Source organism: Leptonychotes weddellii, chromosome 15 (assembly GCF_054177405.1).
Source record: "Leptonychotes weddellii isolate Sample4059 chromosome 15, ASM5417740v2, whole genome shotgun sequence".
Taxonomy (NCBI): Eukaryota; Metazoa; Chordata; class Mammalia; order Carnivora; family Phocidae; genus Leptonychotes; species Leptonychotes weddellii.
This window is the reverse complement of record NC_138383.1, coordinates 40,741,362-40,802,886: the sequence shown is the minus strand read 5'-3', so window position 1 is coordinate 40,802,886 and position 61,525 is coordinate 40,741,362. Positions and strand designations below refer to the sequence as shown.

Sequence of the window (61,525 nt, the reverse complement as noted above, 5' to 3'; positions counted from 1 at the left end):
AAAAAAAAAAAAGAAATGGAGTCATGCAGCATGCAGCTATCTGTGTCTGCCTCCTTCCATCAGCACGGGGTCTTTGTGATGTGCCCAGGGTGGTTGCAGTCGGCTCCTGTCCGTGGTTCCATAGCATTGCACGGAACTGTGTAATGACCTCGGCCGTGAGGATCCCTCTGCCTCCTTAGTGGAAAGGAAAGCCGAGAAGCAGGGGACTCCTGCAACCACTCCAAACAAGCAGGGACAACAATGGACAATGCCTGTTGTCCTGGGCTCTGCGGTTGTCGCAGAAATGCATGAGATAGGACAGGGAAACTGAAGCTTCGTGAGGAGGAGGCTCCCTGGGGAGGAAAGTGACGGATTTAGAATCTAAGCCAGTCTGTCTCCAGACCTGTGCTCTTAGCCCCTCTAGCTCTATACCCCTGGACCTCAGTTTCTTTACCTGTGAAATGGAGTTAAGGGGTTTGCAGAACCTCACCAAGCATCCCGATTTCCTGCTGAGACCCAAGCAGGCCTGGCTCGTCCATCCTGGCCCTGCTGTGAGACCCCAGGCCAGAAGGGGTCTTCTCTGGGCCTCGCTTTCCCTCTTGCAGCCCTAGCTGACCCCCCAGGACCTCAGCTCTGCCAAGCCTGTGTGGAACGAGCATGGGCGTGGTGGGTGGGAAGCCTGCCCTGCTCACCAGCCCGACATTCTTCCCAGTGAGCCCCCACCCTCTTACCTCATCTGGACCCCAGCTGCCCCCACGCCCATGGACAGAGCCTTCACTTTTCCTTTTAATGCCTTTACTGTTCTTCTTTCCTGCCTTTCCCTTCTTCCCACAAAGGGTGCTCATTTAAAAGTTTCAGGATAAACAAAAAAAAAATCAACAGGATAAAAGCCCCTCAGAAACCTATCTCCAAAGTCTACCACTGTTCGCAGGTTGGCTGTGTGTCCTTCTAGACGTCCAGCCTTCACTCACTCATTCATTCACTTGCTCATTCAATGTTTATTGAGCCACTGCTGTGTGTTCTGGATTCTGCGAACCAGTCATGAATAAGGCAGATGAAACTCCTGCTCGCCTGGAGCTCTGTACACAGACTGTTTTCTAACACAAATGTAATCAAATCATATTCACTGTTTCGTAGTGGGTTTTTTTCCTTTTAACAATATACTGTGAGCATTTTCCTTTGTTAATATATGGAAACCACAGCTCATTTTTAAGAACTTTTTTCCCCCAAAGGTTTTATTTATTTATTTGAGAGAGAGAGAGAGCAAGTAGAGAGCACGAGTGGGGGTGAAGGGCAAAGGGAGAGGGAGAAGCAGACTCCCTGCTGAGCAGGGAGCCTGATGTGGGGCTCGATCCCAGGACCCCGGGATCACGACCCGAGCCGAAGGCAGACGCTTAACCGACTGAGCCGCCCAGGCACCCTAAAACGTTTTTACGTTTACTTTTTGACTAGGCAGTATGTTCACATGTGTGAAAAACTAAAGCAAAATACATCCAGGCAACCAGGAACCCTCTACCCGAGGCATGTGTTTTCCAAGCTCCCCATTCCCCGCCTCACACACACAGGCAGTTTTACTTGTTCCTTATGAATCTGTCCAGACTTTACACACATACACCTGAGTACATACAAGTAGATACTCTTTCTTCCCATTTTTAATCCAAATTAGCATAGAACCCTGAAGTGTGGCGTATCACCTGCTGGGATGTCCCCGAGGCCAGCTCTGCTGGCTCAGCCTGGTGTCCCCACTCCACAGCTGTGCAGTCTTCCACTGATGGCATCTCATGATGTCACTAGCAGATGACGAGACCCTAACCATTCTTTTAGACACAGTCCTTTACTGATGGCTATTTGGGTCATTTCTAAATATAGCATCTTTGTATCCACTGCTGATTCTTCCATCTTATGGAGACAGTAATTAACCAGTTCCCTGTTGTTGGGCATTTAGGACAACTTCCAATTTTTCACTGCATCGACGAAAATGTTTGTACAGATGTTTTTGCCTACCGTTGCGACTATCTTCACAAAAACACTTCTGCTCCCCGCAGCATCTCTGGAGCGCTCTTCAATGCCAGGTGCTGTGCTGAGTGCTGCACGTGTGTGATCCCGTTACATCCTCACCCTCACCCGGGGCAGCAGGGATCATACCCATGAGGGCACGGGGCTTTGGAGAGGCTGAGAGCTGTCCGTAGGCTTCTCAGTGGTAGGGAGTGAGCTGCGATTCAAACCCAGGGGAGGCTGAGTCCAGAGTCTGACTCCCCAAGCAGAGGACAAGCCACCAGATGGGTCCGACAGGACCTTCCCAAGGGCAAGGATGGCTCCCTCCCGAGAAGACCGAGTCTCTCAGAAATCATCTGGAGTAGATCGGGGCCGAAAGTGCAGTGGCCTCGGGGCCCAGGCAGGCTACGTGATGGAGGGAGCGGGGCTGCGTGTCAGACAAAAGGGAGCAGTGTGGACTGTGGCACAGTGCGGACGCCCTGCCCCCTGCAGAGGCGCGGCTGCTGTTCGCTCTGGCTCGGCTGACTGTCCCACGTGGGGCACCTGTCCTGGTTTTTCAATAAGAGCTGGAGATCAAATAATACAGTGAGGCCCTCTTATGTATAAATGACGGCAACTGGTTAGAAAACACAACTATGTGTGTCTGCTGCTAACTCTTAAATGGTTGGTGAGGAGAGAGAGGGTCTGGAGAGCTTAACGAGCGATGCATCCGGGTGAAGGTCATGTGCACATTCATCGTGCAGCTCTGGCCGTTTTTTTTTTTTTTTTTTTCTGGAGATGTAGACTTTTTCAGAATAAAACAATTAAGGGAAAAGAAGAGACCAAACCAAATAGAGTAAGTGATTCCGGGCTAGATCCTGGCTCAAACAAAAAATCCAGCCATAAGAGATATTTCGGAGACAATGGGGTAACTGGAATATGGATCGTGTATTAGATGGAGTCACAGTTTTTTTCTTTGATGTGATAATCATATTGTGGTTACAGGTGAGAATGTTCCTGTTCTTCACGCTGAAGGGTTTAGGAGCGAAAGGTTATGATGGCAGTAACTTACCCTCAAATGATTCAGGAAACAGTGTATACCTACATGTGGGAGGGAGAGAGAGGCGGAAAGAGAGGAAAACATGCGGGCTAAGCATTAACAATGGCCATCCCAGCCTTCAACTTCTTGTGTGCTTGAAATTTTTCATAATAAAAATTGGGGGTAAAAAAATGCATGTGGGTGCTTGAAATGGCCCCCTGTTTGCCACCTATCATGTAGCTCAATTAACCCCCATGCCAAATGGGGAAAATGAGGCCCAGGGAGAAGGAAGGAGCTTCCTTTGTTTTTTGTTTGTTTGTTTGTTTCTTTTACTGCTGATTTACCTTCCTAACTCCTTTTCCTCACCTTTGTGTGAGAGTGGGCGCTTGGGTTGGTGGCGACAGGGCACTTCCTGTCCCTTGGTCTTTTCTTTCTCCCCCACTAGAGCTCTATGAGAATGGTTCTGTTAGAGTCCCATTTTACAGAGGTGGAAACTGAGGCCTAGAGAGGGGAAGTGACTTGACTGAGTTGCACCTCAAGTTGGGGAGGGAAGCGGGTCCTCAGGGATTCCTGTCTTCCCTCTATACCTAGAGAAGAACACTGGCTTTGGAGTCACCACGCCAGGCTCTGCCACCAGCTTTGCTGTGTGACCTGGGAGGCTGACCTAACCTCTCTGAGATATAGTTTGGGGTGAAGAATTAATGAGGTGATGTGTGAGAAGGCTCCTGATCTGCTGCCCTGTGAACAGTTGGCGCCGTCACATGTCCCTCTGTCCCTGCAGTCCCTGAAATTCAGAATCTCCAGCTGTTACACCCACCCAGCCTGCCCCAAAGACCCATTGCTCCCCCACTCCAGCCCTTCTCTTCCCCAATCCCAGACCCACTTAGCTGCTATTGCCCCCCAGGCCTCGCCCTGGCTCTCTGTGTGTCTCCTCCTCTCAGGGTTGGCACAAGGCTTGGACCCATGACATCACCCTTCTGAGCATCAGGTCCCCCCAGCCCTCCCTCCACCCCCACCCCGCACCGTGCGGCTCAGGTCTTAATGTCTTTATTGACCTGGCTTCCCTCCTCCTCCCTAAGCTTTATTTTTTTATTTTAAGATTTTATTTATTTGACAGACAGAGAGACTGAGCAGAAGCAGGGGGAGCTGCAGGCAGAGGGAGAGGGAGAGGGAGAAGCAGACTCCCCGCCGAGCAAGGAGCCCAATGCAGAGCTCGATCTCAGAACCCCCAGATCATGACCCGACTGAAGACAGCCACTCAACTGACTGAGCAACCCAGGTGCCCCCCCCAAGCTTTTAAGGTATAGTTTACATACCATAACATTCACATGGTAAGTGTGACTTTGATGACTTTTGACCCAAGTATACAGCTCTGTAACCAGCATCACAAGCATCCTATAGAGTATTTCCTTCACTCCCCAATTTTCCTTATGCCCTTTTGCAGTTAATCCTCCCACCCCAAGTCCCTGGCAAACAGTGATCTGTTTGTGTCACTGTAGTTTTGACTTTTCTGGACGGCATACAAACGGAATCATATCTGATGTCACCTTTTTAGTGTGGCTTCTTTGACTCAACATAATGCTCTTGAGAGTCGCCCATGGTGTTGCTCAGTCCTTTTTCATTGCTGAGTAGTATTCCACGGACAGATGTACCGTAATTTGTATTTCCATTCACAAGTTCATGGACATTTGCGTTCTTTCCCTGTTTTAGTTATCATGAAAAAAGCTACTATTAATATTTGCATACAGGTTTTTTTTTCTTTTTCTTAAAGTAGGATCCATGCCCAGCATGGAGCCCAACATGGGGCTGAAACTCACAACCTCGAGGTCATGACCTGAGCTGAGATCAACAGTCAGACACTTAACTGACCGAGCCACCCAGGTGCCCCTACACAGACGTTGTGTGTGTGTGTGTGTGTGTGTAAACACAGGTTTTTATTTGTCTTGGGAGTGGAATGGCTCATAGATAGGTGTATATTTAATTTATAAGTCTGCCAAGCTCTTTCGTAGAGTGGTCATACCATTTTGCATACCCACCAGCAAGGTTTCTACACCTCCTGGCCAACACTTGGAATTGTCAGTCTTTTAAATTTTAGTCGTTCTAATAGGTGTGTAGTAAACCTCGTTGTGGTTTTATTTTGCATTCCCCTAATGACTCATGATGCTGATCATCTTTTCACGTGCTTGTTTGTCATTTGTATATCTTATTTGGTGAGGTGTCCGTTCAGATCTTCTGCATATTTTTTATTGGGTTGTTTGTTTTCTTATTTTTGCATTGTATATTCTGGGTACAAGCCCTTTATCAGAGATGTGTTTTGCAAATATTTTCTTTTGGGCTTGTTCTGAGGATTCAATAACACCATAAATGTTCAATAAGTGGGTGCTTTTATCATTATTATTCTTATTGCTACTCTTGCTTTATTACTCTATTTGGTCCTTGTGGATAGAACAAAACCTCATGCCTCTTAGGCCAGTCTGCCAAGGGAGGCTCCCCTGGGCCTCTAAGCCCAACACTCAGGTCCCCCTGAGGGACTCTCTGAGGGAGACACAGGCTCCTCTGGAGCCCAGAACATCTCTGTGTTGTTTGTCGTTTATAATATTCACTTATCAAAACCAACCAGCTGGCCTAGGCTGCTTGGCTGGGGCTGCTGCTGGGAGGGGAGGGTGGCCCAGAGGAGACCTCGGAGATGAGCTCGCCCTCCCTGCCCTGCCTGCAGGGCAAAGCCACACCCCTCCCCATCTCCCGGCCCACAGCCCTGACTCCGGGGTGCTGGGCATGCATGGACGTGCTCCCTCCTTTGAGCCTCAGCACAACACCCAGGATCTGATTTCCGTTTGCCAGAACAGACGACCGAGGCTTGGAGAGCCCATATGGCCACCCAGAGTCCCCCAGCCCAGAAAGGGTGGCACCGAGGGAGAACGGCAGGTTCTCCTGCGCACCCTGGGCTCATGCGCACACGCTCACCAACCACCCACCCGGCTCGCGCACTCTGCCAGGCTGAGCGGACAACAACCGGAGGCAAAGAGCGACTGTTTACGGAGCGCCTCGTCGGTGCCAAGCACTGGACCCGCAGGAGTTATGCCACTCACGGGAGTAGCTGTTATTGTCCCATTTTACAGATGAGGAAGCTGAGGCTTGGAGAGACCCAGTGACTCACTCGATACAGGAGTGGCAGCGCAGGCTTTGTCCCTTCCGTGGGACCTGCCCACGCTGTGTGGCCAGCTGTCCGTGCTCCCAGGCCCGGTGTGTGTGCGTCCCCACTGACCGCCACAGTACCGCTGGGCAGTCCGTCCGGCCATCCCCACTGCACCTGTCGCGGGCCCCTTCCCCTCTCCCTTCAAGCTCACTGCCGCTCCATCTCCGTACCCTTCTCCATGCGTGCTGCTTCTCCGACTGCCTCCCCCTCCCAAGCATCGCCCTAGCTCATTAAAACCTTCCTGGCGGGAACAGGCTGGCTCAGACACCCTGCAGGGGCCCCAGCGCGGGGAGGGCCCTGTGGCAGGACCTGGCTATGTTAGGATGCGCGTGCCCTTCGCCCCTGCCATCCCCCTTCTGGGACACTCCCTTCCTCAGATCCCCCTGCACGGTGGGAAAGGAGTTTGCGCCAGGATATTGGTTGTAGATGGGAAATTCCGGAGGGCACCCAAATGCCTCTCAGCAGGGGACCTGCTAAATGCATGATGGGAGAGTCACTCGGATTCTTTGCACCTGCAGAAAGGATGAGGGTGCCCTCCGTGTGCTGAGACAGAAGGGCACGCAGGGTCTAAGGGGGTGTTAAGTCTCGAAGATATGTGCCGGGTGGTGAGAAAAAGCCGATGTTGCCTTGTCCCTGCTAGGACTCTTGAGGGGCTGAGTGCCGGTGGCTGGGGGACAGGAGTGGAGACGCTTGTCACTCTCATACCTCGTCACTTTTGATTATGGAACTGAAATTTTCTCCTCTGGGAAGCCACCTCTGATTCCAGCACCTGAGGTGTTACTCTAAGGAGTGACTTTGAGGTCGGGGATGGGCCCCGCCTGTCTCTACATTGGGCTCCCCGCCAGGTCCTGGGAGGCACCTTCCACCTGCCCATCACTTGTTTGTCTTTGGGTCAGACTGGGTGCCCCCGAGAGAAGGGCCTGGCTGAAGCACATCCTTCAGGGGAACCCACACATCCAGCTCAAGACCCAGGAGGCCACTGAGTCAGCCCGGGTCCTGAGGCCTCCTCCTGCCCACAGGCGTCAGGAGTGGGCTGATTTCATGGCCAAGCCCTGGTTGAGCTCTGACTATGTGCTAAGTGCATTCTAGTACCACCCCCCCCGACTTTTTAAAGTGAGTACCGGTAAACCGTCCTCTTTACACAGGAAGAAACTGAGGCTCTCGGAGCAGTTATGAAATCCCCTAACTCGCCTGGCCTCATGCTCTGGTAAACGGAGGAGCCAGAATTCCATCCCAGAGGCTCTTGGCAGCCCTTTGAGGGATCTGGGCCATGTGTGGTTTTTCCCCCCGCTGAGAGGCCGCTCAGCCTGGAGGTGCCTTTCTCTTGCCCTTGGGTGAGGCTGGGGACCCAAAGACACAGTAGGTCCGGGCTGGTGGGCTCCAATCTATCATGACGAGGGCAGCACAGGGTTGTCAGGAACCCAGAGTGGGGAGCACTAACTCCACCAGGAGCAGCAGGGAAAGCTTCTTGGGGGAGGCGGCGTGGCACTCAGCCTAGAAAGATGAGAGGGCTATTCCACCCTTCCACTCAACATGTTCCCCACCAAGCTCATTATCGTGTCTTCCCACACCTACTGCCTGGCCCAGTTTTATCTTTGTGATTGGCACCCTTCTCCTGAACCCATAGGAGGCTTGAAGCCTCATCACTCCAGCCTCCTCCCTCGGCCTCCACCCCCTTCCCGCCAGCCACGAAGGCCTCCGAATCTTTCTCAGATCCTGCGACCAAGTTCCTCAGTCCCGTCCCATCTGGACTGGTCTCGGCCTCCTCACTGGAGGAGGAAGTCCCTGGCAGGGGCCCTGCCCTAAGAGATGCTGACACCCTGGGAAGTATGGGGGGCGTCTCTTCGAAGGGTCACTGTCCACGGGAAAATTGCCGAAGGGCTGTGGAGCTTTTAAAGAAATGGCTGCAAGTTCTCGAACATTCTTCCTGTTGTGAGGCAGAGTCTGGGTGGGCTGCTTTGACCAATCGAGTAAGGCAGAAGTGATACTGTGTGACTTCTGACACTGCCTCAGAAAGGGCCATGTGACTTCCACCTGGTTCTCCGTCTGCCAGGCTGAGGGAGCCCAGGCAAGCGGCCGAGGCTGTGTGTACGTGCTCCAGTCCACAGAGCCAGCTGCACCCAGCCCTGTGGCCCTCCTGGCCCCGGGGCCCAACACCGAATTGAGGGGGCTTCCCCGTGACTGCAACTGAGGCCCCAGATGTCATGGGTCAGAGCCAGGCCACCCCGGCTGTGAGCACGATAAAATAGTGAATTGTCACCGCTGAGTTTAGGGGGGTCTGAAACTCAGCAGGAAATACGTGGGGGGGGGCGGGTTGTGACTTTCCCTGTCTGTGACCATCATTGCTTTCTCAATACGTATCTGTTGGGGCGTAGGAGGGACAGGGGGCTGGGGAGACAGCGCCGGCTTGGAACTGGGCCCGGGTCAGACCCTAGAGGCGCTGTTTACACGTCCTCTGTGAAACAACCGGGCTGGATTAGAGCCAGGGAACTTTGGGTGTGACCCTCTGCCTCCCCCAAAGCACTGCACACACCCAGCCCCTGACACCCCAGAGTCTGGAGTTTTGAGTCACTAGATGGTGTCAAGTCCTGTGGGGCTCTCAGCTTGGATATTTGAGGAAGACTGCATAGAAGAGGCAGGATTGAGCTGTAAAGAACAGGCAGAGTTAAAAATGATGACAGTTTGTTTGTTTACTTTACAATATCAAATAAGGGCACCCTGAGTGGCTCAGTAGGTTAAGTGTCCGACTCTTGAGTTCGGCTCAGGTCACGCTCTCACGGTTGTGAGATCAAGCCCCACGTCGGGCTCCACACTGGCCGCGGAGCCTGCTTAAGATTCTCTCCCCTTCCCCTTCTGCCCCCCACCCTCCCCCCTGCTCGCACATGCTCTCTCTAAAAAAATGTTTAAAAAATCAAAAAACGTTAATTATATTTATTGGCTTTATTAACAGATCAAACAACTACATATTTAATATATATTAAAAATAAAAATAATATTAAAAATAATCTGGTTCTTACAGAAACGTTTGACGGAAAAGCATAAAGAAGACAAACACATTCCTCGTGATCTCTTCGCCCAGACATCATCCTGGCAGACCTGCTGGGAGTATTTCCTACATTCCCTCTGAGCAGCTTGGTGCAGGTGGCAACTGTTAGCAAACTTTCGCGATGGCTCAAGCAAGGCGGAGACCAGCTGGGAGAAGGGAGGGCTCCTACCACACCAGAAGAGGCCATATTTGGGGCATGTGGCTCGGGGCCCTCCTTCCCTGCCCTGCACAGCCCCTAAGGACAAGGTCATCACCGCAGCATCCTCTGCAGCGGCCCCAGATCTGAGTCATTCACAGGACACCACCATGTGGTGGGGGGTGGGCGGCGGGCACCTCTGAGCGTGCAAGACAGAACCTCCTTCCGGCTACTTCTTGGCTCTCTCATCCCCAAGCACAAGCAATAACCTCCGGAGCCAGGGCAGTGGAAACCTCTCCCTAGGAGGAAGGCAAAGCAAGCCACTTGTCTAAGCATGCTGGGGGCATCGTGTCTGCCTGCCCACCAGATGTCTGAATCAATCTCGGTCCTTCGCTGGGGCCTCCCCCCAGGACAGATTCTTCTTTCCACCCAAGAACGTTTGCAACCCTCCAAATGACAAGTTTTCCCAAGATGGATAACCTGAACACCCTTTCTCCCCTTATACCAGGAAGATCTGTGGTTGCTGAAAAGGGTCCGGACACAGAACATTTCAAAGGATGGGATGGCTGAGCCTTTGACTCTGAGCAGAGCAGGCTCGGGGCTGCAGCCAAGGGCCTTTCACCCAGGGAGCTTCCCCAGCGCAGGGCTGCGGGCAGTGCCCTGGCTCTGGGCCTGGACGGGGCACAGCTGGGCCGGACTTCCCTTGAGGCCTCTCTGCGCGGGGAGGGGGGCACCGCTCAGCACCACGCGGGGTGCTGGCCGGGACAGATCTTGGGCCTGGCTTCGGGCTGGACGGCAGCACTGTCCCAGTTTCCCCACAGCGGGTCCCTCAGAGTGGCCCTTGGTCAAGGCCTGGGCCGGCAGCCAGACACCACACATTGGCCTCTCCTGCCCAGGGCCCCCCCGGCTGGGCACCTGTGTCCCTTTCTGGCCAGCCCTGCAGTGGACCCTGGCCTGGGGTCTCTCCAATGTGACTCTTCCCTCCGGGGCAGAGCCGCCTCCACCAGCCCCTGGTGCCCCAGCCCACCCTGGGCCGCAGACCAGGGCACAGCCCAGCAGAAGGGCTGCCCCGACTCACTGAAGGCAGGCCGTGGGAAGAACGGCGGCGCCGGGCTCTTCAGCGGTGGGCGTGGCTGCAGCATGGCCACGGAGGCCCAGGTGGGGTCTGCAAGCACCCGGCTCTGCGGAGGGGCCTGTGGCTTTTCGGGGGGGGGGGGTAGGGTGTGGCGGGCAGGCCAGAGCGTCTGGAGTGACTGAAGGTCCTCTACACCGATTCCATTGTGGCCTTCCTAACTTCATGTCCTTCCTCTCCTCTCCTCCCCTCCTGCTGGAACTATGCTCTAGATGCCCGGCCTGTCTATTTTCCCCTCAAGTCGACTTTTAGTTCTTCTTAAAGCAATGCATGTGCACAGTGTGGAAAGGCAAACAGCATGACCAGCCCCGCAAGAAGAACAAGGACAACCCAGCAGCTGCCTGGTCCCACCCCCGGATAAACAGGAATTGAGCATCCGGTGTGTGCCGGGCTCTGTTCTGGGCAATGGGGACGCCGTGATGTCCCCAACAGAGCAAGTGTCCCCCTGCTCCCCGCAGTTGATAATCTAGTGTGACTGCCTGCAACCCCTTTAGCTCTTCCTTCCTTATTTCTCCATCACATGCTTAGATGGCCATTTCTGTCTTTCTTTTCAATTGTGGACAGTATCTGATAGCTTCCTAGGAGGGAAGATGAGGATTTGGTTCTCTTACCTGCAATCCCTGTGCCTCTCCTCCCCCAGGTGCCCAATCTCATGTCCTCAAACTGTGTGGCTACATCAGTCTTTGGTGTTTACAGTATTGTGATTATGGAAATACTGTTCCCAGCTGAGCTGAGCAGTATTTCATGACTACATTCTCTATTTTGCGTGAATTGTTTTGCTGGGAGTTAACAATTGACCTTTGTCCTTTTTGTGTCAAGGTGGGCACTCAGGGGATCCTTTCAAGCTGGAAGCTCATGACTTATGTCTCTGGGAAGTTGGGAGGCATAACTCATGCTCCTTTTACAAACTCTTAGCTCGTTTTGTTTCCATGCCCACTGCCCCTCCTCCTCCAGAGGGACCTGGTGCCTCCCAGGCTGAGTGTTTCTAAGGGTCTGTCAGGTCTGTAGTCTGGCCTGGGGTTGGTCCTCCAGACCTGCTTTCACCTTCCTCCACTCTCCAAGTTGGTTACTATTTGTCTGTTTATTTGCTAGCTTCAAAAATGTGGTGGATTCCTCTTCTCCTGTCATTGTCGCCTTGTCCTTGTGAGTTTGTGCCCTAAAGATTTATTTTATTTTATTTATTTTATTTTATTTTATTGTCATTTTAGAGGTGTTTGGGGAGGGAAGGGAGAAAAGTATCCACATTTGGTTCATGGTTAACTAGAATCCCGTTCACCTTTTCCTCTGAGCACCTACTGGGTACCATGGACTATTTGAAGTCAGCTCCTACCTCCAGTTTCACATGGCTCTTTTTTTTTCACCCAAGTCTGAGCTCAGAAGATACCTCCTCCAGGAACCCTCCTTGACTACCCTGTCTAATGGTGCCTCTCTGCCACATCACCATACTTTACTTTTGTTCATAGCCCTCCCTTTTTGAAATTATTTTATGTATTTACTTCGTTGACATATTGCCTTCCCTCTCAGCCTCTACCAGAGGTTTGCTCCATGAAGGCGGGGACCTTGTTCCTCAGTACTTAATACGGTGTCAGGCAAAAGAAGATGCTAAGGAAATATATGTTGAATGGATGGATGGATTTGAGCTTGGGATCGCCAAGAGGCAAACTTCAGCACAACTTCAGAAAGAAGCTGGTAATGGTCACTTGGGAATGGAAGACACTTCTAGTGAGGGAATGAGACCCCTGTCATGGGAAGGAGGGAAACTGAGGCTTGGGGATGGCTGAAAGGTTACCGAAGCATGGAAGGGCACGGGTGTGCTAAGCTCCAAGGCCTGGCTGAGACAAGTGGTTGGCTCAAGTCACTTAGCTACTTCCTGGGGAAGCCAGGCCGCGTTTAGATCCAAAAACAGCTCTCTGTGGGCAGGTATTGGGGTGTGCTCTGGCCATGGAATCAGCCCGATCGCGATGCGGTTCTGCCTCTCTTTTCCTTGGTCTAGTTGGGCAACTTGTTGGTCCCTGTTATTGCACTTGGCACAAACACCATACCAGGGTGATAAGGACAACTCTGAGGTCCTGGCTTCTGGATAACAAGCATGAGCCTTCTAGGAAAATACCTGATACATAGTAGCGTGTTCTGATGATGTGGGTTAAAAGTCTGGTTTCATTCTTCCCGGCAGTGAGAATATGCCTTGGACCTCAGTTTCCTTGTCTGTCAGATGAAGGTCTGACCACACTGACCTCAACCGGTCACGCGAAGCTCAGTCTTGGAGTGTGACGCATGTCAGTCAACACCGGTCCCTGCCTCCTGGGCAGGCAAGGCCATGTGTGAGGACCTGGGGACAGGCGGGCTCTGGACTGGGCCCCTGGACGTGTTCCTGGGACAGCCTCAGGGTTTCTGAGCACATCCCTGCAGAATATTGGGCTGGACAGACCCAAGGGCTCCGTCAGAAGCAAGAGCTTGGCATTGTTCCAGAAAGCAGTGGCGGGAGCTCAAGGACAATTTGTTTTGCTCAGGAGAAGGATGTTGCACACCATTTAATGGAAGCTCAGCAGAAAAAGGCGGAGAAAACCGTCTCCATCTGACAGTTTCAACAATAGCTCTGCCATGACTAGCTGCTTTAGACATCTGTCTGGGCCTCAGTTTTCTCCTCTGGTAAATGGACATGGTGATAATAACATGCCTCTTGCTGGGCTGTTCGGAGCCTTTCTCCAATCCACAGTTGTTTACTGAGCGCCTGCTGGGCGCAGGGGACTCTGCAATGACAAAGCAGTCACTGTCCTCATGCACCTTGCACCACAGTGAGTCCACAAGATGATGTGTTTTGAGGGATTAGCACATAGTAGGTGCTCCAAAAATCGCTGGCAGAGTCCTCTAGCTTGGATGGATTCACCCTTTGATACTTGAGAGTGGTGACAATTTAAATAAGGCAGGTGAGCCCCTGCTTTCCCTCTCGGTTTTCTCCTCCGCACACCACAACTTCGGAGCCTGATCCTGAGGAGGAGGCTCCCACCTGCTGCCACGCTCTTCCCGAGTGCCTTCCCCCTGCCTCAGAGCTCCGCTTCCAGCTGGTCCTGCTTTGGCGGAGCACAAGGTCGGTGAGGAGGCAGATGTGGGTGCAGCCGGCAGGCAGAGCCGGGGTCCTCGAGGAGAGGGCTGGGCTGGAGATGCTGGGGCTTTGTGTCAGGGAAAACCTCCCCACTTGATTTCAGACCTGGGCCTTGAAGGGGGGTAGGACTGAGTCAGGTGGAGAAGGCAGGGAGGGCCTTCCTGGCTGAGGGCACAGCCTTTGCAAACAAAGGTTCAGGGAGGAAAGCTTGGGCTGGGAGTGGCTGCAGTGGGATGACGCCTGGGGAAGTTCCCCACTTAGGGAGCCCTGGCAGGGTTTGGAGCACGGCCCGCTCTGTATTTCGGAAGGCTCTCTCGGGCTGCAGTGTGGAGGAACTGGGGGCAGGAAGCAAAGAGAAGAGGGGGAGGAGTAGAGAGCGTGGCTGATTCTGCCCAGGACGCCATAAAGTGACCCGCTCGCGTCCAGCCACCATGCCAGAAATGGTCACCAGAGGGCGTTGTGTATCAGCAAGCCGCGGAGGCCCCTTCTAGTGTCAGGGTGGTGTGCCTGTGGATTGAGTCTGTTACTGTGCCTACACCCGTGTGGCCATTCCACGTGCGTATTCACACTTGTGCACCTTGCTGTGTTCATGTGCGCATGTGTATTTGGGCTCTGTGGACTTAGGTGTGCAAGGGGGCTCGTGGGGTTTTGATTGTGCAGGTGGGTGTGTTGGAGAAGTGCAAGAGGTACATATAGGTGAGAACAGCACTCCGCCCCATCTCCCACTACTCCAGCCACAGTTATTCCCCTAGAAGCCATCTACCTCAGGGCCTTTGCATATGCTGTTCTCTCGGCCTGCATGCTCTTCCACCAGACATCCTTTTTTTTTTTTTTAAAGATTTATTTATTCATTTTGAGAGAGCGAGAATGAGAGAGAGTACATGAGAGGGGGGAGGGTCAGAGGGAGAAGCAGGCTCCTCGCTGAGCAGGGAGTCCGATGCGGGACTCGATCCTGGGACTCCAGAATCATGACCTGAGCCGAAGGCAGTTGCTTAACCAACTGAGCCACCCAGGCGCCCTCCACCAGACATCCTTATGACACCTCCTTCACCTCCTCAGCTCTGTGCTTACACGTCACCTTCCAGTGAGCCTTTTCCTGACCTCTGTCTTTAAAAGTATAGTCCCGACACCCAGACACAGTCCCTGTCCCCTTCCATCCTTTGTCCCATAGCACTTATCCTCTGACCGAGTATAATGATGTAACCTAGGCATTTTGCTTGCCCGACTTGCGCACCAGACCATCACCTCGGTAAGGGCCGGGAATTGTGTCTGTCTTGTTCAATGTTGTGCCCTCAGTGCGAGGCACACAGTAAGTGCTCAATACACAGTTGAATGAATGAATGAATGAATGATCTTCCCCAGTCCTGGGTTCCCACCATCCTCTCTTTCCAGTCCTCTGTCATCCCGGGTCCCTCCCACCTCGGCTCACAGCCACATTCTAACTTTGGCCACCCCCAATTCCTCCCTGTGTCTCAGTTTCCCTGAGTCTACAGAGAGGGGTGTTTGGGACGTTCCTTCTCAGACTCCGGGTAAGAGGCAACCTGCTGGGACCCCATCGCATGCTCCTTCTGGTTTCTGAGCCATCACGGAGTTCCTCGGCCTTACCGAGCTCCCGAGGGCCAGAGGGTGGCCCGCACATGCTGCTGTAGCTAGCTGAGAGGAGAAGGGGCGGCTCTATCATGGTGCTTCCTGTCGTGGCCGCCATGCAGCTCTGCAGCCCCAGTTGGCCCCCGCATGCGGCCCCTTTCGCACCTCCAGCCCTTCGCAGGGAGACTCTCTCTGCTTTTCTGCCTGACAAGCTCCTGTTGATCCTTCACGGTCCAGTCTCAAAGTCACTTCCTCTGAGGAGCCTTCCCTGACCTCACCCAGGTGGTGTCTGGCACCTTCCTGAGACTCTTGCTCATGAATCTATTTATAGCACCCCACATGGAGTTTTGTGATTCTTGGGCTGACTGTCAGGCTCCCTGACTAACCGTCAGCTCCTCCAACTGAAGGGCCTTGTCTGAGTCATATGGGTGCCTGGGAGGCTGGCACGGGACTAGAGTCACTTCATCAATGTCTGTGGCATGCTTTTCATCCTGCCTTTGTTCAGTCCTCAAGGACTTATTAGGCACCTACTATGCACCAGGCCCTGGGCTGTGCATCAGGACTTCGGCAGGGAATGAGTTGGCAAGATTCCTGCGCAGGAAGGGCTGACGGTCTCGAGGGAGAGCTGGATAAAAAACAGACCAAATAGGAAAGGCATCAGTGGCATGAGTTCTGTGCGGAGAATTACAACTGATTTGGGGACATGAGCAGGAAGGCCTTTTAGAGGAGTTCATTTAAGTGCAGGCCTGCAGGCTAGAAGGGAACCACCACAGGAATCCTGGGAGGAAAGGGGTTCCAGGCAGAGAGGAAACAGTGAGGGCGGAGGGCCCGAGGCAGGACGGGTATTGGCGCATTCAAGGGATAGCACTGAGACCCTCGAACAGGGCGCAGGGGAAGCATGGAAGTCCGAGCAGATGGCAGGAGCCTGAGCCTAGAAAACCTGTGGGACCAGGCTTACATTCCTGGTAGGGAAGTAGCTGCTGCTGGGTGCCCATTTTACAGATGGATAAGCACCGGGTCCTGAGGTGAAATGACTAGCCCAGGGTCACATGACCCATTGGGAACAGAGCATTCCACACACCCAGGAGTGGTAAGGCTGAGATGGCTTCCTGGAGGAGGTGGCCCGCAGAATATTTACAAATATTTCCTGGGCATTTAGGAAGTGCCAGGCCCTAAGCCAGGCACTTCCAAGCCTGAGTTCACAAACCAATTTCAGAGAGGCCTCAGTGTCCCCATGGGACAGGTCACTAAACTGAGGCATGGAACTGCTCCATGACTTCTAGTAAGTGGCAGAACTGGCATTTGAACCCATTCCTGTCTGAGTCCATAGATCATGACTTTCCACCCACTGCCCGGAAAGGGTGAGCAAGAGACGCAGGAAGAGAGTAATGATAATGTAAATAACATATCCCCCTTCCTTATCTCATCGGGCCCTCTCCATCATTGTGTGGGTGGGGCCCTGCAGGGATCACCCCTATTTACAAATGGGCAAGCAGAGGTCAGCTCCCTGCTCCAAGCACTTCTAGCAGGTGGTGGAATCTGCTTTCCTCACGTGAGGTCCCTGGCAGGCCGCACACTCATGCCTGCCCAGAGGCTAGGGGCTGACCTCTTGACCTTTGCAAGGCGCTTCCCTCCCTCACTAGCCCTAGCTTTCTGTCTGAATCACCTGATCCCTGGGCCAGATTGGTCAGTGGCTCCTAAAATCCCCCTAGCTCCACGTGGGAGCGGAAGGGAGGACTTGCCTATGTTGCCATTATACACTATACAGTCTGTATACACAGACAGAGGCCCCAAGAGCGGAGAAGACAACCAAAGGCCCACCTTACTCCCTCCAAGAGTCAGCTTCACCGTGTAGAGAACGAGGGGCGGTAAAGACACAACCACTAAAACTACGTTTACTGACGTCTCACTAGGAACCACAAAGTTCACCACTGCAACCCACCCGTTCCCCGGTGCCGGACACACAGCGGCGGGCGCTCGGGGGATGACGCAGAGGCAGGGAATAAATGTGCGCACGCCGGGCACTGTGCTTAAGCCCTTTGCAACGTTCGGTCAACCAGGATTGACCTTCTGCTAAAGCCCGGGTCCGATCTCCTGTGCAGTGCCAAGAGGCAGGGCTGTTATGGTCGCTTTTTCACAGAGGCGAAAACTGAGACTCAGGGGTTACCAGACTTGCCCAAGGTCACCGCCCCTGGAAAGTAGCCAAGTAGGGATCTGAACCCAGGTCTCGCCCCGGGGGCGCACTTTAACGGCTCCACAGCACCCCGCCTTCCCGCTCCCGCCACCCTAGGATACGTGGGGTTTTTCCCAGGTTGCGCACTCCAGGAGGGCCCACCGAGCGCCCTGGAAGGGCGCTGCGGGGCTGGGCGAGCGCGGGGGCGGGGCCTAGTGCCTGACAGGCGCGAGGCGGGCTCCGCCAGTCCCGGGCAGTGGGCGGGCTTGCGTCTTGACAGGCAGCGGGAGGGACCCGGCTCCAGCCTAAGAGGGGGACCCAGACTGAGTGGGCCCGGGTTTCCCGGGTGGAAGGCGGGGCTTGACAGACAGTGGGAGGAGCCCGATTTGGGGCCAGCAGGGGCGAGGCTTGTGCTTGACAGGCAGGGCAGGCCGGCGTTTGATAGGCAGGGGACGGGCCCTGGAGACTGACGGGCCAATCGGCGTGCAGGGGCGGGGCTTACGTCGGCGCCGTCCGGCCGGGGCCCCCGCGGCGCTGCCCAGTCTGGCTCCGGCACCGCCCGTCGCGGACGCTAACTTGCCGCCGCCGCCGCCGCCGTCGCCGCCGCCGCCTCAGCTCCGCCGCCGCGCCCGGGCCCCCTGCCCGCAGCCATGAGCGCTCTCCGCACGGGTAGAGCCTGCCGCCCTCTAGATTAGTTCCTGCCGCCGCCCCTGGACCCGCCTGCACCATGGAGTCGCCCGCCTCCAGTCAGCCCGCCAGCATGCCCCAGACCAAAGGTAGGAACGCCTGGTGGGGAGCGCGGCTTGACCCCCCGCGCCCAGTCGGGCCCGGACTGCGGACCCCGACCTCTGTCTGTCTGATCCCATTGCAGCCCGTCCCGGACCTAGGCAGCACTGCGGCCCAGAATCCCTCCGCACTCGGGTCTCGGTCTCAGCCTAGATAGACCTCACCTGGACCCCCCAGTTTAGGCCTTGCGGCTGCTCTCACACCCGAACTCAGGCTAGCATCTCGTTCTGATGACCCCGCTCCAGGTCAGAAACCTCACTCTGACCTCCTCATTTAGGCCTTAACTGCACCCAGAACAGGAATTCTCCCAATCTGGGTCCCTTAGCTGGATCCAGGTGGTATTCACTCTGATCCTTCACCCAGCCCCCACTTGCAGTCCCTGGTCCCAAGGCTGAATCCATGCTGGGATTTAAATGACTCCCCAGCTGAACCCCAGCAGTGCTGCCCTGCTGGGGACTCTCAATGTAAACTACTCCCCCCCCCCCCCCGCCCCGCAGTGTGGGTGCCCTGGCTACACTCCAGCTAAAAATTCGCTCCTCTCCCCCAACTGTCTCCATCCTTGTAGGCCCCTCGTTGCCCCATCCCAGGCGGGCTTGCAGCCCTGCAGCCTTGTGCCCCGGGAACCTCTCTTGGCCTCCCACTGCACCCTAACACAGCCCCCCTCTCCGTCAGCTCCTCCTTGTCTTGACTTGCAAGCTTCTCTCTGCCCTTGGGGAGCTCACCCCTTTTTGTTCCCCAGTATCTGCAGGGTTGGTCCATCCCAGGCTTGCCCCTGCTGCCTCGGGGTTCCGGGCCAGCCGCTAGGCCAGGGTGCTCACTGTGCAATGGGCTCGCTCTTGTCTTCTCCAAGTAGCTGGCCTTCCTGGAAATTTTTCTGAGGTGGCGGCTGCCGTGGCAGAGCAGCAGGATTTGTCATGCGGGGCGGGGGGAGGGGGTGAAACTTGGAGGGTGAAAGGGGGATTTTTTTTTTTTTTTGGTGCAGGGAAGAGGCAGGGATGTTTCTGGCAGGTCAGAGCCTCAGCAGGCTAGGCTGTGTGAGCTTTCCAAAGCGGCCATAGCTGTAATGAATGGGCTGCCTCCCGGCTCTCTAAACCTGCTGTTGCCTCACCCCAGCAGCAGGAGTATCTCTGGGCCTCAGTTTCCTTATCTGTAAAATGGGAGTAATCACACGTACCTTGTGTGGATTTCTGGGTGTGATGTGAGGTAGCAAATAACTAAAGAGTTTCGAGCAAGCATGGGTGAGTTGGCGACGAGCGCAGCAGGGCACCTAGCACACAGTAGGTGCTCAGGCAGGCACAGTTGCCCACACCTTGTTACCGTTTCCCTTGTTGGGAAGGCCTCAGCCATGTGGGGTCAAGGCCTTGCCTCTGTCTGGGTTGCAGCTGCAGAGTGAGGTGGAGAAAGGTAACAGTTGTTACTCAGTGCACCTCTCCTCGGGGCTTGATCCTCCCTCTCTTTCTCTGGAGGGGCCCAGGCAGCAGGAGGGCCTGTGGGGTCCTGGGGAGGGTGTGGGTCCATCTCTGCCCCTGCTGCCAGGGGCTGCGCTGGCTGTGGGCCAGAGCCTGGCCGGCCCGGTGGGCAGGGTAATTACGTCTTACGTAAGTGGGAGGCCGGATCCCTGACCATTGCCCAACCCCTGTGAGTAACTCGAGGCACTTGAGGGGGGAGGCGGTTGGGGAGGGACTTGGACTGCACAGACCTCGTGGAGCTTGGGAACCGGGAAATCATATGCTTCTCCGCTCTGGAGAACCAGGAAATCAGACACTTCTTTTCTCTAGCTTGGTCAGTGCTGTGGGACTTAGGGCAGGTCCCTCAGCTTCTCTGGGCCACAGTGTTTTCATGGGCAGAAGGAGGAGGCTGGAAGCAGTGTTTGTCTTTGAATGCTCTTTCAGCTTTTCCGGGCAGGCAATGCCTCATCACAATAAAAGTTGTAGAGTTGTGAAGGGAGAGGGGTCACGGGTGTGAAGGGAAAAGGGAATTTGGGGAGGCACTGTTTGATTCCCATGTGCTATGTGACTTGAGTCCTGGTGTTGGCCTCTCTGAGCCTCTCTGCAGAGAGAGCGAGGATGAATTTCCAGTTTGAGGGTCCAGGTAATAGATGATGCTGGGTGGGTTAGATGGAGGGTCAGGAGCCTCTGCAAGGCTCAGGGACCTTGTCAGCCTCTTCAGGGTCTGTGGAAGGATATGGTGGGGAGCCATAATACCCCCCCACCAAAAATCCTGAGAGTTGCCACTTATCAAGCTTTTTTTCATGTTCCCTGTGCTCTCCCATTTATTCCTCACAGCCCCATTTATAGATGAGGAAATGGAGAGTCGGAGGTGGTTAGTGCCTTGCCTGAGGTCATACAGTTGTGACACGTGCAGCTAGGGCTCTGTCCACGACTGTGGATCTGCACAGGTCTCCCCAGTGCTCCTTTATGTCCCATTCCTGTGCTGGATGCTTGAGCTGAGCTGGTGGGGATCCCCCTCCCCCTTGCCCGCACCCTGCCATCCCAGCTGGTGGGATGCTCCATTATGCCTCTGCCTAGTCTGCGTGTCTCCTCCAGGTCCAGGCTGACCTGGAGCAAGGACTGAGCCAGAGGTGATGCCTCTTGCGTACACAGCCCTTTACAGTTGGCACATTTTATCTTCACTGCAGTCTGACCCATTTGACAGATGTCAAAACTGAGGCCACACAGGGGGAGTGGCTGGGCTGAGTCCACAGAGCTGGGATCCTCACCTGTGCCTTCCCCATCCTGGGCACAGGGTCCTCCAGCATTGTGCTCTTCTCCACCTTCTCAGAGGAATTTGAACAAAACAGGGTGTGGTTGGCACTTGACATTCAGGGAGCTTTACCTTTGAGCTTCCTGCCTCGCAGCTGGTGCCCTGCTCCATCCTCTATGCCACAGGCCTGGGGAGTTTTCCGTGAGTGCATGAGGCGCCAGGTCCCACAGCCCTGCTGGGTTTCCCCAGCGTCCTTGCCCACATGCCATCTTTGGCTGGAGTCAGAGGCCAAGGGCAGCTGGCGCTGGGGCCAGTGGTCAGGGGGACATTTGGTTGGCATGGTTTGGGTCTGCTGCTTCAGGCCGCATTTGTCCTTAGGGGTACCATATGCATCCTGTCCCTGCCCCCACTGCACTGTGAGTGCCGCCCACACAGGCACGTCGTGGTTGATCTTCACATGGCTCCCAGCTGCCCGGTGGGGACACTGAGGCTTCAGGAGCACCGTCGGTGTCCTGGCCCTGCCTGCCATGGCCACTGTCTCCCCCCCGCAACCCCCTGTCCTGTCCCATTCCTGCTGTCGGAAAGACTGGAGGGTGACACCTTGGGGACTTCCCCCACCCCTGGCGTGACGCACAGGAAACTCTCTATCAGCCAGCCCATGGCTCCAGGCCTGAAAGGAGCAAAGTTCTCAGTTGCCTGTGTGGGGAGAAGGCTGGGGCAGCGGGAGGCTTCCGGTGGGTGAGTCAGCGGGCACTGGGTGCTGACTCACCCGCCGGGCATGCCAGCCCAACTGGCTGTTGCTTAAAGGGGCGGTGCCTGCTGGCTGGTGGGTTGGGAGGGGGGCTGTGACCCCGACCTTGCAGGTCAGCATCTAGGCCTCAGATGGGCATCAGAGGTGGCCCCCTTCCTGGACCTCAGGCTAGGCTGGGACCTTTGGGCAGGCCCTCCTGGCGCTGCTCCCGCCCTGCCCAGGAACTTCCTCTGTTAGGCAAGGGCCCTGCTTCCTCTTGCTCACAGAACAGAAGCAGGTGGTGCTGGCTGTTTGCTGCCCTGGGCCCAGGGAATCCTTGGGGCTGCTGGGGGCTCTGGGAGGCCGGGGAGGAGAGATGGTATGGGGTGGCCCTGAGCTCCTGGTGTGGAGAGGTGACCGTGGTCAAATTCCAGGGCATGCTCTTCTGCTGTGTGATGTTGGCCTAGTTACATTCACTGCACTCTGTAAATGATTTCAGTGCCCTGCGCATGACCCACCTTTCCAATGAGAGGTCTCAGTTTCCTCACCTGAAGACTGGGAACAGGGACCTTACCTGCCTGTCTTGCTGGCATCCGCAAGGATGGATGCAGACAGCCTCATTCCAGTCTTGCTAAGTGTTAGGTAGTGGGCCAGGAAGACTGTCCTCAGTCCCCAAAGAACCTCCGCAAGACAGGAAGGAGGTGCAGAGCCTGGGCTCAGGGGGTTGACAGGCCTGTGTTCAAATTTTGACTCACTTCACCGCTTCCTGACTTCCTCTTGTGCTCTCTCTGACCCTCAGTCTCCTTTTCTGTAACGTGGGAGTAAACACTCCTCCCTTGCAGGGTGGTGGTAAAGACTGGAGACAGTGTCTGTCTAATGAGCAGCATCTGTTATTATGTTCTTATTGTTATGGTCATGGCTGGTGTTCGTTGATGCGTGAGTAAATAGGACCGTGACCTCTGGAGATGGGCTCGTAAGCCCTATGACATGAGGACTCTGGCTGCAGGGTCCTGTAATGCCAGCTAGAATGTACCAGGCTCTTTCCCCGCTGGTCTCCAGGCTGGAGCTGGGGCCTCCCATTGCCTCTTGGGCCTTCCTGGGGAGGGCCTGTGGGGAACAGAGAGGACTGGGGGCTGGCCTCTTTCTGCAGGTCTGCCTCCCCTGAGCACAGGGAAGAGTGGGGCGGGGAATCAGGAGCATGGGCCAGCCCCTCAGTTGGTAGAACTTCATCAGTGCCAGACAAGGTGCTGGCTGTGGGGGTACAGGGCTGAGCGAGGAGCACCCTGACTCTCAGCGCTCCACCTGAGGAGCAGGAGGAGGCCTTGGGAGTCGTGGTTCTGAGGGTCCAGATCCAAGGTCAGCTGTGTCGATGGACAGGGGGCCAAGGTGAGGGGGAGCAGTTGGGATGCAGGGCCTGGCTGGGTGCAGGGCCTTGGCGGCCATGCGGAGTATTGTCAGGGTCTCAGGAGGGGTGCCGTGTGTCACTGTTCGTCCCGGAGGAAGAAGCTGCGGGGCAGCACAGGAGATGCCACCAGATGGGGCGATGGGGCAGGCCTGCCCTGAGCTCAGCTCCTGATGTTGGGGCTTCCAGCCCTCCGGGGACCATCCATGCCTCGCCTTGGCCTGCCTTCTTGGCATGGCCCACATGAGTCAGGCTTGCTTGCCCGGCTGCTTCTCCAGATGCCCTCCCGAGCGCTGACCATGGAAACCCCGAAACACTTCATATAAAAGGCCTGAAGAACATTCAGGGCTGGGCAGTGGCAGCCTGGTAGGCCCCTCTGCAGCTCACAGACAGCAAGTCTGGGGGCTGTATCCAACTCGGGAGAGGGTCACCAGGCTCACCCTGAAGGGCTTTTGTCCCCTCTTTCCCCCTGAAAGGCTCCTGTCACCCTCTCCCTGCCCCGAGGGTCCCTTTCTGGGGTGTCACGGCTGAGCTACCATATCGGGGGCCCTCCTGGCTTCTCTGCCCTTCTCCCAGCTGGTGCCCTGCTCCTGGGCGGCTCTGCACTGACCCTGTTGATGTGTCCTGGCTGAGCCCACCGGCAGGTGGGGACTTCCAGTCATTTTAAACTTTTAAATTGTAAATATATCACAGACACCAAAAGGATATATAAAATGTACTTCTGTATTTTAATGAATAAAAATAAAATGAAATCTGTGTACCCAATACCTAGCTAAAGAAATCGAACATTACTGTGCCCCATTGTACCCCCCAGAATTGTACCTCCCTAATAACTGCCCTGACTTTTGTATTAATCATTGTTTTTTTCATTTTATTTGCGGGGGGCAGGGAGAGCGCACGAGCACAACCACAGGGGGAGAGCAGAGGGAGAGGCAGAAGCAGACTCCCCGCTGAGCGGGCAGCCCAGTGCAGGACTCGATCCCAGGACCCCGAGATCATGACCTGAGCCGAAGGCAGACGCTTCACCGACTGAGCACCCATGCGCCCCCTGTATTAATCATGTCTTTATTAGTTTTTGAAATTGAGTTCTAATGTACCAGGGGCATAGTGAAGCTCGTAGCCCTTGAGAGGGTGGGGAGAGGCTGGGTTCATGCCCGTCTCCCCCACTCACGAGCTGTGTGGCCTCAGTCTGTATCATGGGGACGATCCTAGAACCGAAATTGCAGGGTTGTGGCAAGGATTCACTGCACTGGTGTGTGGAAGTGCTGAGTACGGGGGCCGGCTCAGGGTTCGTGGAGATGAGTGTCTGTAGCTGTTCTTGCGGCTCGGTGGGGCTGGCGGCTTTCGGTGGGGCTGACGGCCCCGGGCCCCAAGTGTGCGGTGCTCGGCCAGTGCGGCTGAACCTGACAGCCCCGACTCCCTCCTCCGCGTCCCTGCGTGACTGCCCCCAGCTTCCCAGGCGTGTCCTAAGGATTGCGCAAGCCAGTGGGCGGGAGGTGGCCGGTGAAGGGCCTTGGATGTCAGCGGAGATGTCCAGGTACTCTCAGGAAGCACAGAGAGAGCTGAGGAGCATTTCTGTGCGCCCACGAAGTAGGTGCTCCGTGCGTGGTGGTGGCCTCCAGACCGCAGGGGGAATGTTCCCTGCCCTCCCTGCCCTTCAGCGCGTCCGTGTCTTGGCCTTCTGCTTTACCCCTGGCCTTCCTGCTAGTGGCACAGCCCGCCCTAGCCCAGCTGCCTGGGGCAGACCCCAGGGTGGTGCGGGGGGACCCTTGCTGGGTGAGCCTGTGGGCCCTTCCGGGGGGGAGGGGCTGCCTCCAGGCCCAGCTCTGCCCCAGCTGCCTTGGTGACCTCCCGGGCCTGAGTGTTCTCATCTGAACGAAGGGAAGGACAACACCTCTCAGGCTGCTGTTGAGAGTGAGGTGATGAGACCTCTCAAATTCAGGGACACCTTAGGCACCCATTCAGTGCTGATTTGGAACCTGAGCTACGTATTGGCCTTTTTACCACCAAGAATACTTTTTTAGGTCTTCTACCCACTCGGCCCCATGTTTTGTAAGATTTTGTTTCAATGCAAATGATACTAAAAGCGAGAATGGCCTTTGTTAAGGAAAGGCGCTTTTACCCTGTTGCGGGAGCAGGAGCGTGGGGCCCGGCAGTGCCCCCTGGTGGCCTGGGTGACCGTACAGTGGCCCCAAGTGGAGACCTGTGGCAGCTCAGCCCATGAGCCCGAGCTAGAGGACTGTCCTGTCTCCCCTAGGCCCTGGGAAGGTTAAGTGTCACTGCGGGAATGTCCCTCCCTCGTCACAGGCTCTTGAAGCCTGGGCTCTGCAGTCCAGGGGCTCACTTGGCAGTCCGGGGCCCACCTCGGTGACTGAAGGCCTTTGGGTCAGGATGGCCACTGATCCGACCCGTTTTGTGCCAGACATTTTATGCGCACTGTCTCATTCAGCTGTCGTGGTTACCCAGCAACACAGTGTGTTGTCGTCCCTGAGTTTTACAAGTATACCGGCCTAGACAGAGTGACTTGCCCAAGGTCACACAGGTCTGTCCCAGGTCTGTCTTAACAACCCCTGACTAGTGCTCACCCTGTCCTGGAGGTCAAGGCCATTGCACTCCGCAGAACATCAGGGGAGGAAACAGGCTCAGGGAGGGGGTGTGACTTGCCCGTGGTCACACGGCCGCTCAGCAGCTCAGGTCTCCTGGTGCCACAGCCTGTCCTTCTGTGCTCACGGTCCGTCAGCCTCTGGCCCGGTGGCTTGGGAGATGCTCCCATGGCTGCGGGTGAGGTGTGCGGAGCCAGGATCTGGGGGCCTGGGAAATTGGGGTCTGTGTTCGAGTCTTGGCATGTGACCCTGTGCAAGTCTCCAGGTCCCTGGCCGCAGCGTCGCACTGGCCAGCCTCTGGGACACCATCCAGTTCCGCGCTGAGCGCCCCCACGAGGGACTCTGCTGCGCCTGGCTCCCCCTTTCACATGGAGGAGAAGCCCGAGGCCCAGACCTGCAGCAGCCCAGGACACCGTTTACACGGGGCTTCTTTCTTTCTTGTTCTTTTATTTAAATTCTTACATTTAACTAACTGACACTGCATGTGCTTAGGAGAATCTCAAAGGTGCAGAAAGGCGGTTTCTTGCTCCTTGGACTCCTCTGTGAAGAGACCATCTTTCTCTCTCACAAGGTCTGCGCGCCTCCCCCTGCATGGAGAGCACTCAGCCTGTCAGCCTGCCCAGGAGCCTGCTGGACCCTGGCCAGTTCCCTAGGCCAGTCTCTCGGTTTTCCAGACCCTGGGCCTCAGGGCCCTCGTGTGTAAAATGGAGATCCCGTTCATGCCTGCCTCTTGGGCTTGTGAGGGGATCCAGGGAGATCTCATTAGATGCTTAGCACAGGCCAGGCACACAGTAGGCACTCACCAAATGTTGGCGGCTGTTTATTCTTTATCTCTTGGGGGAGTGGTATGTTAGGGATGAGTTCCTGGAGGTGGGCGTTTGGATAGTGCCCAGTTGCCTTCGCCGTGGTGGCCGTGTGAGCTCACGCAACTGTCGGCACCACGGGGGCGGACTCTGAGCCCTCTGGGCCCTGCACCCCACGTGAGAGCAGGCCTCCGTCCCCACACCCGCTGGTCTGGCCCCCTTCCCTCCATCTTCTCGGACCGAGTCCCTCTGCACTTGTCTCCTGTGTCTGGCCCTCTTGGCTCTAGACCTTCCCTCCTCCTTGCCTGCTGTGTCAGCCTCGGCTTAAATCCCGGCTCGGAGAGGCCCCTGTCCCAGCTTCCTTTATTCTTCAGAGCACTTGGCATGCTTGGCATTCTGTGTAAACATCACACGTATGGGTTTTGTTAGTTTGCTGTTTGCTTGTGGTCCTGTCTCTCCGTCAGCCGCGGGTTCAGCCCCGGCGCTGTTGCCGTTTTGGGCCGGATTGTTCTCGGTTGTCCGGGCTGGGTGTGCATTGTGGGTTGTGGAGCAGCATCTCCGGCCCCTACTCACTAGATGGCAGTGGCACCCCCTGCAGACCTGGGCCCGGGTCGGCGGTTGGAGCGTGACTGCAGGCGGGGTCCCAGCTCTTCGTTGCAGGAGGGACGGATGCTGTGAGGTGGCCAGCACTGACCGCTCCCCACCTGCTTTGCGGCTGAGGAAGGCCCTGGGAGGTGGAGGGAAAGGGGGGTGCCGAGGGCCTCGGAGGCCAGGGCCGCCTGCCCCGGTGGCCAGCACACAGCAGGAGAGAGGGCAGGGCCGGGGGGTTAAGTGGCCCCCCCCACGGCAGAACCTGTCGCTCACCTGTGGGATGGAGCACACGGTGCCCTGGGCAGGTGCCACACGCCTGGTGCTCAGTAAATGAGAGCCCTTCGTCTGTTCTAGGACCTTGGGGACAGGGCGCCGCAGCGCTAGGGACCCGGCTGGCCGCCTGCCTGGGGGAGCCAGGTCTGTCCTCGCTCCCCACCAGCACTCGGTGGTGGTGGCCCCCAAAAGCTCCTCTGGGGCCGCTTTGCAGGGGGGATACCAGGGGGTGGAGACTCCAGCCTCAGACATATGTGGGATTGAGTGTCTGGCTTCCTGCTTAACGTCTCTGAGCCTCAGTGGTCCTGTCTGTGACCTGGGTGCTCTGAGAGCTTCATCTGGACTCACCCACAGAGCAGCTGGGGCTGGTGTGATGTCTGCAGTGAGCAGAGATCATGAAGATCAAGCGGGGGACACGGGCCTTGGCTCGTGAGAGCCAACAAACATCAGCTATCCGTTAGCCACCTGTACGGTAGGAGTAGGTGGGCCCAGTTGAACTTTCTCTCAGGGACCCGCATAGGATAGAGGTGACAAGCTAAGTGGGGCAGGGGCTGGGAGGGAGCACAGATGGCCTTGGGCCGCCTGGCCTCCCACATCTCCAGGGCGGGCCCGGACACTCCGGGCCTAGGACTCCTCCAGTAGAATTGGAAAGCTCAAGAAGCACTCAAAATACCCCAAAGGTAGGGGGCGGAAGTAATAAATTGGGAGCAGCCGGTGTTGTTTTTGTCATGGGACTCAGGGGTTGTGACTAAACATGACGATGTGTGGGGGCCTCCCTTTGTGAGTGGAGGCCCCAGCAGGCTCTGTGTGAGGGGTGTGCCACCCATCCCCCTCCCACCGTGGACGGACCTTGAGAGCCGGTGGTATAGTCCGGTATATTTCCAGTCTCCCTGAGGCCTCAGGGCAGGGGCGGCGCAGGGGGTGGGGAGACCCCTCTCTCAGGCTTTCTGTTGATGTTTGGTCTCTGGAGCTACACAGGCCTGTCTTCATGTCTGCTCCCTACCAGACACTCACTCTGTCACTTTGGTCAAGCCGCACCTCTTCTCTGACCCCCTCGGTACCACAGGAACAGGAAACCACTTTCCCGTACAGAGTGGCTGTCGGGCCGAGGGCCTTGTGTTACTTGGAGTCCTGGGGGTCTGCAGACGGCTCAGTCTAACCTTCGCCTGTCGGGCACCGCTGCGGGATGGCTCTGGTAACCTCGGAGGACACGCCCGATCACCCTAGGCTCACCGTGGATCTCCGATGCCCAGAGAGGTGAAGTCCCTTGCTTGAGGGCACACAGCTAGGAAGTGGCAGAGCCGCAATTTTAACGCAGGCTGCCTGGCTGGAGTCCGTGCTCGTAAGCATTTTCCTAGCTGCCCCTGAGGTAATCACTGTAGAACCATGACTTGTGGGACGTGACAGGAGCGAAGCCAGTGGGACCCAGGGAGAGCCAGGGACAAGGGAGCTTAGCTGGAGCGATCAGGAAAGCCTCTCTGACTAGGCGAAAGGTGAGGATCATATATCAGCTAGGACGGAGTTGCAGGGAAGAACATTCTAGGCAGAGGGAACAGAACATGCAAAGGCGCTGTGGTGGAAAAGAAGGTGGCTTATTCAAGGAACGGTGAGCGGGAGGAGATGAGAGCAGGGCCAGGCAGGGGTAGGAGTTGGGGGAGTCCGGGGTGCCTCTCTGTGTGCTCTTGTCCTGTAGGTCTGTGGCCGAGTTCCTTGTTCTCTGCCTGTGGTACTGCTGGGAGGCTGGTGAAGGCTGAGGACACACAGATGCCTGGCACTGGGCCGACCGGTGCCAGAGGCCCTGCGGGCTGAGGCTGGCAGGCCTGTTGTGGTTTGCTGGTGGCCGCCTGTGAACCTCTGTTTGTTGTGGTGACGGTCATCACATCGGGCCCACACCTGGGCAGCCTGGGCTGCCTGGCCATCGGGATCCAGACTGACGTGGACGGCGGACAGCGGCGGTGGCTGGTGGCCTGCGGCCTGTTGCGGAGCTGTGTCCGTGGTGGCCTCACCCACTCCCTCTGACAGCGGGGGAGCTGCCCCACAGAGCCCATGTCACTCTAGACACAGGCCCGGTGACCCTGACGGGCAGCTAGGTGAGAGGGCCAGGACCCTGCTCTGTCTGCCCACCCAGCCCGCGTGCTTGGAGCAGCCTCTGGCCCGGCCCAGGCTCAGAAGGAGGGGCAAGTGGCAGCTCACATGTCCCGAGTGCCTCGTTCCTCCTTACGTGGCCCTCACCCGCCCGGCCCGGCCACAGGCACAGAGGCTGCCTTGACGGTTAGGGAAACTGAGGCCTGCTGAGGGGGAGCCCATCTCACGACATTTGCAGATGCCAGGGTGGGGGATGGGTGTGTAGGTTTGGGCCGGACAAAGGTGAGGTAGGGCCAAGAGCAGCTAGGGCACGGAGGGGTGTTGCTGTGAGCCCCAGGAGACCCCCGAGTGATTGTTCAGTTTTTTTTAATTTTATTTATTTATTAGAGATGGGGAGAGAGAGAACGCACACGCGCACAAGCAGAGGGAGCAGCATAGGGAGAGGGAGAAGCAGGGAGCCCGATGCGGGACTCGATCCCAGGACCCCGAGATCATGACCTGAGCCGAAGGCAGACGCTCAGCCGACTGAGCCACCCAGGCATTCCTGGATTGTTCATTTTTAACATAAGATGTTTTACTTTCTGGTTACAAAAAGCTTCAAGTGAAGAATAAAAGCTCCCAATAATTCTATTGCACGGGTGGCTTTTTATCACCTCTGTGGAGAGGCTTGTAATAACCATAGTGACCACTTGTGGGCCATCATGTAGGCCTACCTACTGTGCGCCTAGCCTGTGCCGAGCACCTAGCGGCTGAGCCCGCCTTGTCGGGGCGCGCGCCTTCTCTTTCGGAGACGCAGGACTCGATGGGCCGAGAGGAGGGTACCATGGCCCGTCTCAGCGGCGGGGGTCAGAGCCGGACTGCTCAGGCTGCCGCATGTCAGACGCAGTGTTAGCAACACTGGCCTGACCAGTGGCCTCCCTCAGGCCTGGGGCCCTGCAGCTCAGGGCCCCCGTCCCCGTGCCAGAGGTCAGTGGTGACTTAGTCTGACCCAAGGGCAGCACAGAAGGGGCCGTAGGAACTGACGGGCCTGGACACCTCGGCTTTTCTGTTTTCCTCTTGCCATGTAGAATGTGCTGGGCCCTGGGAAACCCAGGGATGCCTCTGGGTTCCTGTTCAGCAGACGTTACAGTGCTCCCTGTGGGGAGGACAGCAGGCCCATCCCTCCCCCTACAAGGAGAAGCTCCCAGCAGGAGAGGGTGCCGTGAGCGGCTGGCCTGGCCCAGTGAGTGTGGTCTCCGAGTCACCAGATCCGGGAGCAGCTCCCGGCCAGACCCCTGACTCACTGTGCAGCATCTCTGTTTCCTCCAGTAAAGGCAGGCTAAGAACTCCTCCCTCTAGGGTTGTCAGAACATTTGGAATAGATGGGAAGGGCCAGTTGTGTGGCTAGCAGGCTGCTGCTGGACAAGAGAGAGACCCACGGGCCCCTGACAGCTGGCCATGTTGCCTCATCTGTAAAATGGGATGAAAACACCTCACACGGGCACCTGGGTGGCACAGTCGGTTAAGCGTTTGACTCTGGGTTTTGGCTCAGGTCATGATCTCAGGGTTGTGAGATCGAGTCCCGTGCTGGGCTGGGCGCTCGGCGAGGAGTCTGCTTGGGATTCTCTCTCTCTCACTCTGCTCTTCCCACTTGTGTGCTCTCCTCTCTCTCTATCTCAAATAAATACATAAATCTTAACGAAACCCAGACCAACAACAACCACACATATGAGCTCATGATTAGGCAGCTGGTCTACCCCCGTGCCAGGGGAGCGGATGGTGGCACCCTGGTTCCTGCGGCCGCCGGGTTGTTCCGGGACCCGCCTGGGCTGGGGGATCAAGTACTGCCGATGGCAGCAGGCTGCTGCTCTAAGTGCTTTATGTGATAAGAAGCAACTAGGTGCTGTTTTGATCCCCTTTGTCTGGGTGAGGATACTGGGGCTCAGAGAAGAATGGGGACTTGCCGAAGGGCACCCGGCCTCTAAGGGGCAAAGGTGGTATTTGAATTTGGGGCAGAGAAAGCACATGATCTGGTTACAGAGGTGCCCCAAGAGCTGGGGCCAGCGTGGAGTGAGCAGGGCTCCCCCTGGCTCTGGAGTTGAGGACGGTGCCGTTGGGGTACCACCTGGGTCCGGGCCTTTGGCTGCCAGGGCCTAGCAGACCTACCTCAGAGCCAGGCATCTGGGGGGCCTTGGGGGGCTTCCGTGGAGAGGCTGCAGGTGCCCGCCTGCACCACCCCCAGTGCTCTGCCCACCCACGCCGATGCAGACCCTGGGACCCCATCCCCACCGGGGCTGTTCTATTTTGTGACATTTCATCTAGCTCTGAGGACAGCTGGGGCCAGGCCTCATCTTCCCGGCGGCAGTAACAACCCCATCCCATCACTTGACAGTGGTGTCAGGCCCTGCCTGGCTGCTGGGTCCAAGTATATGGGCCTCCAAGCCAGGGTCACACATGGGGCACTGAGGCCACACAGCAGGATGTGGTAGAAGCTGCATCTTGAACCCGGTTCAGAGGTGGCTTCCGGGGTCCCGTTCTCCCAATGTGCTGTGCACACTCATGGCCTGTGGTTCCGGGCCCGGGGCAGCTCCCAGTTCCCTGGATGGCCGGTGGTGTGAGGTGGGTGTGGAGGGCAGAGCAGACATCAGGGCTACGCGCCTGGCAGGCGGGGACTCATGGTCAAGTCCCACCTCTGCCACCCGCATTCTCAGTGACCTGGGCACATCACTTCCCTCCTCTGGACAGTGGACCTCTGGTCCCGTTGCCTGGGAGCAGGCGCCGTGGACTCAAGCTGCCTCATTCCTCACCAGTGGGCTCCCTGATGTCCCCCGCCCTGGCTTTCCTGCCCGGGAGATGCCTTGCACCTTTCTCAGAGCGCAGCACTGCTGAAGGCTTCCTCTGCGGTGGCCAGCCCTCCACGGCCAGCGCGCCACGGCCAGCGCGCCACGGCCAACACGCCACGGCCAGCGCGCCACGGGCAGCGCGCCACGACGCCGGTTCTCCCCTAGCACTGGCCGCACGCTGGGCACCCGGCCACCCTCTCTCAGCCAGCCCAGCAGGCGTGGGCATGGGGTCCTGGAGAGGCGACGCCCCTCTCCCGCCCTTAGGAGCCTGCCCGGTGCCCTGGGGAGGGAAGCGGCTTGCCGGGGCGCCTGTGGGGGGGCGGCAAAGGCAAGAACTTTGTGCAGTTGGCAGAGTGCCGGGCACCAGGCTTCGGCCAGCGAGTCCCCAGCCTGCGTCTGTCCGAACTTCCCAGCCACCCCTGAGGTGACAGATGAGCAAAGGGAAGCTCAGAAGAGGGGTGGGCCGCAGAGGTGGGACCTGAAAGGAGCTCTGTGTGCCTCAGAGGCCCCCCACCAAGGTTAGTGCCACAGTGGGAGAAGGAGGCCGCGTCAGTTTGCTCGCACCACGGGCTGGGGGCTTCACAGACACTTCCTGTCTGACCGTCCTGGAGGCCAGAAGTCCCATCAGGGTGCTGGCGGGCTGGTTCTCCCTCTGAGGCTGTGAGGGAGGGGCCCGTTCCAGGCCTCTCTCCTAGCTTCTGGATTCCTTAGGGACTCCCTGGCTTGCAGATGGCCGTCTTCCCCCCTCATGTCTCCTCACATCGTCTTCCATCTGTGCATATCTGTCTCTGTGTCCGCCTTTCTCCTTTTCTAAGGCCACTAGTCCTATTGGATTAGAGCCCACCCTCATGACCTCATTTTAACTTGATCATCTCTGTAAAGACTCCATCTCCAAGTTAGCGTAACGCTCTGAGGTACCGGGGCTTAGGACTTCAAGACACGGATGTGGGAGGGGCACAGTTCGGCCCTTACCAGGCACTTAGGACGCAGGGCTTCTGCAGGGCGTGGGGGCAGAGGCCCTGGGAAGGGCTTTGGCTGCTCGGACCCGGCCCTGCTCCCTCGGGGGGTGCCCAGTGGTAGCCTGATGTGTGCCCCGTGGGGGCGGATCTGCGATGGAGCGACCTTCCTTGGAGGTACACTCTGGATGCACCATCTTCCCTCGGGCGGTTGTGGGCTGACTACCCAAGGCCAGCTTCCAGGAGGGCCAGTGGGGCTTGAGCCAGGGACATCCTCTGGGTGCCCAGAGGCTCCAGGCCCCCCTCAGAGCATTGCCCCACTGACCCTCAGCACCTGTATCTGTCCTCGCGGCCCCTTGAGGGCAGGGGGCCTGGGTCATCTCTGACCCCAGGTTTGTCCAGCCTAGGAGTGCCCTAGGGATGTCAATAGACTGAGCATTGACCAGATGCCTCACCTTCTCTCCATTTTAGGGAAATCCAAAAGGAAGAAGGATATACGGATATCCTTCGTGTCCAAGCCGCCCGTACCCAACCCCACGTGAGTCTACCTCAGTTTCCCCCCTGGCTCAGCCTGGAGAGGCTTCCTGGAGGGGGCCCAGGGGAGGGGAGCAGGCAGGGGGGTGGGGGCAGCGTGTCCCGGATAGCACCTCCTATGAACTGGGCCCCGGGGCGGGGGTGGCCACGGGGGCTCCCAGGCATCACACATCTGCGCTGTGTGCCCTTTCTTGCCCACCTCAGAGATGGAAGGGTGAGGCTCTGGCCACGTCTGTGTGACCACGCCTTGCATCCGGCACAGCAGGGGCTCGGTGACTGAGCCTAGCTGCCTGGAGGAGCACCGCCTCCCTCGGGGACGGGACGGGTCTCTGGCTCCTCTGCCAGGCTGGTTTGCTGCTTCTCTCTGAGGCTCATGGGGTCTGCTTCCTCCCCACAGACCCCCCCGGAACCTTGACTCCCGGACCTTCATCACCATCGGAGACAGGGTAGGTGCTGGCTGCGCACCTGGGCCGGGGCCTTTGGGGGTCGGAACCTCAGTGTTTTCATGTGACAAGCGGGCCCACGCTGACCCTGTAGGGCCACGGGGAGGTGGCCGTGGGTGGTGGAAGGAGCTGGGCTTTGGAGAGCAGCCTCCCTCCCCAGATGCTGGCTGTGTGGCCCTGGGCTGGCCACTCTCAGACCCTCTCATCTGGAATGGGGACAGTGGCCTGCCTCACGGGGCCTGGAGAGCCCGAGCTGCCATGAAGTTTCCCGATCTCAGAGTTGGGGTCCTGGGGCCACCGGTGCTCACATCACTGTGGGAATGGTGTGTCGAACGTGCGGACTCCCGGCTCTAGCCTCAGAAGCAGCCCCTGGGCACCTGCCTTGCACACGCACCTCCTGACGGCTCGCTCACCAGGGACTGAGGTCCTGGCTCAGGGACTGTGCTTCCCGCACAGGCAGAGACCCACTGTGGCTGACAGCCCATCCCAGGCTCATTCCCTCCCGATACGTGTCAGTGGGCCATGCCCAGCTTTCTTGTCTGCCGTACAGCAGAGGGCAGGAGGGAGCGCAGGTGGCCTCGGGTGACACTGCTCACCGTGAGGGCAAGACCTTTGTTCCGGTCTCTCTGTCTGTCGTGCCTAAAACAGGAAGGCGCACATAGTAGGGACTCCGAATACTGGGTGAATGCATGATTCCGTCCCACACCTGAATGGCGTGCGGGGCAAGAGGGAAAGGGCATCTCTGGAGCTCCAGAGCGTGTGCCGGCTGGGGGCATTTCATAGGCGGTGGAATTTATCCCGTGCAGTAGCCTTGCACGTTGGCCTGTGCTTTTATGGAGAGCGGCGTGAGTCCGAGAGGTGGAGTGACTCGCCCCAGGTCACACAGCAGAAGGTGGTTCGTGTAAGCTTCGAGCTCAGATCTAACTGGCTCTTTCCTCTTTCTGCTGCCCCAGCACTCTCCTGACTTGTGGCCTCTCTTTTTTCTGTCCCCCAAGAACTTTGAGGTGGAGGCTGATGACCTGGTGACCATCTCGGAGCTGGGCCGTGGGGCCTACGGGGTGGTGGAGAAGGTGCGGCATAACCAGAGCGACACCATCATGGCCGTTAAGGTGAGCAGGGCCCCGCGCTGGCCCCGCCCAGCCCAGCCAGGGAGCTCTGGGCCAGGGGACACTTGGGAGGCTTCCTGGAGGAGGCACGGGGGCTGAGCCTGTGGTACGGCCCCTGGGTACCCCTTGGAGCTCCTAGTCCTCCTGCAAGGGGTGGGGGGTGGTCGCCCTCTGCCGCATGGCCCCTGAACCGTAGCCCTCTGTCCCGCAGCGGATCCGGGCCACCGTGAACTCACAGGAGCAGAAGCGTCTGCTCATGGACTTGGACATCAACATGCGCACGGTCGACTGCTTCTACACCGTCACCTTCTATGGGGCCCTGTTCAGAGAGGTGCGGCCCTGCTGGGTGGGTGGGAGGTGGGGGCTGGGCTGCAGGCTGGGCGCGCAGACTGCCCCCCCGCTTCGCTCTGCACACCTGCGCCCCGTCCGGCTGCCCCGCCGTCCGCTGTTGCTCACTGGGCCCCCAGCAGACGCTGGCTCAGCGCCCCTGTGTGTGCCGGGTGCTAGGCACCGAGGGAGTAAGACAGCACGTGCGGGGTTCTGGAGAGCTCATAGGACCCAGGCTGCGTGGCTCTCCTGCTTCCTCCCTCGGTTTCCTTCTCTGTGTAACGAGGCCAGTCATCGTATCCACCTCACAAGGTCGTGTGAAGCTAAAGATGATGTGACCCAGGGCCTGGTACTCAGTCTGCCTCTGGGATCACCTGCTTGCTTCCCAGGCATCCAGGCTGGTGGGGTGGGTTTCTGAGCAGGGGCAGCCAAGGAGGTGGGCGAGGGTCCAGTTCTTGGTCTGTGGGCAGGACTGGTTGTGGGATGAGAGAAAAATCAAGGGTGAAGCCAGGGGGTGTGGCTTGCTGCAGCCAGAAGACAGGCTCCTGCTGGGTGCTCCCTGAGCATCTACCAGGTCCCCAAGCGTGCTGGGTCAGTGCCTCCTTACCCACTTGTCTGACCGGCTAAGCACCCGCTGTGTACTGGGGGCAGGCTGCTCGGCCCCTTACTGCGGGGGTGGGGGGTGGGCCAGACAGAGGTGTGCGGAGCGAAGGGGGGGTGGGGCAGCCTGCGCCTCACTGCATGCTGGGTCAGAGTTGGCAGGGAGGCACGTGGGTCTGTGGGTGCCCCAAGGAGATGCCATACCCAGCCTTCCTAGAAGACTGTCCTGAAAGATAGATAAGTTTGTGGGGGAGCTGGAAGTGGGGGAGGCCGAGCTTTGCAGGAGAAGAAGGGAACCATCTGTCAAGGCTAGAGTTAGGATGACCCATGTGTGTTGGGGGCCATGATGGCTGAGGTTAGGAGGGTCTGCAGGGCTGGGTCATGGAGCTGAGCTGTAGCTGGGCCTGAGAGCCCCCATTGGGAGGGACACAGATGTGTGTTTTATCACTTCTTTCTGGAAACTGCCACAGAATTAGGGATCAGAGGGAGGAGACCAGAGGCAACAGAGCTGGGTGAGGCTGGGTGTGCTACCCACTAGTGTAGACAAGCATGGAAGGTGGAGAAGCAGAAGTTGAAAGATTTGGGGGGCAGAATAGGAGGAGCTGGGAGCAGGCAGATGTGTCTGTGGGGAGGCCTGAGCAGCGCTGGAGAGTCAGGCACATGGTGACATGGCCCCAGGGCAGGCTATCCAGACACGGGTACCGCCTCGGGCTGACCCGGGCTGACCTCCAGGTGTCCTTCCACAGGGAGATGTGTGGATCTGCATGGAGCTCATGGACACGTCCCTGGACAAGTTCTACCGGAAGGTGCTCGATAAAAACATGACCATTCCGGAGGACATCCTGGGGGAAATTGCTGTGTCTGTAAGTGACCTTGGGCTTGGGAGGGGTTGTGGGATCCAGGTCCATAGCCAGGGGCCCCGGGCCTGCGCGAGCAGGCACAAAGCCTAGCCTCATGGTGATAGCTTGGGCAGAGCTGGGTCCTCAGTGGGGCCGTGAACCTGGGCGACTGCCCTCCAGGGACCCAACTCTCCCACCCGGGATCAGAGCCTTCTTGCTGAGGAGACCCCAGAGCCTGGGCTCCCAGAGCCACACAGATTTGAGATCTTGGGTCTCTAGCTTTTGTGTGTCAACCTTTAAGCTTTCTACACCATTTTTTAAAAAAGGACTTAGTACTTACAACTTCCTTATGCCAAAAATGCCCTGAGACAGCTCACAGAGGTACAAGCTAAACTGGGGAGAAGCTTAGCATCCACAGTGTTTGCCTTTTGAGGTAAGATGTTTCTAGAGGAAGGTAGCAATGCTGGGCTTGAGCATCCTGGCAGCCAAAGGGAAAAAGGAAATGGAATCAGTTACACTGGTGCTTCTCAATCCTGATCGCATGTGGGAACATTGAAAACACAACTGTGCCAGGGTATCGACTCAGGACCTTTGGGGTGATTGTCCAGGCTTCCCCACTGTGTCTTCCTGAGGGGAATGGCTCAAGCATACAGGCCTCTGGCCCTGCTAAAGGAGAGGAGCCGGGGATGCCATGGAAGGGCTGGGTTTTACCCAAGAGCCTGGTAGGGGGTAGTGACAGCCCTTTGGAGGGGTCACAAGCCTGGGGTTCTGCAAGCTCTTGGGAACATCATTTCCCTGGTAAAGGCTTGGGCCTGAGACCCTGGACCACTCGGGTGGGAGGGAGAAAAGCAGGAGGCTGGGTGTTTCTGCACCGAGGTCACCACGACACTGGGGTCAATGTTGGGATGCGGGCAGGAGCTGGGGTGGTGGGGCACTGGGGGCCGGATGTGGCCGAGGGAAACAGGTGGACACGGGTAGGGAGGCTTACTGCTGTGTTGTGGTGGACGGAAGCAGGAATGACAGCAGCCTTGTCTTTTCTCCTCCTGCTCTGAACGCCAGATCGTGAGGGCGCTGGAGCATCTGCACAGCAAGCTGTCCGTGATCCACAGAGGTCAGTGCCCTGCCGCTGACCCGCCGGGAGGGGCCTGCAGCCTGCTCACAGGCACAGTCTCGCCCAGTCCTGCAAGGAGGCTGGACCTCTCCCCTTTCTCAAGATGAGCCACCTGAGGTGTTAGGTAGTGAGGTGCCCATTGGGGTCATGAGTTGAGCCTGCTTCCCAGTCTAGGCCAATGTCACTTCTCCAAGCCATTGTCTTCAGCTCCCACCCCCCTCCCCCGGTCCCAGCTGCACCCCCCCCCCCCCCAGCCCCAGCCACTCCTCTTAGGTCCTTAGGTTTGCTGGTACTCGGAGCAAGAATTGGACTTTGGTCCTGGGAATGCTGACTGAATTTGTTTTGACATAGCGTTTAGGTATCGTGAAATGCACAGATCCATAGTTAACATTCGATGTATGTGTTCAGAGTTTACGCCCTCGTAACCCTGGCCCCTTTCAAGATGCAGGATGTTTGTACCTTCTACCCCGCTCCAGAAAGTTCTCTGGGCCTTTCTTGGTCAGTCCCTGCCCCTACATCCCCCCTTTGCCTTTCATCTGATTTTTCCCACAGTAAATGAGTTTTACTTGTTCTTGAACTTATGTAAACAGATTCACATGGCCTCTTTCCAGCCTCTTTCACTTGGTCTAATGTTTCTGAGGCTCAGCTGGGTCGTGTGTCGTGGTTCCTTCCTTTTCCTTCTGAGTAGTTCACTTACCCGGACGTCCCGCTTCTCACAAAGTTGATTAGACCAAGCTTGCTTTGTCTCCTCGGCGGCCACCCCAGCACCACCCCCCCCCCCGCCCCCGCCCCGGCCACCACTGTTGGCAGCTCAGCGTGGAACCTGCTGGTCCTTTTCTTGTGCATTTCCGTCCTTCTGCGTGTCCCTGTAGGAAAACTGGGAGGTTGCATGTGTTCTGCGTGTGCTTTTGCTGGACGATCCCCTGCTGTGTGGCCCATAGCCACTCAGTGTGGACCCCGAGTTGTAGTGTGGGCTCCCTTGTCCCGTGTTTGCGCTGCCACCCTGTGCCTCCCGGCCGAACCTCCCAACCTCTCAGCATGGATGCTGGGTGGCTTCCGGGTTCTCAGCCGGGCAGTGGTGCCATCCCCCCACCAGAGCCCCAGCGCAGGACCCCTGAGCTGGGGCTTCGGCCAGGAAACAGGCCAAGTCTCCCCTCTGGACCTTATGTCCAGAGTGCTGATGGTGGGTGCAAAGACGAGGTCCTCGTAAAAACTCACTTCCTTCCCCACGTGTGGCCAGTGGCCAGGGCGTGTTCTGGCTACACTGCTCCCGTCTTTGTGGTCTTGGACCGGGGCAGCGCCTCCCAGAGCCTAGTCCCTCCTCCACTCCCTGGGCCCTGGTATCATCGGCCCCTGGGGTGGCTGGGGCGTCAGAGGAGCTTTTGGCCTCCAGCAGTGCCCCACGACCCCAGAAGATAAAAAAAGAGGTGTTCTATCCCTGGCAGACGTGAAGCCGTCCAATGTCCTCATCAACAAGGAGGGTCACGTGAAGATGTGCGACTTTGGGATTAGTGGCTACTTGGTGGATTCTGTGGCCAAAACGCTGGACGCTGGCTGCAAACCCTACATGGCTGTGAGTGGTCCCCACAACACTCTGAGTCCCCCCACAGCTGAGGTTCAGGAGGGACGTGCCTGCGAGATCGTGGTCAGGCCGCGTCCTCTGTCCATTGGGGACAGAGTCTTCCTGAGGCCCTGCATTTCCTGCCACCTAGCCTGGCCAAGCAACCCCTCTTTACCCCTGGTATTAGCTGTGCCCCAAATGCCCATTTGGATGATAAATTTCATGAACACCCACATGGAGGTGACTTGTGCGATTTGTGTAGGTCCGAGCCCTCTCCCACTATCCTGAGGGTGCCCCCCTTCCCCAGGCAGGATTAGCTGTGAGGCATGATTTGGGCCTTTACCACAAGACGCTGGCCCTCACTGGCCTCAGTTTTCTCCCCTGCTGTGGGGGGCTGGGGTGGGTAGGATTAGCACTGATCCTTCTGTTTGGGGTGGGGGAGGAAAGGTCTAGCTGAGGGAAACTTGGGTGGCCCCTACTCTAGCCCCTCGCTGGGAGGTGGGTGTTCACGCCTCACTGATCCCTTTTACAGCCCGAGAGGATCAACCCGGAGCTGAACCAGAAGGGCTACAATGTCAAGTCTGATGTCTGGAGCCTCGGCATCACCATGGTAACGGCTTGCAGCGGGGCCCAGCCCTTGCTGGTCGGGTGGGGCCTGGGTGGGGCCATGCTCAGTCCGTGAGCTTTTGGTGGGCCCATCAAATGGTTTAGGCCTGGAAAAAAGTGTTGGCTTCACAATCTGAGAAGAAAACGTGCCATCAAGAATTATGGTGTATCTAAGGGGATATCTACAGTGATGTTATGCCCTTTCCTAGTGGGGAGGTGTGTCCTTCATGAAAGTTCTCGACAGCTTGTGATAACTTGTCTATTAGACTTTACCCAGAGCTCATGGTACTTGTTGAGGAATCACAGCCAATTCCAAATTAAGTGAGCTCCTGGTACCCAAATAATTTAAAGAGCAAAATGGCAAAAATCTTAAGAAAATTGTTTTCTTTTGCAGCAAGAGGTTTGTTGCTTGTGAGGTCCTGGTGCATTTGCTTGAGTGTGGTGGGGTGCGGTGGGTGGGCTGTCAGTCCTGGGGCTGTGGGGGTGGGAGGGATGAGGGCAGGTGCCCAGCCCTTAGCTCAGCTGGGATGGCTACATATGAGGTCCAGGAGGAGGGCTGGGGGCTTTCTAGAACTGCCCAGTGAACGCCTGCCCCTGCCTGAGTCAGGGCTTGGCTCAGGTGTGGGTCAAGGTTTAATTAGATACCAATTGAGAAAGCCCATTCTGGTACCCATGTGGAGAATGGGCTGAAGGGACAGGAAAAAGACCAGAATGCGTGTTTTCCCCGCTTGGATACCTGGGAAAACGTTGCTGTCATGGTGGCCCCAGTATGCCCTAGGGACTGACGGAGCTGGCTGAGGGGTCATCGGCCTCCATTCCCATCCCCACCATTGGAGCTAATGGGGAGTGCCCGCAGTGTGGATGTTTCCGTGGTGTCCTCACCCTCCCTGCCCCAGCCCCTTTGGCCTCCTGGTGTTGTGGGCGGGGTACAAGCGGTAATCCAAAACCAAACCAGGATCATACCTAGTGGGAAGGGGTGTGGAGAGGAGAGACTCAGGGGTGGGAGCAGAGCAGCACAAGCTTCTGAGGAGGTAGGGGAGGGCCCTGCAGGACTCTGGGGGCAACAGCCCTGAGGTGGGGGGGGGGCACCTGGTGTGTGCCTTCGGGGCCAGATTCAAGGGCAGGTCAGAGAAGTGGTGGGTGGGAGTTCAGGGTCAATGTAGATGTGTTGGATTGTACTGATAATGCAGTTTGACTATCCTAACCCCCCTCCTCATCGTGTGACCATAACCGTGTAAGCGGTGTTTGTTCGCAGTGACTGAGAAAGGATCAAAAGCAAAATCGTGTTGTCAGAGACACGGAATTGGGTGATACTTTCCATTTTTCTTAATACTGCTGACACAATCCTTTTTCAAGTGAACGGTTTTCTTTTTGAAGCAGAGAGGAATGTTCAAAGTCTGAAGGTGCACGCTGTACCTGCAGATAAGAGTCTCCCAACTCCTGAGTTAAAAAATAAGAGCAAATTCTTGCTGGATTGCCAGACGACACGGAACTGGTTGGATGTTAGAGACCCCACTCATGACCACTTGACACATAACACAGCCTGCTCCCCTCCCTCCATCCCTTCCTCCCATCCATCTGTCTGTCCGTCATGACTGGGGACGCACCACATCCCACTGACGTTCTCATGTCCCCGCTGGAACTTGGGCAAGCCCCTGCTAAGTGCATATTTGAGTTAGCAGGTGCTCCAGAACCTGGTGACAGAAACCGACGGTAGTTCAGTATTTCTCACGGTTCTGCAGTCTGGGTTGGACTAGCTGGGCAGTTGTGCCACGCCCCCTGGCTCTGGCTGGGGTCAGGGCTGGGCTGGAAGGTCCAGGAGGGCTTTGCAAACGTGGGGCCTCCATGTGACTTCCTCACGGCCAGCTGCTGGCTGGGTTCGAGGGTGGTTGCTGTCTTCTGCGGTGGCCGGCTTCCGCGCGAGAGGGGCTCTGAGCTGCCCGTCCCAGGACTGGCACCTTGTGCTTCTGCCTCGTGCTGTTCTCAGAGTGTCGCAGGGCAGGCCAGGGTCAAGGGGAAATAGAGTCTGCGTCTGGATGGGGGACTAGCATGCTGGCATCGGAGAAGCTGCGCCCGCAGCCTAGGAACCCAGCTGCCCCAGTACAGGTTAGGTTTTTCCCCCAGAAGTTGCGGAAGTCATAGAAACGCCCATCTAAAAACAGAGGAAAAGTAAAAGGGAGACAAAAGTCATCAAAGACACGTAGCCCCTTCTGCCTACCGTCCACTGCCAACATTGTCCATTTCCTTCTAGATGTTGTCTGTGGCTTTTATTTTGCTTTTTTCACTTAACACCACATCACTCGTGTTTCTCTGGATTGTTAGAAACCCCTGTAGGCATCTCTTCAAGAGACTCCACACCATCTGCTACCATCTCCCCAGCCAGTCCCTCATGTGGCACGTCTCACTTGTTTCTGGGTTTCTCTTTCCTTTCGAAGTCCCTGGCCGGCCCCGGGGGAGGGACCGGTGAAGCCTTGGGCGCCGGGCCTGCCACTGTGGGGGGTTCTCTCCAGGCCTCCGAGCCCAGCCCGGGGAGCCGTCTGCGGACACGTGAGCACAGCCACGGGACATACGCGATGAGATTGGGAAGGCTCTTGGCCCTGATGGGTGTCAGTCAGGTGCTGATCATGTGAACACCTGAATGGGCTATCACGGAGCATGGCCCTCATGGTCATGGCCGAGCCTCAGCTGCCCTGCTGCAGGCCGGTCCCTGGTGCTGAGTGTTTGCACTGCTTCTTAATAGTCTCTGTTGCAAATCCCAGCACACCGTGCATTTTGTGCCCAGAGGCTGTTTTGTTTTGTTTTGCATATTTTGAGCTCTTTAGACAAAATTACCAGGCAAAAAGGATTACAAGGTCAAGAGTCTGGACAGTTTTCTGTTTTCCTAATGGTAACTCTGGCAGCCACTGGGTCCTTCCGTGGAAACCCACACAGGACCTTCACTTCTGCTACTTGGAATCGGTACATTCTAGGAAAAAGCACCCTGAATTTGGCCTGCGGAAGTACACACCGCATCACAGCCTTACCCACTGCAGTTCTCACACCCTCCTTCTGTAGGGTGTGTTTATGTCTTGGCTGGAAAGGGGCCTGTAGCCTAATGGGAAGGCTCTTTCTGAGCACAATAATTAGTGAGCTCTTCAGGCGCCAGGTGCCAGCACGAAGCATTTGTTTGAGCTGAGGTCTCTTGTGTTCATTATGGTGATTATGGCCTGTCAGTGAGAAGTCTCTGTGCTGTTCCAGGCGGGGGCCTGGGCTGACCTGATTTTTTTTTCAACTTGGCAGTCAAAATCAGAACCCAGAGTTTGTGGCAGGATAGCCGGTCTTTTCCACAAATGACTTCCCGCCAACTGTAGGCGAGGCATGTAGCTGGGGGCCTGGCGTGGCTGCAGAGGCCAGGTGACCTCGATGTCACCTGCAGGGAGCTCCAGGTTCACCAGGATTGACAAGGCCTCGGTGGCCATGTGTCCAGGGGGGACGTGGGGAGGGGGAAGTCTTCCCAGAGGAGGAGGCCTTGCAGGTGGGTCCTGCAGGAGACTGCTGGATGCATGGGGCGGGGGGCAGGGGAAGGAGCCTGCAAACTTCAGTTCCTGATGGGCTCCGGGGGGGCTGTTGCCAAAGCGAAGGAGCTGACCAACGCTGGCCTCACTGTCTACAGCTTCGGGGAGAGGCAGGCCTGTGCGGATAATTTCCCTTCCCATTTGCCTGCTCTGTCATAACAACCGCCCAAATACACGGCAGCAGATACTGAAGACCCCATGGAGACGGTAGGGAGGGGGAGGCCTGTGGCGATGGGGGGCCTGCCCCACGTGCCTTTGCCGACTGCTGCCTGGGGAAAGGTGTCCCAGGCTTGTCAGCTCCTCTGATTTTTCCAGATTAGCTGGAACTTGGGTTTTCATGTAAAGCCTTCTGAATTTAGGTTGTTTCAAAGCCCGATGATACTCCCACCATCACAACCCCTGGCTGGATTTGCTTCGGGAGCCATAGTCTGCGCCCGCTGGGTCAGAGGAACTGACTATTGCTGTTCCCCCAGCTTTGATCTTTGTTCTGATGTCATGTGTCCGCCCCTCAACTTGCCTGTGGCCCAGCTTTCGGCGACAGGCCAGGCCAGGCAGGTTCCCCACCTGCCCTGCCTCCTGGGGCCGGGTGTGCGCGCGTCTGACCTCCGCTGCTGCCTCGCTGCAGATCGAGATGGCCATCCTCCGCTTTCCGTACGAATCCTGGGGGACTCCGTTCCAGCAGCTGAAGCAGGTGGTGGAAGAGCCATCTCCCCAGCTCCCAGCTGACCGTTTCTCTCCTGAGTTTGTGGACTTCACTGCGCAGTGGTGAGTCTGCAGCCTCCCCGAGCCCCAGGCGGCCCCCCTCCCTGCCCCGGCCCGATTCCAGCTCCGCCCTGTGCCCAGTCCCCTTCTCCTTTAGCAAATAAACACCCAGACGACATAGCATCAAAATATGCAGGGCAGAAATAGAGCACAAGGAAAATCTGGCAAACGATGGTCCTTGGGGAGATTTTGATACAGTCCTTCTAGAACCAGACAGACCAGGTAGCCCGGAAAAGAAAACAAAACGCAGATGGAGGACCTGAATAGCATAAACAGAGTTGCTTTAGTGATGTTTAGAACTTTGTACCAAGTTAAAGAATGCCCATGGGAGTTCTCTTAAAAAAAAAAAAAAAAGTATATATATATATATATATATATATATATAGTGTATGTATGTTCGAGATTACAAAGGAAACAGGTAGAAAGGAAGAAGGCAGAGGCATCCAGGTCAGGTTTCCTGCCCACAATTAAACAAGAAGTGCGTAACCGCAGAGGGAAAAGATATGTGGAAACACAAAGTAAATTCTACTGACCAATTCTTGTTTTTTTTTAAACATTTTTTTAAACTTATTTATTTATTTATTTTAATTTAAATTCAAGTAGCCAACATACAGTACATTATTAGTTTTTGATGTAGTGTTCAAGGATTCATCCATTGTGTATAACACCCAATGCTCATCAGATCATGTGCCCTCCATAATGCCCGTCAAGTCACCCCATCCTCCCACCCCCCTCCCTTTGGATTGTTTTTTTTTTTAAAGATTTTATTTATTTGTTTGAGAGAGAGAGCCAGAAATAGTGGCAGAGAGCATGAGTGGGGAGGAGAGGGAGAAGCAGGCTCCCCGCTGAGCAGGGAGCCTGACATGGGGCCCGATCCCAGGACCCTGGGATCATGACCTGAGCTGAAACCAAGAGTCGGACACTTAATGTGCCACCCATGAGCCCCCCAACTCTTGGATTTTGAAAGGGATTTGAAAAATAAAATCACAAGGTATGCAGAAGTGAGAGACAGAACATATCGACCTTTCTATGGATTGTGGGCAAAGAGATACTCAGGGGAAAATACGTATCCTCAGAGAGGTGCTAGGGGAGCTGTCTAAATCACTCTCCTATGAGAAAATAAGAAAGACTGAAAACAAATGAGCCTGGCAAGCAGAGTTGGTGGTCACCGTGACCCTTTACCCTGGGGCGTCCCCTGTCCCTGGACCCGTGATGAGGAGTTTCCCTCCTGATTAAGGACACTCTGTGTGCGGTTGTTAACTACTGCATTTCAGTATCATTTGGTATTGGGATCGTTGAGAATTCCCTAGATCACTCCAGAGACAAGAGAACAAATACCCCAAGAGGCAAAGCAACTTGGTCTAAGTCTTTTTTGTAGAGTTAGAGGTGAGCCCACCCTGGCTTGGCTGGCCTGGAGACCTCCTTTATGCCAGCCTGGCTTCAGCCTGCCCTGCTCTCTTCTAGCTTGAGGAAGAACCCTGCGGAGCGCATGAGCTACTTGGAGCTGATGGTGAGTGTGGGGCATGAGCGGCGGATTGGCGGGGCTCGGGAGAGGGCCGCGTCCCTGTGCACAGAGCTGGGCAGCACCTTTGGCTTGCCTCTGTCCTAAATCATTCAGGTACTCACTTGTTGGCTCAGACATAACCCCGGCTCCCTCCCCGCTCCTCCAGACCCAGGCCCAGGCAGTGCTCTGACAGATGGTGCAGGGGGATGGGGGGGATGGTGAGGGAGGGGAGTCATTTTGTCCGAAGCTATCAGGGAAGGCCTCACAGAGGAGGTGACATTTGAACTGGGCTTGGAAGGATGAAGAAGGACTTACGTGCTGATGGAGAGGACATTCCACTCGGCTGGAAGCCTGGTACCAGTGGGGAAGAATGAGTTCAGTGTGGCCGGAGGAGAGCTGCAGGAGGGTGGAGGAGAAAGCTGTCACACTGTCTCTAACAAGGAGGGCTTCCTGAAGGGGGAGGTCATAGAAGGATGTGTAGGAGTTTGCCAGGCAGAGAGACAGGTGTCCTGGGCAGGAGGAGCACACGGGGGCTGGGGGTGCTCCGAACTCTTACCCAAGGTGACTGCCTTCTCTTGTCCCACCAGGAGCACCCATTCTTCACGTTGCACAAAACGAAGAAGACGGACATTGCGGCCTTTGTGAAGGAGATCCTGGGGGAGGACTCCTAGGGGGCGGGCCGTGGGCTCCTCTCTGGCCCTCCAGCGCCCCACACCCCCTCTGCTGGGGCAGTGCTTGCCCACACCCATAAGCTGCTGCCGCCGCAGCCTTGGGTGTTGGGGGAAGAATCAAGGGGGCTGCTCCTGACTGGCTTGCAGCAGGCCGTTGGTCCCAAGTGCCAAAGAACCAGACCAGTGGGGCCCTCAGCCAGGCCCCTGTGGGCCCCACCAGTGCCTCTGCCCATGCTGCTCCAAGGGCCCCAAGTCTCCAGCCCCGGAGATCCTGGACCTTGACGGGCCCGGATGGCCTCCACGGGACCCTGCTGCCCCTCGCGGAGAAGACAGCCAGTGCCTGAGTGCGGGAAACTGCCTGCGCCCAGCCCTGGATGCCACCCAAGTTGTATGTTTTTTTTTTTATCTCTTGACTGAGTAGACTTTGCACACTTTGGCCTAGGGTGGCCACACTTCTGTCCTGGCATCCATGTCGGGGGACACAGTCGGGGGGTGAGCCATGTGAATCCCCCTGAGCCCCCACGAGTAAGACGATGGAGCCGCCCGAGCCTTCCCCCCAGCACTGGCAAAGAGGGCCTCTAAGGGCACCCCGTCCACTGCCTCGGGAGCGGGGGTGCTTTCACTTTTTTTTTTTAATTTATCCTCTTGGTTTTTTTTTTTTTTTTTTTATTGCTTTGTGGGTTTGGCTGTTTTTTTTCTTGCATGGTGTGGAGCCGATCACTTTTCTCCCACCCCCTAGAGACCAGCAGGTGGAGACCCACCTATCTGCTCAGTCTGGGGTCTCAGGGGATGGGCCCAAGGTCTCTGCTCAGAGAGGTGCTAGGGGAGCTGTCTAACTCACTCTGCTTGGGGACCGGCTCAACAGGGGCTGTGGATTTGCTTTTGGTGTTGTTTAAAAAAAAAAGAAAAAGAAAATATATTTTTTTGAAGAAAGGACTGCCCAGGGTCTTATCCCTGTTGGGTTGGGGCAGTTACCTGATTGTTGTTTTAATTTAAAAAAAATAAGAAAAAGTGGAACAAAGACTGTGTGAGACTGTGTGTGGAAGCGGCGAGCCCCACTCCTTGGTGAAGATCTGTGGTCCGTAGGAGGCGCTCTTGCCCCCGGGCCAGGGCAGCATGATCGGGGGTTGGGGGGGCTGCTGAACACCTCAGGCTCTGCCCTGGACAGACCCTTCCACATGGGAGGACACTGCAGGTCCCAGCTGAGGCTCCAGGCCCGGTGCTGGACCCAGGCCCAGCCCACTGGGGGAACTGCCTGTCCCAGGGCTGGGGAAGGTTGCATTGCCAGGTGCACAGAGGGGTGAGCACATGCCAAGCGCTGCACCCCAGCCTTGATGCAGTCACTTCGTCCAGGTGTTAACATTATTGTCTCAGGTTATGCTGTCATCCCCACTTTACAGATGAGAAAACACGCCCAGAAAGCTGAAGGAACTTGCTCAAAGCCACACACCTTAGAAGATGGAGAAACTGCGGCCTGGGGACAGATACAGGTCCCCTGGAGAGGGCTCGGGGGGGGGGGGGCAGCTCAACGAAGACTCCTTGCCAGGGTCCAATGTGACTCTACGATCCTGTGATCCTTGAGGCCTGGGCTAGGGCTGACACCCTCCTCCAACAGACTGAAGCAGAAGGGCATTTTTTTGTTCATGTAAGAATTGGCTTCAGGCATAGTTAGATCCAGGAGCCTGGTTAATATCCTGAAGAACTTGTGTCCAGCTTAGCTGTTTCCTGTGTCTCGGTTTCACACTTCCCTCGTGGGGACAAGTCAGCAGCCAGTGGCTCCCACCAGCTCAGCAAAGCTCCAGCAGAAGTCTCAGGGCTGACTCTCCTAGCCAGGAAGCGGTCACATGCTTGTCCTGCCAGTCACAGGCCAGGAGGGTCAAACTTGGGGCAGTCCACCTACCTACATCTCAGGGTCTGAGAGCAGGGGCTCCCTGGTCCTCCGCGGGAAATTGGGGCATGTTCCCAGAAGGAGGCACTGATCCCTTTGGGGTCTATCTCTCCTCTGCCCTTGTGCACACCCCTCTCAGCCTCAGCGCAGCCAAAAGTGAAGTCTGTTTTCTCCCCCAAGCTGGTCCTCCGGCTGCCTGTTAACCCTTCCCTGGCACAGCAGTTAATCATTTCAAGGCACCTCCCTCATGAAGGCAGCTTCTCACCTCCGGCCTCTGCCCTGACCGTGGCCTCTGCCTGGAGTGGCCCTCCCCCATCTTCCTGTAGCTGCCCGGCACCCCCACCACGTTCCTGGTCTGCCGTGTCCCTGCCTCAGGGAGGCCTCCCCGATCTGACCCGGCCAGGCCAGCTCATCTTTACCAGCGTTCTCTGGGTAGATCTGACCTGCCACTGTTGTGTCCCCAGTGCTGACATCTAGCAAGCATTCAGTCACCCTTCGTTGAATGAAAACGCGAATGAATGAATACACGAAGGGAGGGAGGAGGGCGTGAATGAATTCCGCAGCCCTGTGTGTAGGTGCGCGCGTGGACGGATGCGCGTGCGCGGATCGGCCCGCAGGCGCGTGTGTGCGCGCGCGCGTGAGTGTATGTCTGTGTGCGCGCACAGGACCGGCAGGACCTGAGTCCCAGGGGCGCGGCCCCCGTCGTTCCTCCTGCCGCCACCAGGAGGCGGCAGAGCCCCGACTTTGACCCCGTGTCCCCGGAGCCCCGCCCAGCCTCGGAGCGCCCTGGCCACCTGCGCTTGCTCCCCACCCCTCACCCGCACTCGAGGTTCTAGAGGGGGCGGGGTGTCGGGGTCGGCGGGGGGACCCGCGCTAGGGCTCCGAACCTCTCCGCGCAGTTCTTCTCTGCCCCCTACGCCCGCTGGCCCGCCTGTGCTCGCCCACCCCTCTGCCTGTGCATAGGCCGGGTGGGGAGCTCTGGGGCTGATGCAGAGACAGGGCAGAGGCCTGACTCATCTACAGAATCTCATGGGTGGGGGCACAGCCCTCCATAGCTGGCAAATCGCTTCCCAGTTTACAGAGGACTTTGCACTTTGCAAAGCTCGGGGCTCTTTACAACACAGTTTGCAAAGTAATTTACATTTGCAAAGCCCTGTACTACATTATAAAGCACTTTGTAGTTTACCAAGTAGTTTACAGTTTGCCAAGTACTGGCCCCATTAGAAAGCACTTTAGAGTTTGCAGATTCCTCTGCACATTAGTTCAAACAGCAGTTGTTTACAGGTTCAGTTACTATTTATAGGATCCTTCAGCTTTTACAAAGGGTGTCCAGGCATCCAAGTGGGGGTGCCAGTGTGCAGATAATTTGACGTTTACAAAGGACATCCTCAGTCCCTGGGCCCTTGACAGTTTATAAAACCTGTGACCTCAGTGAAGGCTTCCTGCCTGCTCCTCACTGAAAGTAGCAGGGTGCCCTCTTCCCTGTCCCCGGGCTGTGAGGTGGAGATCAGAGGCCCTTTTGCTAGGGCTGGCTGTCTCAGTTTCTCTCCAAGCAGCACGGCCTGGGGGGGTGCCTATCTCTGCGGCTACGGAGTCTCTCTGGACTGATAGATGGCAGAGGCACGTGGACTTTGTGTTTCAATGACAGCATGGAGCATCCTCATAAGGCAGTGTTACAATGCAGCATTCGGGCCTGGTCAGGAGTGGGAAGGCAGCCTTAGGGGGAAGAGTTGGTGACTTCCCCTCTGGAGGCCAGGGAAAGGCCAGGGAAAGCAGCCTCCCTTGTTAAATATCAGCCCAGTCTCTCCTCTCCTTAGAACCGCGCTGTGGCTCCCACCTCCCCTAGTCCAAGCCTCCTGATGGTCCACAACGCCCACACCAACTGGTCCGCTCTCTCACCCCTCTCCCACTTCTTTCCTGGGCTTCAGACACACCGTGTTCAAACACACCGAGTCTGGACCCACCTCAGGGCCTTTGCACTGGCTGTTCTCTCTGCTCAGAACACTCTCCCAAGATGTCCTCGTGGCTGGCTAAGATGTGTCTCTATTTACATGCGGCCTCCTGACAGAGGCGTCCCTGACCCCCCTGTCACTCTGTTCCCTCAACCTAGTATATTTTCTTCCACTACACCGGGAGCTCTTCTAGGGTCTAGATGGGTCTGTCTTGCGCAGAGCCTGGAGTGGAGGAGGGTCTGGCACTGACAGGAAATGGCAGGTGCAGGGAAGGTGCCCTCTGGCCTCAAGGCTGAACCTAGATCCAAGGCAGTGGGGCCCTGGGAGCCCAGCCCTGTCAGAACAGCGCCAAGGTTTGGGCTGGGGGGTGGGGGGTGGGGGGTACTGCCGTTCTATGTATTCTGGGGCACCAGTCCTGGGAGGGCTCTCCAGGAGCAAGGTAACCCCCTTATTGTTCTGCCTGCGGATCCTGCACCTCAGAGAAGGGAAGCAAACGGCTCAAGGCCACACAGGCAGCAGGGCCAAAGCTGGGCTCTGGGCGCTCGGCCGGCATCTCCCAAACCTCAGCTGCCTCGCTCGGGGTCGGAGGCCAGGGCTCCCTGTGACGCTGCGGACTGGAGCACAGCCGTCCCCCGAGAACCTCCCGAGAACCGTAATTAAGGGTCACTCCCCCGCTCCAGTTTTTAAGCCGGTTTGGGTAACTCTGGCCCAGGGAAGCGGGGAGGGGCTAGCAAATGGCTCCCAACCCTCGGCTTTCTCTTGGGCCGGCTCCCGGCTGCCTGTGGCAGGGGCGGTGACTGAGCCAGCCCCGCGGCTGTCATTTCCTCTCCCGGCAGGGACTTAGCATCTGGCCCAGCCCTCACGTGACCGACTGATCTTTTCCCCGCCAACCCCCCCCACCCGGGGTCTGTGGCCTCTGCTTGTACACCTCCCCCGATGGGGAGCTCATTCTCCTTTAGACGTGCTTCCTGGAGGGATCAGAGATTCTTCTTGTCCTGGTTCCACTCCCTGAGGCGTGTGACGTGAGGGCCTCATGTGTAAACCCCGGCACGCTGTAAGTGCATTTCTTTGCCTCTTGTGAAAGCCGTTTTCAAATCCTTTTGGAAACCAGGTGGGAGGGTCTATATATACATCCGCTGTGCTATGTTTGTCGTAGCTCATGCGTCCTCACGCCCGGGGGCCTCAGGTTCTCCTGGAGGTTACAAAGGCTCAGCGAGGGCCTGGCCCTGCCCGGGGGCCCCCCCAGAGAGTGAGGCAGAGCTGGGTGGACCCAGAAACCGGGGAGTCCTGCCCCGCCCCCCACCAGCCCAAGCTTTGTCCTACCCTGAGCGAGCCACCTGCCAAGCCAGGTTTAGCTGCATCCACCCCCTCTAGCGTCGCCGAAGCTGTGGGCGGCTCTATTCTTGTCCTGGGCTGGCCTCGCGGCGAGACTTGGGTGGCAGGAGGCTTGGGAGGCGGCAGCAGCTGTGACCTCTGGTTGGGATGCACCAGCCCAGGAAGTCCTTCCCTTCCATGGCTCCCCATTGCCCCGGGGTGTGTGTGGGGGGGTCCAGGCAAAGGAGACTTAGCGGGGACTCTCTACAGCAGAGCCTTGTCTGGATTGCGCACTGCAGGCTTGGCACACGGGAGGTGTTATGTGAGCACCCACTGTGTGCTGGGCAGCGTTCTAGAAGTGGAGCTCCAGCAGGGCTGAGGCCGACCGGTGCAGCGAGCGAGCACATGCAAACTCGCAGATGCTCAACGCAGCACTCCCTACTTCGTTTCCATTAACACTCCCCAAGGAGGAACAAATTAAATTAATTAATTAAATCATTTACATCCATTAAACTTAATTATAATTAATTGATTGATTAACTAGGTAGATTATTTAAATTTAATTTCTCCCGAATGAGAGATACAGTACTAAGGAATACGATTTTGTCATGTAGGGCCACAAAGTGTTGTACCATTGAAGCTCTTTTTCACTCCCCCAAGAGCCAACTTTTGCCAGATGTATGGCTAAGATTAATATAAGGCACACTCAGTGTCGTGAGAGAAAAGGGGACAGGTGAGAGGGGGACCCTTACTGGGTACTGGCCACGGGAGAGCGCACAGCCTCAGAAGACCCCCTGTAAGGGGAATAGCAGGAGGAGAAGGCAGAACAAAGTGCGTGAGGAGTGGAGGGAGCATGCCAGGAACAGCCTGTGCAAAGGTCCTGAGATGCGAGAGGACTTGGTGCCGTTGAAGAGAATCGTGTTGGGGGTGGATCACGTGGGGTCCTTCAGGCCCTGATGAAGACTCCAGACTTTATTTTCAGGGCATAAGGGGAGTCGTTGGAGGGTTTTAAGCAGAGGAGAGATGCAGTGAGACTTACATTAAGAACAACACTAACACCTTCCTGATATGTCATCGTCTCTGCTACGTAATACCTTTTGACATCCAAGCCCCCCTCTGTGCCCCAACCTCCCTGCAGGGTTATCTACCCTCCATCCCCAGCTTTTAGGTGACAGCCCCCCCTTGACTCTGTCACCCCAGGCTGTGTGACTTTGAAGATGTCACCGTCCCTCTCTGAGACTCAGTTTCCTTATCTGCAAATTGGGGGTGCTGACATTGATCTTGTGGGATTGTAGGTGGTTTCAGTGAAACCCCGGAGGCCCATCACGGGCCTGGGACACAGTAGGTGCTCAGTTAATGAACCTGTCCTCTGATTTCTGTTCTTAACCACCACTCTTGGGCTGCTCTAGGCCCAGACAGTGAATGATGAGCACCAGGCACTGTGTTCCTTGGGCTCTAGATTCATCCTCTTTCTCATAGTTGCCTTTAAACTAAAACCTCATTCCCCATAGTGCCCCCAGGATGGCAGAGATAGGCTTGCCTTTTAAGCCTTGGTCTCCGCATCTGTCCTGGGTCTGTGATGGCAGATGGGGACAGACCTCCCATCTCGGGGCCCCGGGACCTCTGACTGCAACAGGGCAGAGCCTGGACAGGTCTGACCCTGTGTGACCCTAGATCAGAGCCTCCTTGGTCCCTCCCATCTATGGACAACCTTCAGCAAGTCACCACTTCTCAGGGCTCCGTTTTCTTTGTTGTACGATGGAGTGGACAGGCCCGTTTGCCCAGCAGCCTGCCTCCTTGTATGATCTCAGTGAGTGTCGATGAGGAAAGCTCGGGGGAGGGACAGGCTTTGGTGCTGGGCCTTGGGTGGGGGGCAAGGGCCAGGATCACTAGAACAGTCCCTCCATTCCATTGCCTGCTCATTCTGGTCTTTCTGCCAGAAATTCCCTTCAGAATTCTTGGGTGCAAACCACAGAAAGGTGACTGTTCACCCGAGGTAAAGGGGGGATTTCTTGGCTCAGTCTCAGGGCTTATGGAGTGGATGGGAGGACTTTCAGTGGTTATGGAAGATACAGGGGCTTGGGCATCCAAGCCAGCCTGGCCAGGACTCTACTATGGCCCTTGCTCAATATTAAGCTTCCAAGTCCCATGTAGGAGTGGCCTGTTGGCCAAACCACAGTCTGGTCCTTTCTGATTCTGCAGTAGGACACAGGACACTGCCTACCTGGGATGCTACACAGGAGCTGCCTCCCAGTTAAGAAGAGCTTTGGATGGTGGACAGCCACCCCCACCCCATCGCAGATATTCACTACACCTTACCTCTTCTCCCTGTGAACTCCTACTCATACGTCAAAACCTACTTTCTCCAGCTCTGTTGTTATGCGGTTTTCCGGTATTCATCACTTGTTTCTCAGGGTTCCCACGGCGTCTTGCTTCCCTCTACCCCCACCCAATCATACTGTGGCCAAGCCTGCTCCCTACGTCACACTCTGCTCCCTCAAAGCAGAGGCTGACCTGGCATTTACTCAACACTTACCCTCTGCCACATACTGTTCCACGCACTGTGCACGGGTTATTGCAGTGAATTTTCACAACAGCCCTCAGAAGTGGGTTCTGTTGCCTTTTCCATTTTTTTAATCAGTTTTTTTTTTTAAGATTTTTTTTTTTTAATTTATTTATTTGACAGAGAGATAGCACAAGTAGGCAGAGCGGCAGGCAGAGGGAAAGGGAGAAGCAGGCTCTCTGCCGAACAGGGAGCCTGATGTGGGGCTCGATCCCAGGACCCTGGGATCATGACCTGAGCTGAAGGCAGCCGCTTAACCGACTGAGCCACCCAGGCGCCCCTGCGTTTTCCATTTTACAGAGGATGAAACCAAGGCACAGAGATGCTAGGCAATTTGTTCAAGATCACACGGGTGGTGAAGGGCAGGCCTGGGATCCAACCCAGGTAGCCTGGCTCTAAGCGCTGGTGAGGGAGGGAGCGTCCGGCCGTCGTTCCGCGTGGGGTCTTCCCCTCTCAGGTGTTTGAAGACCTCCCTTCCCCCCAGAGCGGGTTAATGGAGCCAAGTAAATATAATGCCAATGTCTAAATGAAGAGCTCCGTGTCATTCAAGTGTTGAAGTTGTAAGAATAAAGAAAGCACACAGGTCTCAGAACATTGGCCAAAGCTATTTTCAGAACTAAGAGGGAGAAAGAGCTAGAAAGAGTGGGAAAAGTCTGCACCCTGGGTCAAAGGGACCTGGATGGCGGTGCCTCCCAGCAGCATGGCCGGGAGCAGCCCCTCGCCTCTCTGCGGGACAATGCGATCACCTGCCCGCCCTCGCCCCCCGCTCCGCAGCTCTGCCCAGGACCGTGCTCAGGGCCGGTGCGCTGCTCGAGAGGGCGTGACACGGGCCAGTGCTGTCCCGGGCTTCCCCAGCTGGACTGAGCTCCCAGAGCCCCCGGGGGGACTGTGGCGAGAACACACCCCGTCTTGGCTCCCTCCGGCCTGGGTCTCACTTCCCTGTGGATATTGCCCAGGATTCCTTGCTCCCACACCCTTCTCTCTGCGTCCACTACTGAGTGAACCTAAGGAGATGGTGTCTCTGTAAAGTACAGTGGGGGATGCAGAAGCTAACAGAGGTAGGGGTTTTAGTCCATAGAAGTGCTCAGTCAATGACCCCCGAAGTCCTTACGGGGATTCTCCCTACACCGCCCCCCGCCCCTGCATGGGGCCACCCTGCCCCCAGAAGCTCTCCTGGCTCCCCACAGAGCCAGGGGTCTACTTCTCCAGGTTCTCACAGCTTTTGGCTTTTCTGTAACATCACTCTTCCCTTCACCCACCCATCTCGGTCCCTCCACTTTAGCTGTATGGCCTCTGGCAAGTGGCTGCACCTCTCTGATTCTCCACATTCTGAGCCCCATGTGCTGGGACCTGTTGCTTTCTCTGGAAAAGTCAGCATGGTTTACTGGGCAACTGAATTGTAGGTCTCATGTCATTTGCCAGCACTCCTGGCTAAGGGTCCCAAGGGAGTATCTTTGCGGTTGTCGGTGTTCATCTCCACTGGGGCCACAGCATGAGGAGGCTGGGGGACGAGGTCGACAGGGTGGGAATCACAAAGGTTCCGGAAGGCTTCACCTCCCCATGCGTGGAGCACACTGTTGGCACCTGACCAGAGCTTGCAGACCTCCTTATGGGAACCAGATACCTGACCCCCTCTTCGGGATATGTGCTCTGTACTCTCTGGCTGACCACTCACATCTCAGGCCTGTTTCAGACAATGGCCCGTCGGTCTTCTTCACCCCGTACAGCAAAGTGGAAGTACCTGAGGGTCGATGCCCACATCCTTGGGTCCCCTCAGCCAATGTACTGCAGCAGGAAAGCCCAGCCCGTTGCCTTAAGATAGCGCAAACTGAGAGGTATAATCTGCACGCCAGAGCTGCCTGGGACCAGGGCCTGGCCAGGACCGACATGCACCCTTGCTTGGCTTCTCCTGCTTTCTGCTGTTTCCCTTACTCCCTACTGGTTTCTGCTCCGAACGCTTCCTTCATGAAGCCCCTGCAGCTGAATCCTTGTCTCGGACTCTGTTTCTGGGAGAACCTGATATGAGAGAGCTTGCTGGCACTGGGTGCCATGGGTGCACTTTAATAGAGCAAGTTTATCAGTTAGGATCCAGGTTTGGCTGCTTATTAACAACAACAGCAAAACCAAACTGATGGTGGTTTAAACCAGACAGATGATTACTTTTCTCTCCTATATAACAGCTTGAGGAACAGTGATCTGTGCCTCAAGACAGGCGGCTTCATGGTGTCAGGGCCTGGGTTCCTTCCATCTTGTTGCTCTGCGATTCCTATGGTGTTTGATGCCTTCGTCCTTCTGACCCACGATGGTAACTCGGCTCCAAGCCCACGTTCTGGGTGGCAGGATGTGGGAAGAGATGAAGAGGCAGCATATCCCTTCCCTGGAAGGGCATAACCTGGGAGCGGTATGTCATTGATTCACATCCCATTGGCCATACTTCAGTCACATGGTCTTCTGTAGTTGCAAGGATCGCTGGGAAATGTAGTTTTTGTACAGGCAGCCAGGGCCCTACCTAGACCCCCAGGGATCTATGACTGTAGAAGGAGGGGGAGTAGAGATGGGGGAAATCTATCAAGTCCCACCACAAATAGGGGCACAAATAGTGCTTTGAAGCTGGCACAACCTTTTTTTTTTTTTTTTAAAGATTTTATTTATTTGACAGAGAGAGATACAGCGAGAGAGGGAACAAAAGCAGGCGGAGTGGGAGAGGGAGAAGCAGGCTTCCCGCCGAGCAGGGAGCCCGATGCGGGGCTCGATCCCAGGACCCTGGGATCATGACCTGAGCCGAAGGCAGACGCTTAACGACTGAGCCACCCAGGTGCCCCTGAAGCTGGCACAACCTTTATCTTCCAGTGAGGTTGGTCTAGAAGAAAATATGCTGAGGACTGTGTGGATGTGTAAAGGGGGCCCCTGTCAGGGAGGGCCACATGGCAGGGGGGCTGTAGGATGCTGTGAGGTTTTCTGGAGATGTGCGGTCACCAGGGCCTCCTGGGGCCAGGAGTTGGGGAGGAAGGGACAAGAAGTGGCCAGAGGGGAGCTGCCGGTGTTACGGAACCTTGACTGGATGGCCTGATGGAAGAACCAAGCGGCACTTGGAGATCTTGGAGGATAGGAGCTTTATTTAACGCAGGCGGGCTCAGAGGAGAGTGGTCTCCAAAGGTCTGAGCCCCCAGCACAAACAAAGGGGGTAATTTATACACTTCTACTTCCGCATACTGGGCACTCTTGGCATGTGCGCGAAGCGGGGCAGGGAGAAGAACCCGGAAGAGCCCCGGCGCCAGGGCTGGGATTCCCTTGCTGGCTCGGTGGGCCCTCTTAGGACACAGATTTTTCCTCATCACCAGTAGTGAGGAAACCCTCCAGCTTCTCCACTCTTCAGTTACTGTGCGACACACAGGAGTATGGGAGGGGGTCGCCGATGAAGGGAAAGGGGCCAGGTGTCCACGGGAGTCTCAGCAGACAGGCAGTAGGAATGGTTGCAAGAGACAAAGCCAAACTGATCTTGTGAGAGGCACAGGGCAGTGGAACAAGTAGGCTTTAAGGGAGCCGCCTGCCTCCTGAGGGTTTGCAGAGGAGCTCTGAGAAAACCAAATCTCCCTTACAAGGAGCCAAGGCATTTAAAATAAAAATACGATGGGCTGCTCTGTGAGGCTGATCACTGGGTTCTATTCATTTTCCACGTATGTTTGCAAAACTAGAATCGTGTCACGCAGCATTCGGTCCCAGGCTTTCTGACCAATAATCACCATTTTGAGGGCTTCTTAGCATTCCATCATCACGAGAGACATCCCTTACTGAGAGACAGTCCGCTGTTGTTGGATGTGGCCTCTGACTCCAAGTGTCTGCTCCGGTGACCAACCCGGGCGTGGACATCCTTGAGCCGGCAGCTTTGTTGGCGGTTTAGAGCGTAGATGATTTCCCTGGGCACGATTCCCAGAAGAGAAGTGGGGCAAAGGGAAGCACATTTGCCTGTAAGGGCCACGGTGTGTGCAGCCAAATGGCTTCCTGGACTGGTTCTGCCAAGTTACCCGCACACCTGCAGAGCCTGAGAGCGAGCGTCGCCCCCTGGGAAGGGTGTGCTAGTTTGGTTTAATTTTCCTTTCCCAGATTTTTTAAGTGCTGTGTGTTCATTGTACACATTTTAGAAGCTATTGAACAATTTACAAAGAAAACTTGCCTATAATCCCGTCTGCCAGAACAATTTATGGTTCGCATTTTTTAGAATTTATTTCTTTGAAACATACTTGACACAGAACATTGTGTAAGTTTCAGAGTACAGCTAGCATTTTGATGTATATCTTTCCAGCCCTTTTTTCTATATAAAAATTTTTATGGTACAGAAATTTACACACATAAGCCTTTTATTTTTTAAAAGGTTTTATTTATTTATTAGAGAGAGAGAGAGAGAGCACAAGCAGCGGGAGCGGCAGACAGAGGGAGAGGGAGAAGCACGCTCCCCGCCGAGCAGAGAGCCCGATGAGGGGCTCAATCCCAGGACCCTGGAATCAGGACGCAAGCCGAAGGCAGACGCTTCACCGACTGAGCCACCCAGGTGCCCCCACGCATAGCCTTTTATTATGAAAGGTTCAAACATATATAAAATCAGAGCGAGTAATGAGCCACCAGGTACCGAGCACCCAGTTTGAAGAGTGCTTAGTGCATGCCAGTCTTGTCTCTACCGTCGCCCACTTTACCTCCCAAATTATTGGGGCATTTATCCCATTCATCCCAAACGTCATATAATCTCATCCACAAATATTCCAGAGTATCCTTATGAAAGATTAGTCCTCAAAAAATAGTAATAATATCATTATTTAATACCTCGCGTGCAACAATCATTCCTTAATATCAGCACATATCCAGTCTCTCTTCAAACTCAGAATTGTCTCAGAAATGTCAAAATGCAACAAAACCTGGTTTGACTCAAGATCTGAATGAGGTCCCCACGGCACACTGGCTGATGGATCTCCCAAGTATGTTTCATCTCGACGTTGCCCTGTCCTGTATTTTTCCTTGTAATTTATTTGTTGAAAAACCTGGGTTGAAAGGCCTGTAGTGTTTCCCATGGTTTGTGTACTTCCTGCAGATTGGGAGCTGGGGCTAGAGACTCGATCGGATTCAGGTTGGATTTTTTTTTTTTTTTTGGCAAGAACTCTTGGTAGAGAGCTCTGTGTTCCTCTCTCGGGAGGCACGGTGTCTGTCCTGCTGGCTCTGTGGTGTGACCAGCTGCTGATGGTCAGTGACTGATGGCTAATTTATTAGTGGTTGCAAACTGCTGATATCTCATTCTGTTATCGCTACTTCATTTATTTCTGTGTTCCTATGGACAGAAACTTAGCTTCCTCTACTATTTGGCTACCTGCCGGTACATTTATAAAGGAAAGGCAGAGTACATGCTTGTGTAATCCCAGTAATGGTTTTCTAAATTACCCTGGTCGTCCAATGGTGGTCAAGTAGGGATTAAAAAAATAATAATTATGAACTCATGGATTCAAAGATATTTTGTATGTTTCAGTGGATTGTGATAATTACCCTTACTGAGGGTTTTTCCCCTGTAGGTAATCATTAAAACAATATACGGTGTATCCTTGGTGGCAGTTGGAAAACATGGCCAGAAATGTTTGGACATTCGTGCCATTGAGAGATGTGGTCTGTGTGTCCCCCCTTGGCTCTGGGTGACTTGTCAGTGCTTTAGCCCCCAGCAGAGTATGGCACCAGTGATGCTCAGGACCTTCTGAGCTGGGTTGTACAAGGCCACAGAGCCTAATCCTGACTCACTCAAGACACTGCTGCTTGGACCCCTCACTGCCCCCAGACCCTTTGCTGGAGGGACCGCGTGTAGGCACAGCGACCCACAGTCCCCGCCATGCCCTGCCTTCCAGCTGGCCCCACCAAACACCAGTCATGTGAGTGAAGGCATCCTGGATCTTCCAGACCAGCTCACCTCCAAGCAGATGCCGGTGAGTAACCTGCATCAGCACCCTGGGGAAAAGCAAAATCCCCCCAGCCAGCCCTCCCTCAATTCCTGACCCACAAAGTAATAATAAAACGATTGTCTAAGCCTAACGTTGAGCTAGTCATGGTACAATGGATAATTGGAACGTTCTTCCTTTTGTCTCTTTGACATAAGCTGGCTCATACCTGCGTGTATCCTCCTCCTTTATTAGATCGATGGCAGCATACCCCAGTGACTGTCCTCCACCTCACAGGTTTTCACCAGACAATATGTTCTGGCCGTCAGTCCAGAGAGATTTCAAGCATAGTATTGGAGTTTCCTTTCTTAGCCAACCTGAAAACCTTTTTTCTATTAATAGATGAGCTAAGACCATATAATCAATACGTGTAGCCTCAGTTCTGTCACATTGTTTTATGGTACATTTATACCTATGTAAGTTTTTAAAAGAAATTGTCTTTCAGTATGGTTTTCATCTTCTCCCTCTCTTTGGCTTGATCTTTTTGGTCCTTAGGAAAATTTCCTATATCTGCTCCCATTGTTACCTTTATACTCATGTCTGTATGAAATACTTTCCGTCCCCTCTCTTTTTGTCTATTCTCTACTGTGAGCAATATTGAAACTTGCTCTGATCCTCTTCCCGCAGCACCTGATTTGAATTAATATCCTTTTGCTTGCAGACATGAACCGCAAGGCATTCAGCAAGCCTACTCCAGTTTTTATACACTCTTCTCGCGTTCCCTCAAATATATGGTGGCCATATTGCATCAGACTGTACTCTAGCTCTTATAACCATTAATTGGTCTTCACTGTACAAGGAACTATGTGGTCTATATGTTTACCACTCACCCACCTTTTGTTCGTGTTTCTCGGGTCATTTCTGTTGTCTGAGCTTCAGATTTTCTGAGAGCGTCCTCAAAAGGTGCGCACGGGAACAATATCCTTGGAGTCCTTGCTTGTTGATAAGTGTTTATAACCTTTATATTTGGAAATCTGTTTGGCTAGATCTACTATCCTTGGCTCATGCTGTACTCCCTTCCTTGTAAATAAGCCTTCTAGTTGCTCCTGGCAGGAAGTGTTGATGTAGGTAAGTCTGATGACGACCTGATTTTCCTGATAAG

At 55.9% G+C, this 61,525-nt stretch overlaps 1 protein-coding gene across 2 annotated transcripts; it reads left to right on the top strand.

Moving 5' to 3' along the window:
- Positions 1-17,894: 17,894 nt before the first annotated feature.
- Positions 17,895-47,758, top strand: MAP2K3 (mitogen-activated protein kinase kinase 3). 2 transcript variants are annotated; one of them, XM_081805613.1, is made up of 12 exons: positions 17,895-18,141; positions 33,591-33,657; positions 34,051-34,099; positions 35,092-35,205; positions 35,414-35,533; positions 36,876-36,992; positions 37,995-38,079; positions 39,525-39,652; positions 40,173-40,250; positions 44,426-44,565; positions 46,027-46,072; positions 46,654-47,758. In XM_081805613.1, exons 1-12 carry the CDS (start codon positions 18,093-18,095, stop codon positions 46,735-46,737), a joined length of 1,077 nt encoding a protein of 358 aa, XP_081661739.1. In that variant the 5' UTR covers positions 17,895-18,092; the 3' UTR covers positions 46,738-47,758. The 2 variants fall into 2 exon arrangements, with proteins under 2 accessions (XP_081661739.1, XP_006746677.1); XM_006746614.2 differs by having other exon boundaries at positions 17,896-18,141; positions 38,028-38,079.
- The last annotated feature ends 13,767 nt before the right edge of the window (positions 47,759-61,525 follow it).

Coding starts and splice junctions, on each gene's coding strand:
- MAP2K3 (XM_081805613.1), top strand. CDS start 18,093: ATGGAGTCGCCCGCCTCCAGTCAGCCCGCCAGCATGCCCCAGACCAAA. Junction 33,658..34,050: donor CCGCCCGTACCCAACCCCAC/GTGAGTCTACCT, acceptor TCCTCCCCACAG/ACCCCCCCGGAACCTTGACT. Junction 44,566..46,026: donor GTGGACTTCACTGCGCAGTG/GTGAGTCTGCAG, acceptor GCTCTCTTCTAG/CTTGAGGAAGAACCCTGCGG.